Source organism: Sceloporus undulatus, chromosome 3 (assembly GCF_019175285.1).
Source record: "Sceloporus undulatus isolate JIND9_A2432 ecotype Alabama chromosome 3, SceUnd_v1.1, whole genome shotgun sequence".
In the NCBI taxonomy this organism is placed as follows: Eukaryota; Metazoa; Chordata; class Lepidosauria; order Squamata; family Phrynosomatidae; genus Sceloporus; species Sceloporus undulatus.
Window position 1 is genome coordinate 201,732,804 of NC_056524.1, and position 72,089 is coordinate 201,804,892.

The following is a 72,089-nucleotide window of genomic DNA, read 5'->3' on the forward strand; positions in this document are numbered from 1 at the left end:
TCTCACAATAACAAGCTATGGAGGCCTTATGACCTTCATAAAATCTGTATGAAAATGGAGTATTTGGTGTTGAAGGCCCAGGTTTGGAGGGGGAGGAACATCCTTCCCTTCAGGAAGATCAGGATCTCCAGCTTTAATTGCACCGAGGTGTCATTAAACTCCAATATATTAATTATCTTATACAATAATACCATAAAAACAAATACAGTAATAATGAAAGATCATAAGACCCCAAAAGTCTAAGAGATTTCAGGAGCTTTCAGGAGCCACTGAAAAGCCCTCATTTTTATTTGTATTTTTTTAATTTATAATTACACACACACACACACACACACACAGACAAATATCACATTCCTCTTCTGAGGAATGAACTCTGTTCAATATTTTGTTTTGTTTTAAGAGCGGCAGACTGGAGCAGAAGCAGCAGGCCTTCCTTCTTTTGAATTGACTTGGTGTCCTTAATCAAAATGGCTGCTGCACCTTAAGTTGTAGCTTTGCCTCTTTCTTTTTTTTTTAAGGGAAGCACAATAAATAAATTGTTTAGACAAATTCTCCCAAAGGAGTGACTGAAACATCCAACTAGGGGATGATGCACCTGAAAAATCCTTTTGTTAACCCTCTCTGATCCCTTCAGTCTGAGTGGATCATGGAGGAAGGAGAGGAGGAGGAGGTGGCAGTTGGTTTTGGAGGGAAACTCTCCATTTGCACTTCTGTGCAACTGAGGTCTCCTTTAAACTGGCAATGCAAGCCATAGACAAACTCTCCATTTGTAGTTTTGTGCTAACTGAGGTCTGTTTTAAACTGGCAATACAAGCCAGAAACTCTTTTAACACTGGCAATGCAAGCCAGAAACAAACTCTCCAGTCATACTTTTGAGGTAACTGAAATCTCTTTGAAAACTGGCAATGCAAGGCAGGAACAAACTTCTGGGGTAAATCTTAACCCACAAACATAGGATTAGAAGTAGTCTCTCACTGCCCAAACCTCTTGCCGGGTTTGATGTCTGCAGTGGGGCGCAATCTGGCCAAGGACAGGTGGTTCTTCCTCCTCCAGCCGCGCCAAGGTCCTCTCAGGTTGTCCATCTCACCGCCCAAACCCCTTCTGGGGCTGGTGACTGCGGTGTGGCGCCTTTTGTTTAAGGACAGGGAATATTCCCTCCTCCACCGCAAATCTGGGAGAGAGATGTCAGCTCCCACCACCTGCAAAACTACAGCTAGGATGGTGCTGCCTAGTTGCCTCCTCCTACTTGGCCAGTAAACGGCCATGACAGCACCTCCATTGTTTGAAAACTGCCTTTGTGTGTATCTGTGTGTTTGGTTGTTGTCAAGGAAGTAGTGAATACTTCATTATGTAATGTCAAGAAGATAACCCCAGGTTATGTGAGCATTTCCCATCAACAAGATGCCAGCCATTGTTTTTTTTGAGTAGAACTCTTAGAATACACCAGATGTACATGCCCAGGTCTGGGACTCATAATCCAAAAGGTAACATCTCCGGTCTTTGACAAAGACAAGATCCTCTCTGAGCATTGTAAAAAGAGAAGACAGCTCTAGAAGCAAACATATTTAAAAGGAAACACATGAAACTACATAACAGGGAAACTTTTGGAAGAAATACTATGGGGATTTACTCTACCAAGCAAGACAGAGGACCATCCATAATTTTTGTGGATGAGAGCTCTCATTGCAGTTTTGGTGTTCTCTACCCAAGGATTAAAATAAATAAATAAATAAATAAATAAGCAAGCAGATTTGTCAGAAAAGTATCTTTATTTGTTACATTATCTGTTTCTGCACAGAATTCACTACCATATTTTGGGAGAACCTATGTTGCTCTCTAATAGTAAAAAAATATAATGTATAAATAGCGATATTTTCACTAATTATATATAGATATTGCAATTCTGATTTTCTTCCCTGAAGAACAAAGGTCCTTTTTCACAGCACTGTGGTTTGTATAGAGCTGATTAACCAGAAGATCAAGATAAAAACTAACTTTTTTATAAAGCAAAAAAGGAAAAACAGATGTTTTGAAATGCTAGAAAAAGTACAGTATTACGATGCCTATTGATAATTAGACAGCTACATAAAATCCAAAGAATTCTGCAGTGCTTAATTGTCAAAAATAATGTCGTGATTACCAAAGAACATTTCACTACTAATTCCAAGACAAAATTCCTGTTGTTCTGGTGTTAAAAGTTAGTAAGTTATTCTCAAGACACTTACATAAATGTGGGAGAAAAAAATCTTGTTAGGCTACATTCAGACAAATCACAACATTCCTGATGCATAGAAAGTTCTGAAGTCATCAGTACACATGGGAGCCTACTGCTTTACTTCTGCATCATGCTCTAAAGCATGGCAACCATGCCTTTCATGATGGAATTGAGTTTTTAAAGGCACAGATATTCAGTGAGAATCTCTTCTTGCAGTGGTTGATAATAGTCCCCATCTGAACTGAAATGCCTATTTATCCCTAATAAATCTTAAGTAGTTTTCACCAGCATTTACATCTTCATATGAAGTAGAAAACTACATAAAGAGTAGATTTCAACCAATGATTTTGTGTGATGTAAATCCCATTTCTAGAAACTGTGTGCCAAGATTATTTTAAACAGCCTAATCTCTAACATACCAAGAAAATGATTCTGTTTAATAAGATATTTGAGGATATGGGAAAACCCTGGAAGTCTCAAAAATGGTCTTGGGGGAATCACATGAGCCTGATTGTGTTCTATATAAAATGAAAATGGCATTGGCTAATATATGAGAGGAATGTAGGTATCAACAACCACTATACCTCTGGAGAATTGTACAGAATTATTATATACAGTGGTACCCCGGGATACGAATTACCCAGCTTACGAATTTTTCGGGATACGAAAAAATCCCATAGGGATTTATTGTTTCGGCTTACGAAGGTTTTTTCGGGTTACGAAAAAACCTCGGCGCTATTTTCCGCCACCGGAGGGCAGCAGAGAGCTATTTTTTCCATTAGCGCCTATGGCAATTCAGGTTACGAAGGTTTTTCGGGTTACGAAATTAGCCGCGGAACGAATTAATTTCGTAACCCGAGGTACCACTGTAACACTAATTATAAAATCAGGAGAGCAAAGAACCAGTGGAAGAGCAAATTATTTGTGGGAGCAAGATCAAAACTCATTTCTTTCTGTCTTCCAATGAACTCTAACAAAATTATGATATTTGGAAGAGAAAATTCTGATTCCTCAACAGCAGTACAGTGGTAGGCAACTAGCTCAGGTTCTGAGGGCTCCACATGCCTCCTCCAGGCCAGCAAAGGATGCACCCACTCCCTTGGCCCACACCTCCCTTTTTACTTTGCTAAAGTATACTCCTGTGCCTTGCAGAGGCTGTGCGAAGAAATATCACAAAAATCTGGGCTGTTCCGGGCCTGTTTGATATTGGAATGTTTTTGCCCAACTAGAAAATGACTGGAAGTCACTTGTGGTTTTGGGAAAAGGCTTCCCACAGTGTAAAAGCAGTCAGATGGGCAACCCATACATGTTGAAATTGCTCAAATGGCTCCATAAAGAAAAGGCAAGGGTTGGATGGCTACTGAGGGCCACATGCAGGATGTGGGCTATACTTTGTGCATCCCTATAACTAATTGCAACAAAACAGGATAGCACAGGGTGAAGTCTATTACATTAGTCCACTGACAAAACAATTTTCATGAATGCAAATTGAGAGAGGGATTTTTATGCCCTTGTTCTCCTCCTCTCAAAATGGAAGTGCTGGACATTATGCAGGAGCAGAGTTTTTGGGGGTCCTTGGCTGCAGGGAGAAGGTTAGAAGTGGTACTCTGTTGGACTTTCCCCCTAGTTTGCGAGTTTCACTTATTTCAACATAAGTCATTATGAATAAGTAGTCTGACAACCTGATCATTTCTTGTAATATTTATAAACTATAGAATCCACCTTCACTATTGAACTGTTAATGCACTGAATAGACTGCACCTTTCATCTCTACGTAAGTCCCAAAAGGATTTTTTTCTCCATATCAGATAAAAAGTAGTATTTCAAGTATTTCCTAGTAGAAACATATTTAAATAATAGGAATTCTATATCATGAATAAATAAAGTGGTTCTTATCAGGAGGGTCAGATATTTCTCTTAGCCAAGCTTAGAGTAAACTCACTGATAGTGAGACCAAGCAAGGTATGCTGAATGGCAATATCCTCTGATAATCGCAATATTAATTATATTATCCACCATTTACTTACTAAAAATTGAAGCATACTCTGGTCATGATCTTGTATAAATCACATCCTCTTTCCCTCACATTTAGATACTGGTTTGAGAAGCAAACTTTATTATTTCCATGTAGTAGTGCAGTATGGTTCCAAAAGAAGAGACTCCAAACATCAAGTAAGAGAAGTATTAACACTGTTCATTTCAGTGTGAACAGAAACAACAGAGAATATCATGGTCTACCAAAATAGGCCCATGCACACATTAGCAAGACATTGCAGATGTAATAATCAACTGAGATAATATTGGTATTGCATATTTCAAAAGGATCATATATAATTGAAGCTCTACATCCAGAGTTGTCTTTTGCTTTGAAGTGCTTTGATTTAAAAGTTCACTGCTGTGCCCTTGTACATTCAATTCTCACCACAGAAAGAAAGAACGTAAGGTATCATTGGTGCTTTATTCAAAAATAAAGTTCTTTAGTGAGCATGGAGACTACACATGGAACCTGCTTTTTCTCACTGAACCGAGGATCTTCAGACTGGGATTCATAGTTTCTGGCTACCCTGTAGTTAACCATGGTCAGAATCTGCAGGATCTCCAGCTCTTTGCCATGCTCACTCAGAACTGAGCAAAGAGACTGCACAAACCAGGAACCTTTCCCAGGATTCCTCCAGGAAAAATAACCTATAAGTAAGAACAGCAGATAAAACAACAGACATTGGTTATTGCAATGAAGGGTGAAATAGGGTTACAGAAAAAAATCACCAGCAAAAATAAAAAAGTACTAGTACAAAAAGTATATAAAATGCTGAAGACTTCAAATTACTAAACAGGAAAGCTTGAAATGGTATGACTATCTTACCTGTTCAAGACATGTGTGGGGAGGGAGAAGGAGCAGAAGAAGGAAAAGGAGAGAAACTCCCTTTGATCATGCAGGTTTTTACTGGCTTGTGGCAAGTGAAATGATCCTGGCATTGAACATTGTCATTAAATATAAATTCTTTTTTAGGAGTTTGGGTCTTTTAGCTTAAAAGCACAAGAACTAGGAAGAGACCTGAGAAAAAGACAGAACTGTGATTTGAGATAGAAATTTACTTTCAAAATGGATGAGTGTCATCTAACAAACTTCCTTGGCAGTCTCTTTCAAGTTCTTTTATATAAAGCACAATGAGCTTATAAAATAGATTACAAGATAATGTGGCAATAGCCATTACTATATAGATATTGTATATACTTGTGTATGTCGAAAAACCTTTGTAAAAAATTGACCCAAAAAACCTGTTCGATGTATACATGGGTCAATACGGTAATAAGCTTACCCCTTGAGTCTCTTCCCCAGCCTGGCTGTCTCCCCACAACCAGGCTGGGGAAAGGTTGGGGGGCAAACACTTACACTCCCTCCTCCTCTCCTGAAGAGACAGCCAGGCTGCAGAGGAGAAGGAAGGGTACTGAGACCCTAAGATCTACCCCTGGGTCACATCAAAATCCCTAATTTTGGCCCCAAAAATCTGCCCTTGACTTATGCACGGCATTATAGTTGAGTATTTATGATAGTTCCAAGGAGATTAGATAAATCCTTGGAAAACAGCTCAGCTCATGATTGCCAGCCATGATAGCTAAGAACCATTTTGCATAGTAGTAGGAGATGGCTTCCTAAAGTTCTGGGTTTTCCTCAGGACACAGGTTTGGCCACTGCAGGAGACACTGATGAGCACATTGGTCAGGCCTAATGCATTTATATTCCTAAATACATCTTAGCCCTATCCAAGTGTTTGGCAGAGAATAAAAGGTACAGAATGTGTGAAAGGCATTTTTGGAATGTGTTGACTAGCCCTGGAAGCTGGTGTATACATTAGCCACACAGTCTGACTGATGTTTGATCTATATCAGTATGAGGTAGCCCTAGCATATTTATGTGTGTTAAGAATCATTTAATGTCTGTGAAGGTCTATTTTTCAATTAGATATATTTTGCATATTTTAATTTTGCTTTAAACAGCAAGTGAATTATACTTATTTCCAGTACACTTGTGCATCTTCCAGGCTTTGCCTCTTTGTTCAAGTAGGTTAAAAAAAGAAAGGAAAAAAGGAGAGGACGATAAAAGAAGACACACAAATGCCATTGCAATGCTTCACATTTACAAGTCTGGCTAAATGTTTAATGTGAAGAAAAAATACCTACCCACTTATATTTTAAACTCTATTTTTTCAAATGTCTGTGTTTCCCCCAATAATTAGCACTGGGTTTTCCTCTTGCACATCTTTATATCAAGTTTTTACATTCTCTAACCATACCTGGCACAGTGGAATATGCATACAAAAAATCTGCCTCCACTGGAATCTTGTATCTTGGATTAGCGTCGATTTCCAGACAGCGATTGGAACAACCTGAATCAGTCTGAATCCCGGCATCAAACTCAGAACCTTGACATGCCTGAAACCATAATATTAACAGTGGGAAAATAATCTTTGTGTGTATAAATCACACATATTTTACTGGCAATTTATCAATTAATTTATGTAATACCCAACCTTTTTCCCATAATGGGACCCAAGATGGCTTACAGCAAGAAAAATCTAAAAGCTTGATAATAAAAAATCAGATAACAATTAAACAAGTTACATAGCAACACTATTTAATTTTAAAAAGTATAAAATCATTTAAAAAGTAATACTAAAGATAAATATGTTGTTTACACACTGCTTTAAAAAGACTCCCTGTCATTAAACATCTGTTTGAATAAAAACTTGATGAAAAGAGAGCAGAGTGGAGGCCATCTTAGTCTCCCATGGAAGGGAATTACATAGCTTGGGAGCAGCCACTGAGAAGACTTTCTCTTTTGTCCTTGCTAGATGAATTTATGAGGATGATGGGATTAAGAGAAAAGACCTCCCCCCCCCCCAAAAAAAAATTAAGACTCTGACATGTTCATACTGGGATTATATGATGGCTCTGTGACAGATTCATGTAATAACAAAACTTGCAACTATGCCTTATAAACTGAATAATGCACCTTAATGACTTATAGTTGAATAAATATGGTTGCTGAGGAAATACAAGTCCTATCAAAACAGCAAGGTAAGTGCTAAAGTTGCACATACATTGACTTTTCTTTTTACATTCTACAATATTCTTTCCCATCCCAGTTATCAGACACACATAACAATTAAGGAGAAGGGACCCTTTCTATTAGTATGTACAGTACCAAGTTAACAACCGAAACCTGTGAGGTACGAAATGTCTGGAGAATCAAGGCATGTTGCATAGTTATTGCAGTTGACCTATGAAGCTGTCATATACTAAGTTAGAATATTGCTCTGCCTAGGCCAGTATTGATTATTCAGACTGGTGGGAGAGCATGGAGCACGGAAAGCCACAGCCAATCTATAGTACTAATAAAATTAGCTACTTTTGATAAAGTTCTCCTAGATAACATGGTGAAAAAACATCACAGCACAAAGCTTGGGCAGCAGCACAAAGGAAGAGCCAGAAGAATGCACTCCATTAATGTGCTTGGCAGCTGTGTGCTTGTCTGACAAAGGAAAGTTTTCGATTTTTCAAAGCTTCCAGAAAGAGATTAGCACAGTTAGTCTCTTAAAGTTCATGACTAGGTTCAAGTAGATTTGAAAACCTGAGTTTTAGCTTATTAATTGCAGTTTTGGTTTTATGTGATTAGAGTAGATCACACTTAGAAATCTTTATTTGATGCTCACGAACAGGAATTTTCAAATACTTATCCTACCTCCACAAAATAATTAATTTTGTGCTGTTTTTTGGCAAACAAATGTATTTGTGGAAGAACACCCTTTTTGTTTTGTTCTTTTGGCATAACACACAATTTTTTTTTTTTTTTTTTGCTCAAATGCTACTGAAAACAAAACCCCAACCTAAACAGAAAGAGCCTGGAGAGCTCATTTCAGTAAAATTAGGGAAATACTGGGGGTGGTCAGGAATACTAGAAGAGAAGGGAGTTCAGGATGGATGGGAGTTTCTCAAAGGAGAGATACTGAAGGCACAAATTCCAACTGTTGCAATGAGAAGGAAAAATGGGAAGTGTCTCAAGAAACCAGGATGGGTGACTAAAGAACTTTCAGCTAGGTTTTAAACAAAACGTGTATAAAATGGAAAAAGGGGGAAATCACCAAAGAGGAATTCCTCTCAGTCTTCTCAGAAAAGGGAAAGGTTGCTCAACCTGAGGAAAATGGAGTAGAGGACACAATAGGGGAAATGCAGCACAGACTATGTAAAGAAGTAGTACAGGGATATCTGGTTAATCTAAATGAATTTAAGTCTCCATGACCAGATGAACTACATTCAAGGGTATTAAAAGAACTGGCAAATATAATCTCAGAGCGATTGGTAATAATCTTTGAGAACTCCTGGAGAACAGAAGTCCCAGCAAGACTGGAGGAGGCCAAACGTCGTCCCCATCTTCAAAAAGGGGAAAAAAGAGGATCCCAACAATTATCGTCCAGTTAGTCTGACATCAATACCAGGAAAGATTCTAGAGCAGATCATTAAACAGAGTCTGTTAACATTTAGAAGGGAATGCTATAATCACAAAAAGTCAACATGAGTTTCTCAGACTAATCTGATCTCCTTTTTTGATAAAATTATCAGCATGGTAGATGAAGGGAATGCTGTGGATATAGTATATTTTGATTTCAATAAGACTTTTGACAAGGTGTCCCAAGATATTCTTTTAAGCAAGCTAGTGAAATGTGGGCTAGACAATCCAACTGTTAAATGGATTTGTAATTGGTTGACCAGCCAAACCTAAAGGGTGCTCAGCAATGGCTCCTCTTCATCCTGGAGAGAAGTGACCAGTGAGGTGCCTTAGGGTTCTGTGCTGGCTCCAGAGCTATTCAACATTTTTATCAACAACTTGGACAAAAGAATAGAGGACAAACTTATCAAATTTGCAGGTGACACCAAATTAGGAGGAGTAGCTAATACCTCAGAGGACAGGATCAAAATTCAAAATGACTTTATTAGATTAAAAAGCTGGGCCAAAACTAACAAAATGAACTTCAACAAGGAGAAATGTAAGGTACTTAGGGCAATAAATAAATAAATAAAATGCACAGATATAGGATGGGGGACACCTGGTTTAAACACAGTGCATGTGAAAGGAATCCTAGTAGACCACAACTGGAACAAGACAACCGTGTGATGCAGCAGATAAAAAGACTAATATGATTCTAGGCTAGACCAATACAAGTATAGTGTCTAGATCAAGGGAAGTAATAGTGCCACTCTATTCTGCTTTGGCCAGGCATCACCTGGAATACTGTGTCCAGTTCTGGGCATCACAATTCAAAAAGAATATTGTCAAGCTGGAGAGTGTTCAAAGGAGGGAGATTAAAATGGTGAAGGGACTGGAGACCATGCATTATGACGAGAGACTTAGGGAGCTGGCTATGTTTAGCCTGGAGAAGAGATGGTTAAGAGGTGATATGATAGCCCTGTATAAATATTTGACGGGGTGTCATATGGAGGATGGAGCAAGTTTGTTTTCTGCTGCTCCAGAGAACAGGACTCAGAACAATGGATGCAAGCTACAGAAAAAGAGATTCCACCTAAATATTAGGAGGAACATCCTGACAGTAAGAGCTGTTTGACAGTGGAACACACTCCCTCTGAGTGTGGTGGAGTCACCTTCCTTGGAAGTTTTTAAACAAAGGTTGGATGGCCATCTGTCGAGGATGCTTTGATGGTGAGTTCCTGCATGGAAGGGTTGGACTGGATTGCCTTTGTGGTCTCTTCCAACTCTATGATTCTATGATCTAGGTCTTCTAGCTTATGATAAAGGATGAACAATTCTGCAAATGTTGACAATTTTTTAAATGGAATGTCTTGAAATGTGGCACTCTTCCTTGTGGGGAACAAAAACATTTGTGAATATTCTTTATGTGCCCAACTGAAATCCGAGGTTTTAAGCTTCACTAGGCAACCATTTCTTTCAGGCAAGAAACAGCAGGCCTCTGCCTGCCAAGAAGAAGAGCCCTCCTCCCGACCACCATCTTGAGGGGAGAGAAGCAGGCAAGAAACAACAGGCCTCTGCCTGCCAAGAAGAAAAGCCCTCCTTCCAACCACCATCTTCAGGGGAGAGAAGCAGAGTCATGATGTGTTATGTATTGTTAATCTGATATTGGAAACCGCTTTGATCGTCCACGGAAAAGCAGTATACAAATAAAGCTTATTATTATTATTATTATTTCAGGCCACCACTTCCCCTTTAGCTTATTATCCTTGTGTGGCATTTCAGAATAGATTCTACCTAGTATATGTCAGCCAGCATGAAAACCTTCTTACCTGAATGAAAAATAATTTAGGCTTTCCAACGAGGCTTTGGCACTTGTCTCCTCTGAAAAGACCAGTCAAATTCTTGATTGCCATCGCTCTATCAGTGCCATAGATAAGACCCTCTTCTCCATGACTCAGTAATATACAGGCAAAACAAGCTGCATCGCTATGGTTTTCAAGTGCAACTATGAATCAAACACACTTTCTGTCAATGTGAAATTCCACTCAACTCCACATAAGAAAAAATTATGGGGCTGTACAAACAGTCCCGAAGAAGTGGCCTCCAAGCTGCCCCTTCTTCAGCTGGATCGGGGCCGCGGCCCCAATCAAACCTTTCAAGGGTGTGAAAAGGAGCTGAAAAATGCAGCTCCTTTTTGTGCCCTGGGAAGAGCACGATAGCTGCGGCTATATAGCACTGTGTCATATGGATGCAGCGGTGGAGGAGTGTCATGATGCCGTGTGGAGCAGCGCACAGTGTCATGGCACCCTGGGTGGCAGAGTTGGGTGTGCGTCATCTGGACATGACACCCTGACTCCGCCCCAAGGCCGGCCTTAATGGCTGGTCTGAACAGGACTGTCATTTTCTATATAATTAAGAGACATTTAAAAAGAAGAGCACACTTCAATTCTACACATGCTTACTTGGAACCAAGAAGTGGTCTACTGTGGTGCTTATTCTGATTGGTTATAACTAAGGCCCTAAACAGATCAGCACTTTGTGCCAGCCTGGGCCCGAAAGTAGGGCTAGATAGGGCTGAAAGGTTACACACATCCAGCCCTACTTTCGCCACCCATGTGCCATCTTGACGTGTGCCCGTAAATATGGGGCACGCCATGATGACACACGGGCGTCAGAGTGCCCAAATGGTGCTGGCCAGAAGGGGCATCATCATGGTATGCGAGCACACCTATGGCGCCCCTTCAAAGAAGCGGCTTCTTTTAAGGGAATGGGTTGGTGACGCAGCGTGCAGCTGCTGTGGCACCGACCAGGGGCAAAGGCGGGCAGCTTTTAGCTGCCCGTCTGTATAGCCCCTGAGACTGCAGCAGTCTAAAGGATGTCTAAAAGAAGCCTAAAAGAGTTCAGCTTTCCAAGTGACCAATGAGATGCTATTTAAATAAAACAGCAAAGGGCTAAGATATCAAACCAAGACACCCAAAGTAAATAGTTTTCTTTGTCACTATATAATTTTAGACTAAGGGGCTATACAGACCTCCTCTTTGGGGCGATCTGCAGCCGCCCCTTTTCACCCCGATTGAGGCCATGGCAACTACAATCTCCAGAAGGAGCAAAAAGAAGCCCTGAAAAGGGGCTTCTTTTTGTGTCCCGAAAGAGGCACCATAGGCACTGTACACGACAAGCATCATCATGGTGCATGCCGTGTAGACGGGCACGTGCGAAGATGGCATCTAAATCAATATCATCTTTCTTTCTTTTATTACCTTCACCAAGTATTCTCTCCATATCATCACAGCTGAGATCATTATGGATAGAAACATCAAACCCTATGCTTCGAAAACATTTTTGCAGGTCACCAGCATCTTTATCGGTGCCATTCCGTATGCCCATGCCTGATAAGACAAAAAGATAGCCAGAACTGACAATCTGAAGTATATGTATTTACAACGTTGCAAATGGCCAACTGATCAATGTAAGAAAAAACATTTCAAAACAGAGACTTTATATTTATTTATTTAATATTTATTTGATTAAGTAATTTAATAAATAACAAATTTATTTATTTATTTATTATCCAGATGGGATTCTGAGTAGTACCCACACAATAGTTCATTTTGTATTCATAAACCCAAACAATGCTGGCTTTAGACCTATGAAATGGTAAGACACTGTTTTACTGATCAAAATCTCTGCTGACTGCTGTTTAAGAGGAAACGAAGAAGCATCCATGATACATGGCAATTGTGAACAAATTTAGATTTAGCCTTTTGTTTGCTTAACCCCTACCTTCCCTTACTAAAGTTAAAAAGTGACAGCAAACCCCACAAAATTCAGTAAAACTCTAAATCTACAATACAGGATCACAATACAGAATTACATTATAGACAATACAAGAGCACATACCTGTGTCTTCTGCAAAGTTCTTATTGTTTATAATAATGCATTTGCCAACTTTCTTGTAGTCCATAAGATACCGGAATGTTGGAGTAACAATTCGATATTGGCTACTAGACTCTGGCTGTTGTTCATGTACATTCTTCTTTTTTCTGTGGAAAAGTAACTAAATGTTCATATTCAAATATTTCAAAATATTAGCCTATGGTTAGTGCACATTTTGGTAAGGCTACATTCAGAAGATTCACTTGAATTCAACTTTGCATGGAGGCTCTTGATTGGATTAACAAAATGAGCAAAATGTGTGCTTTCAAAGTACAATTGGCTCTCTGTCTCCATGGATTCCACCATCAATAGCTTGAAAATATTTTAAAACAAAATAATTTAAAAATCCCTAAACTTTGATTTTGTCATTTTATATAAGGGACACAATTTTGCTGTGTAATTCTATATAATGGGAACTGAGCATCCATGGATTTTGATATCCACAGTGGGTCCTGGAACCAAATCCCAAATGGCCACTGTACTTTACTGATTTTATCAATTTATGATAAAGAAAATGAAAACACCTTATGTAAAGGTCTTATATCTATCTTGCTGTACGGAGTAAGAACAGAGACAGCAAAAGCTTACAAGGTTTGTCCATTCGTTTCTGGTTAGACAGAGTTTGGGCACTCACACTGTTGGGAAAACTTTACTTTGACATAGGCAAAACAACTAAAAAGGCTTTTGAGACTAAACTACCTAGCATCTGTCTAGAGAGCCAGCATGGTATAGTGGGGGTTTGGACTATGACTCTGGAGATCAAAGTTCGATTTTCTGCTTGAGCATAAAAACCCACTGGGTGACCTTACACAAGACAAGCCTCAAGACAGATCATAATTTTAGATAAAACAAAACACAGTTAAAACAATGGACAGTGCAAAAGTTTACATAGTCACTGCAGAGAAAAAGAAGTTATAACAAGATATCTCTTCTGCAAGATCTGAGAAGTCAAAGGAAAATTTATACCAAGAGTGGGGATGCTATGTCATCAGCAGGAGAACACACTACATGTTCAAGAAGAAATTAAAAACAGCAACAATAGAAACAATACAATACAGAACTATATAAAAGATGAAAGGATGACAGATTCATTCAAGGAAGAATCATTTGAAGATGAATCCCTGATTTAGAAAGTGAACTAGGAACTGCACTCAAGGCACTTGAGAGAGAAAAAATCACTAGGAACAGATGACATACCAACAGAGCTGTTTCAAGCTACAGAGACAGGATTCACTCAAACTAACTAAAATCTACCAACAAATATGAAAAACAAAGTGATGGTCCACAGACTGGAAACACTCAGTATACATTCCAGTCCCCAAGATAGGTGACACCAGGGATTGCACCACCAAGCACTGCATTAATTTCCCATGCAAGAAAAATGATGCTAAAAAAGGAGACCTTTACCATATAATAATAATAATATAATACATAGTTATTTATATCCCGCCTCTTCTGCTTTGAGGATCGAGGAAGGTAACAGCAAAGTGAATACAATATACAACAATAAAAACAACAAGCCCCACAAGACCCCGACCCAATGAAGTCATGCCACATGTCCAAGCTGGGTTAAGGAAAGGAAGAGATAATATTGCAAACAAACATTAAATAATGGATTGCACCAAAGAATTTCAGATGAAAATCAAATCACATTGTGCTTCATAGATTACAGCAAAGCATTTGACTATGTAGCTCATGTAAAGCTATGGATTGATTTTAAAGAAATGATTGTGCTAGTGCATAGCTTATAATCAGGACAAGATGTCACTGTCAAGTCAGAATACAGAGAAAACAGAACAGTTTGTCACTGTTCTGAAAGAAGGTGAGGAAAGGCTGCATTTTATCACCCAATCTAATTTATACACTAAATTTATCCCACAGAAAGCTGAATAAGACTTGAAGGAAAGAGACATGAAAATTGGAGGAAGGAAAAGTAAGGCATGCAAATGACATCATACTACCATAAAAAACAAACAAACAAAAAACCCCAGCAAAGACTTGGAAATATTACTGGAGAAAGGCAAGGAATAAAGTGCAAAGGCATTGTTATAGTTCTATTTATTTTTACTTGCATGGTTGTATATACAAAGTTCAATGAAAGAATTTTCACTGTCCGAGTTTCTTTTCTGTTATTTGATTCATATCATGATTATTACTGAAAATAATGTTGTTGTACAGAAGAGGCGGTATTCAAAATGATCTGTGCTGGGTGTCAAGTACACTAGGTGCACCACTGTACATAACTGAAGTTGAAGTATAGCTTCATAGGGAGGTGGAGTTATATATACTACCCACGTCTCATGAAAAGGATCCCACTGTGAGAATCATGTTCTGAGTGGGAATGCCGAAAAATTGTCTTCACCATTGTTCCTTCCTTACTTCACATACTTTCCCTAAAGGGCTGCCTGGGCTGTAAGGATTTTAGCGTTCTAGAGGGTGAACTAGGACGTATGCTAATGCGGTTACGGTACTCACACTCTCTCCAGAAAGGAAATAAGGATCCACAATACTGGTCTCTATGATTTCCAGGCAAGATAATGTCTCTGGTTGGGCAAGAATAGAAATTAATAATATGAAATTTTGTTTATTAATATGGTTAACCAACACAGTAGTTCTCACAAGAACTGATAAGAACTGGAGCTAGTCGAGAACTTTCAGTGCACCTGTGTGGTTCTTCATTCTCTTTGTCCTCCACAGTCTTAATCCTCACATACTGTATTTCAAAAGGTGATTCTATAATGCCTAAAGACAACACAATCTTCTCTAGAATACGAGCAACCATCACCCATGTACATTTCAGGAATACGATCTATCTATCTATCTATCTATCTATCTATCTATCTATCTATCTATCTTCAGATATAAGAAATCTGTTTTTCACAGGAGCTGCCATGACTAGTAGGAATCAGAGCCCCAGCTAAGCTATAAAAAACCCCTGAAGTCTTAGGAACACCACGGGAATGCTTCTTTTAATCCAGAGATTATGCTTTACTCATATGCAGGGCATTAATGAATTCAAGCAGGAGTGGGCTGCACTGCTGACATTATGCTGACAACACATACCTAGATACCTTGCCTCTGATGTCTTGAGCAGGGGATCTGAGAAGAATGCACAATTCGTGAACAACTGCTCATGGACAGATCTTCATTTCCATACGTTTGTGCTTATTGCATGGAAGTCTAAATTGGCTAAAGAATATTGTGTTAGTGGAGCAGAATGGCCCCACTCTTACTTGAAAACACACATGTACTTGAGTAACATGTCAATAGAGCTATGGTTACAAATATTTTGCACAGATTTAAAGTTATACATTATAAGTAACCATGTTACCCACACTGACTTACTTTTTAAAGTTACAACATATCTATTTCATTACTGTTGCAGAATAAAGTAATAGAACAACTGTTAAAAATGTTTCTGGTAAAAAAGTTCCAGTTTTTTATCTTGCTCCTTCTATTTCCCTTCTCTATTTGCTTACAACTACACTTGATTATTTATCATATGCTCAACCTTTCCCAAATTTATTTCCTTGATTTGGGGAAAGTTTCCTGACAGTACTGGAGAGTCCCTACATTAAGAACCATTCGGACTCAGACACATATTACTGGGAGGCACCTAGATAATTGTGATAAATATTTGGTACTTGTCCAATGCTTGGCAGGATATTAAAGAAGAAAATTTACAATGCATGCAGCAAGGTTTGAAATTTCCTGATTTACATGCAGGAAATTACAGCAAAAGTTATAAAGTAACCGATTCATAAATAATCAAAATGTATCACTGATCTATGTTTTTTTGATATTTTGTTCAGCGCTTTCATGTTACTTAGCAAGGAGGGTGATACACAACATTTCAATTGCAAAAAAGTACTCTATCTGCAGGTTTTTGTTCCTACTTACTAAAATGGAGAAGTTTATGACAATAGATAACTTTTATGAATTCTGTGGGCTTCATCAACTACAAGTAACTCTTGCTGGTTCTTCCAACATTACTGAAACACTCCAACATATTTCCATAAACCAATCACATCTTAGATTACTTTTTAGGAACTGTCTTTTGGTGTTATTGGGTATTTCCAAAGGCTCCAATCCTGTCTGCAATTAACTAGATTGCAGGCTGTTTCTTTTGTTCCATTCTTTTTTCTTTCTTTTTTACTTTACAGTTGACGGTTCACTTTATTTATGCCTCACCTTTTCCCTAAATCTGGGAATAAAGGAGGCTGTTCCTTATATATCATATGTATTTAAAATATTGCAGTGGGTCTTACCTATTGGTGGGCTTCCAACCCACAAATTTGACCAGTTACACGCAGCCATGGCCCATATTATTCAATGAATATGCACAGGCTGAAGCATGTGCATTTACATCACTGCCATTGAATAATACAGGGTGTGACTGTCAGCGTTTAGCATCCATGTGGGCCCCCAGAATCAAACTGCTACTGATACAAAGGACCCACTGTATGTATGCTTTAGTTTAGTCCCAATGTAAACATGCACAGAAGAGTGCTAATAGTCTGGATATGGTGGAAAGGAACTACCCACTTCTGCCACATAATCTTTCTTGTCATTGACAGAGAACATTTGGCTGGGCATTTGCTTTGGACAAAGCCTGAATATTAAACTGGTTCTCTTTGGCTATCATTCAAGGTGATGCATTCAAGGTTTCTCAAGCAAAGCAAACTGTTCTAAAGACCCACTTTGGAAGGGCACATATACATCAGGTAACCTAATCATGCCTCACCATTCCAGCTCTCCATGCAATGAAAACTGAGCAGGAGGCAAAGAGTGGAGATTAAGTGGAGGAGATTCTGTGATAGCTACCCAGGGCTCTCAATCATTTAAAGGAATCAACTTTTAAAAAGCAAACAACAACCACAACAACCAACCAGCCAAACAAAACAAACACACCTTTCAATTCCAATGTTTTTGGAAAGGATATAGCATGTACTTGGGCATTCCAGAGGAAGGACTCTTCACATTACAACTCAAAAACAATGTGGAGCTCTTCCATTTTCCCCTGCTTAACAGTGTCCACAGGAAGAAAAAAAGAGGAAAGTGGCAGAAAAACAAAGCATGGTTACAAGCAGATGACGCTGATGACTGAAGCCTATGTAGAAGAGATCAGTTTATGAATAAAGGCCTCATATGGAATCATTCATTATTGGGAGCTATTTCAGCATTTTCACAGGTTTTTTTTTCTGCTGTGAGGGCAGCACTAGTGATTAAGGCTTCCAACAAGAGTTTAAAAGCCATCATTAACTGGGAGATAATCTGCTCAGTGTATGGCTACTGACACCAGCTGCCCAGTTTGGTGTGTGGAGTTTTATCACATTCTTATAACCTGAGCAAAGCTATTCCAATACTTTCTTCCTGGCTGTAGGTATAGGGAGGTCAGTGCACTAAGTTCTTGCTAACGGTGGTGCTTGTTAGCAGGTTAAAATAGGGGCAAACAGCCAGGGAACTTAGCTGAGGCAAGAGGTGGGGAGAGAAAATAAGCAGGCCTTTCCACTTTGGCTACCCCTTCTCTGAAGAGTTGGCATGCTAGCATGAAAAAAAAAGGAGAACAGCCAGGCACAACTAGTGCCTGGGCTTCAGCTGCTTCCAAGAGCCGCATTTTCCAGCTTTCCAACTGAGAAAAAGAGCAGCCAGGCACCTCTCTATTGTACCTGGACTTAGCTGCAGCGGAACTGTACTCTCCCTCTCTGTCCCCAGAAGGGCAAGAACCATCAAATCAGCTATCTGTAAGCCTCTCTGGGACCACTTTTGGCAAAAGGTACAAACACTTCATATTAAAATAAACCCCAGCACTTTCTGTCTGAAATCATATGAGAGGGGAGCACTCAGAGAGCTGTAAAGTAGGGGAATTTTAAAGTACTGAAGAAGTGCATTTGTTTTATAGTGAAGCCACGATGTGTTAAACAGTCAGGAAAAGGGCCCTCACCACCCTTTTAAGCTTAAAGATCAGGGTGCTGGTAATTCTTTAAGATGCTTTAGGAGTTAGCATGTTCTATAGCTGCTGCAAGTTTTATTCTAACAGGAGGCAGGGGTGTGTGCTTGTATTTACAGATATAAGACACACAAAGAACATAGCAAATTTTCCTTTAAAAAATGGGAAGCACCCCAAACTAAGCCCCTCTTTAGTATGTTTCCGAGCATTACATAGTGTAAATTCTCCCAAGAAAGAATTCATTCTTGTCAAGGACAAGCACACACCTGTGATTCTTGCACCAGTTCTGAGCAAAAGACAGGCCTAGATCTTAAATGGCTGTTCATCATCAACTCCCTACTTTTCACACTATCCATAGAATATTTCAGAGGGAATTTAAACTGCCTGGGGGCGCCCCTGCAATAGTAAAACAAAAACCTTTTAAAACGAATCCAATATATAAAGGCTCTCTTTACACACCTATGTGTTCGACATTTTACAGGCTTCTTTCACTTCTTAGAAGGGCTAGTATGCTTCCCTCTATGTTTTCTGCATTAAAGTTAATGGGTAAAACAGTCAAAGCTCCAGGTTCTCTAAAGAAAGGCCCTATTATAGATCTGAAGCAGTGTAGTATTGCCTAAAGCTGCTCTCTCTACATATAACCCACAAGTTTTAGTATCCTTGGCGCAAAATAATGAAGTGATGACATCCTACCCCTTTACAGTTCATAGGAAAGATCTATTGCATTTTGGTCTCTCTGGCTAGTGACAGGAGAAAAAAAAACAAACAAGAAAGCATTCATACATTCAAATGGTGAATACTAGTAAAATGATTTTGCTTGCTATAAAATGAAGAATAAGAAAGGACTGAGAAATTGTGAGGTGCTAAATTGATTCCTTAGTTGTGATTAAAAAAATATCTACAGTTTAGATCAGCAACTGAGAACTGCCTGATCATGAAGTTGTACATGTTGTTAGTGTTCTAGAACTGCAATTTTCATCAATCAACTGTGCCAACACAATGGTTTGCCCTCTGCTAAATAGGGCCAGAAAGTACACTATAAAATTATTGATATAAGAGAAGTAAGAAGGCACTTGCATATGTTTATGAACAGGCAGTAATAAGGAAAGAGCTTGTGTGTGTGTATTTTAGAACAATTATGCACATTTCTACCAGTCATTGTGATAGGTATGGGGCACATTAATTACTACTCACCCATTAATGTTTGGCTCTTTAGATCCTGAAACTTTATATGCTGTTTATTTTCTGGGAGAGTCTAACACTGCCGAATATACTGCTTGTTTTTCCACATGTAAAAAAATAACTGATAGAAATACAAGCAGGCAAGCTGACATTAAATGGAGTTATTCTCAAATAACCATCAAGTTATGCAACAGAACTTCATAATAACAGCCACAGTTTTTCACAGAAAAATGAGCAACATGGGTACATGCCAAGCTAAAAGCATAGCTAAATGCAACAGAAGTACAGCTACCACCACATGGTCAGGACCACATTCAACAGTCAGATTCACTGACACTTTTAAAGTGCAACAAAATTATAAGCAAAACATTCTAATCCATTCATCATTCTATAAGGAGAGGACTGTACAGTACATAGAAGAGAATGTGTATCTAAAAGACACACACACACACACCCCTCTCCGAATATTCCTCATCTAAGAGAAGTCTCCTTCTTCGGAGGTTTTTGAACAGAAGCTGGATGGCTATCTGTCAGGAGTGCTTTGATTATGTACTCCTGCATTGCAGGGGGTTGGACTGGATGGCTCTCGTGGTCTCTTCTATGATTCTATTATTCTGATCAGGCCCCACCTAGAATATTGTGTCCAGTTCTGAGCACCACAATTCAGAAAGGACATTGAGAAACTGGAGCGTGTCCAAAGGAGGGCAATAAAAATGGTGAAGGGTCTGGAAACCATGCCCTATGAGGAACGACTTAGGGAGCTGGGGATGTTTAGCCTGGAGAAAAGAAGGTTAAGAGGTGATATGATAGCCCTGTTTAAATATTTGAAAGGATGTCATGTTGAAGAGAGAGCAAGCTTGTTTTCTGCTGCTCCAGAGAACAGGACCCGGAACAATGGATGCAAGCTACAGGAAAAGAGATTCCACCTGAACATTAGGAGGAACTTCCTGACAGTACAGTGGTACCCCGGGATACGAAATCACCGCCTTACGAAATTTCCGGGTTACGAAAAAAATCCATTAGAAAAAACTGTTTTGGGTTACGTTTTTTTTTTCGGGTTACGAAAAATTTTTTTGGTGCTTTTCGGCGCTTTTTCACACGGAATCGCGGCTTCCAGCGCTAGCGCCTATGGCAATTTCGGCTTGCGAAAGATTTCGGGTTACGAAGGGCTCCGCGGAACGGATTACTTTCGTAACCCGGGGTACCACTGTAAGGGCTGTTTGACAGTGGAATGCACTCCCTCGGAGGGTGATAGAGTCTCCTTCCTTGGAGGTCTTTAAACAGAGGCTGGATGGCCATCTGTCAGGGATGCTTTGATTTGGATTTCCTGCATGGCAGGGGGTTGGACTGGATGGCCCTAGTGGTCTCTTCCAGCTCTACGATTCTATGATTCTATGATGCTGACAGGTGACTTAAAAAGCACACGTACATACTCACACATAAATATAAGTATCTGACATCTTGAAGGGCTGCATACACTCTTCTGTGTATTGTCCTATGCATCTATGTATTGTACAATATCCATATGCAAGACAGACATGCTAAATCATGGGTACTGGCTTTGTTATGATCCTTCCAAATAGAAACATAAAGTATTGCACCATTAAAGAATCATTTTTAGATGAAAGCATCATAGTCTCTAACTATAATATGGCATCTTATGCCATGCGTGTTCAATTTACCTACGGCCCAAAAAGTACTAGTTAAGCCTTGGGCCTCATATTTCATAGACCTCTTTAATTAGGATTCATCACAGAAGCCTGATATGCTTTTTTACTAACTATATGAAAGGCTATCTTGACATAAAAGCTCTACATTAACTTGACAAGTACTTCAGTCATCTTCTGCAGTGTAATCAAATGACAGCCAGCGTGGGAGGGGTGAAGGAAATAACGGGACAGACCTTCATCCTTCCCAAAATACTTTGGGTCTCTTTCTTACTGAAGCAGAAATATGTATTTTTACTTCTATACCTATCGTGTTTGCTAGCCTGCAAACACGTTTTCTATGCTCTGCTGACCTATTTTAAGACTTTTCTGAAAAATGTTATTCTGCAAAATGACTGGGGATTGTCAGTAAATTGCTATAACATAATTACTGAATTTGTATTTTCTTAGTTCATTATACTTAATAGTTAAAATTCAGTCTTCTCAAACTGGGTAGAGAAGAGGCAAAGAGGATACAATACCTTGGCTCTTCATCAAGTGGTACACCACTCTGCATCTGAAGGATACGTTCACTGTCTTGATGAACAGATTTAAATCTTCTCTAATAATGGCAGCATCCCACCGGTTTATACTGTACTACAATGGACAGTGAACCAGGCTATGGTTTGTTCACAGACCCAAGGATTTTGTCTGTGTCAGCAACGGGTCACACTGGACTTTTCTATAGGGCTATTGAAACCTCTTAATTATGGTCTAACATGTAGCTGAGGTCATTTAGGTCTCTTCCACTCCTGCTGACAGGCAGAAAACATATCTTTGCATCAGTGTTCCTATTACTGTTGTGTGGTGATAATGCAGAAACTGAAGCACCTAAGAGAGAAGTGCACTAATCTGCTTTTGAAACAGGACAACACCATCCTTAAAAGCCATAACTTCCCTTTGATATCTATCTTTACTATCTTTAGAAAATCCTGAAACAATTTTCTATTAAAACTCACTTTCAATCTATTTAAATCAATATATCTTTACTTGTGTCTCTGTTTATTAATATTGTCTTGCCTAATTACAGCTGATTTTGTTCATTCCATTTTAGATGTTTTGTAACTGTGTGTATCTGAGTATATAATTACAGAAACATTTTTCCTCTCCTAATACAACCCCTACCCACTCAGATATCCTTGTAAATAAGTTGGCTGTTCAAAGTCCAATAGGAGAGTTGGAGAACAGTTAGATAAGGCATTTTTCACAAAGTAATCTGAACTATATAGTAAGTAAACTGGATGAATTACTAATCAAACACTGTGGCATACTCATACAAATAACTGGGAGCCACAATACTTTATGTGAAACATACAATAAAACTGCTTCATCACATCTATGGTCTGGGGAGAAATATTTCAAACTGGACTAAGATTGTAAACTCTTTTGGCTTTCATATTGGGAGAAAGACCAGTTAAAATTTAAATATATTAATGTATTTTAAAATATAATAAAAATGTGCACCTTGAAAGACAAAAAGTGAAACATAAATTTAACTAGACAGCATATAAAATACACATAATACAATGTAAATGATTGTGAAGTTAAGCACGCTATAAATCACTTTTAAATGTAGATTTTCTCATGTTTTACCACACCTTTTAATACATACAAATAATCTTGCAGGAACAATTAACTGAATAAGCTTATTTGGAATTACATACAACATTGGGTTCTAATCATTAGAATGTATCAGAAAACTGAGTTGGTCAAATATTCCTTGGAGTGATTCTGTGTGTTTAAAAATGGTAGTGCTACCCCTTAGCAGAGAGTTCATTTTGTAAAGAACAACGTGAAATGAAGAACACATCTAGATGGGGAGGACATATATGCACTAGTTTTTAGCTAAATTCTTCCTAGTCTTTTTCTATGAATGTTTTGCTTCTCTATGAGATGACAGGAATTTGCCAGCTATCAAAAGTGGGTGGAATTAACTACCAAGGAAGGGATGGAGGAAGACAGACAAAGAACAGGAATACGCTGGCATAGAATCTTCTATCTTCCGTTACATCTCAAAAGCTGTCATCATAAGCAGTTATTAGACTTTGTAAAAGTATTGTTAAAAAGAATTCCAGGCCCTTGGAACAGAATGGTCTTCTAGCATTTGGGAACAATCTGAAAGTCACACAATTTGGCTCAAGATTTTGCAGAGACAGAAAAGCCCCAGAATAGCAACAGCAAAGACCCAAACTATTGTCTGTTATACATGGACTTTAAAACATGTACTTGCAGTTGTGGATCAGAATACAGGAAACTCAAAAAGATACTGGACAAAGTACAATATATTAGTAGACAGAAAAAAAGGCTGTGAACAGTGTTCTGTTATTTTTCCCAACTGTACAATCAGTATAGCACATTTGTCCTTTTGGTTTCTGGTTGTGATCATGAAAAGCTAAATGGCTCTTAAAGAAATAGGAGTGCCCCTACATCTGATAGTACTGATGAGAAATCTGTACTTAGGACAGAATATAGAAAAAACAGAATATAGAAAAAACAGGTTCCCGATTGGCAAATGGGTTAGGCAAGGCTACATTTTATCTCCCTACATGTTAAAGTTGTATGTAGAAAATATCAGGTTTACACGCAGAAGAAGAAGGAGGGAAGATAGGAGGAAGGAACATATACTATGTAAGATATGCAGATGACACCGTAATACTAGTGGAAAGCATCACAGACTTGAGCAATTATTAAAGAAGGTCAAAGAAAGTGCAAAGACAGGCTTACTGCTGATCATAAAGAAAACAAAATAATGACCACAGAGAATCTACATAAATTCAATTTAGACAATGAGGAAATTATGGCGGGATACAGACCACCCAAAAGGGCGGTCTCCAGCTGCCCTCATTTGTAACCACATGACACATGGCTCCCTCGTGCAACAAAAAGAAGCCGCAAAAAGTGGCTTCTTTCTGCGGTGCCATTATGACGCTGCAAGGAGCCAATGGCACATTTGCAGCGTCATAAAGGCACTGAGATGTGCGGATGCTAGGCGTCTGTCACGTCAAAATGGCAGCGCCCATGTGTATAGGGAACTGCCATTTTTACACCCTCGTTATGTGCGAGGGGCAAGGTGCGTCAGGAAGCGCCGCCCCTTGCACATAAAGACGCCGCCCGATAGAGCTCGTCTATACAGCGCCTATATTAGTTAAATAGTTCCCATACCTAGGACCAAACACTGACCAGAACAGAGACTACAATCAAGAAATCAGAAGAAGACTAGGAATGGGAAGGGCAGCTATGAAAGAATTATACAAGATCCTAAAGATATGTAACTGAGCACTAAACTTAGACTCATTCAGGCCATTGTATTCCCCATTTCTATGTATGTATGTGGGCGCTGGAAAGTAAAAATAGCAGACAAGAAGAAAATCAATTTGTTTGAGATGTGATGCTGGAAAAGAGTGTGGAGGATAACATGCCGAGGATACCAAAAAGACAAACAAATGAGTCCTCAAACTTATCAAGCCTGAACTCTCACTGGAAGCCAAGATCATCAAATTGAGGCTGTGGTACTTTGGCCACATCATGAGAAGGCTTGACTCATTAGAAAATACAATAATCATAGGAAAGTTAGAGGATAGTAGAAAGAGTGGAAGGCAGCATGCCAGATATATACTCAGGGAGGTTACAGGTCTGAGGTCCAAAACACACTGCAGAAACAATCCAGTTTGAGACAGCTTTAACTGACTCGGGACACTGCTAGGGAATCCTGGGACTTGCAGTTTATTGTGACACCAGAGCTCTCTGACAAAGAAGGTTAAATGTGTCACAAAACTACACACAATTCCCTAGCATTGATCCAGGACGGTTAAAGTGGTCTCAACTGGAGTGAATGTTTTGGACCTGAATCTGTAGGACCTATGCAGAGCAGTGGAGGACAGAGGCGCTTGGCGATGTCTCATACAAAAGTTCACCATGAGTTGGGATGGACTCGAGGGCAGTTAACAAGAAACATGCTATTGCATATGAAACGGACAACACAGCTAGAAACTGGCTGGATTTCCTGTTTGCTTATGATCCAGAATTAGATACTATGAGTGAAACATCATCTGGGCTAGTGGAACGACACAACTGAATACTGGCCAATGAGTATTAATATGTTATAGCAAAGTCACTGGACATAAATGGGCTTAAGGTTCACACACTCATCAAACTTGGATTTCTGTATACTGTTTGGAGGCAGCAGGAGCACATGTCTCATTTTTCAAATGGGAGTAACCTATAGAGCAGTGGTCCCCAAACTATGCCCTTTAAGAGATTTTGGACTTCTGCTCCCAGAAACCTCAGTCATGTTGGACAATACTCTGAGATTCTGGGAGCTGAAATCCAAAATCCCTTAAAGAGCACATTTTGGAGACTATTTTATTATTATTATTAACCTTTATTTATAAAGCGCTGTAAATTTACACAGTGCTGTACATACAATCTTTTTAATTGGACGGTTCCCTGCCCTCAGGCTTACAATCTAAAAACACACGACATAAAGGGAGTGGTGGTGGGGAAGGGGCCTCTCTAGTAGCATAATACATATAAAATACATAGCAAAACAGGAAATGATTCAATAAAACAGGCAACAAGAGAACATCAAACAGCAAGTGACAATTATGCAATGCCTGGGAACGCTGCCCTGAACAAGATGGTCTTCAACTCCGTTTTGAAGCTGGTTAAAGAAGTGATGGCTCTTGCTTGTGGGGGAAGAAGGTTCCAGGAGTGAGGGGCAGCGAGTGAAAAGGGGCGAATCTGGGATGGGGCAGAGGAAATCCTGGGCTGAGACAGCAGACCTTGACTACCAGAACGGAGGGTCCGAGTGGAAAGGTGAGGAGAAAGAAGGTCTGATAAGTAGGGAGGGGCCAGTCCATGGAGGGCTTTAAACGTGGACAGCAGGAGCTTATACTGAATGCGGAAAGGGAGGGGGAGCCAGTGAAGGGATGCCAACACAGGAGAGATGTGGTCAGAGCGGTGGGTGGAAGTGATAATGCGTGCAGCTGAATGCTGGACAGAGATTAAAGGACGGAGGTGAGAAAGAGGAAGCCCAGCCAGGAGGTTACAGTAATCAAGTCGTGAGGCCACTAGGGCATGGACCAGGATCTTGGCAGTAGAGGCGGAGAGATAAGGTCGGAATTTAGCGATATTGTACAAAAAGAACCGACAAGCCTTGGCTGTGGTCTGGATCTGAGGGATACATGACAGAGAAGAGTCAAAGATAAAACCAAGACTGCGGGCTTGCTGGACTGGTTGAATAGAAATGTTGTCCACAGAGTCAGAAAAGGAGTGTTGAAGGGTGGGCTTAGGAGGAAAGACAAGAAGCTCTGTCTTGGACATGTTGAGCTTCAAACGCCGATGGCTCATCCACTGCGAGACAGCTGTGAGGCAAGACGAAACTTGCTGTTCAAGCCTTGGAGAAAGGTCGGGGGCGGAAAGATACAGCTGGGTGTCATCGGCATACAGATGGTAGGAAAAGCCAAAAGAGCTAATGAGTTTTCCTAAGGACAGTGTGTAGAGAGAAAACAGAAAGGGACCCAGAACAGAGCCCTGGGGAACTCCAACAGATAAGGGAACAGGAGAAGAAGTCTGACCACCTGAAACTACTGCAAAAGATCTTCCAGACAAATAAGATCTAAACCAGTCAAGAACAGAGTCTGAGAACCCAAGGTCAGAGAGTATGTCAACTAGAAGACAGTGATCAACGGTGTCAAAGGCTGCAGACAAATCGAGAAGGATGAGAACAGAGTAAAGGCCATTAGCCTTGGCCTGTAAAAGGTCATTCGAGATCTTGGTGAGAGCTGTCTCTGTAGAATGCCTATAGACTACTGCTATAGAGTGTGACATGGATGACACACCACACATGTATTCTCAGTTTTTAAGATTTTTGTACATTTATGCAAGGAGATGTGTGCCCATGTTACAGGTACAACAAAATTGTCAGCTTAGTGTGTACTCACCACATATACTTGACTTTAAGTCGATCTCATAGATAAGTCAAGGGCAGGTTTTGGGGCCAAAATAATGGATTTTGATATAACTGGTGGATAAGTCGAGGGTAAAACTTAAGGGCATGTAAAGGCTGAAGCATAGGAAAACAATGCCTAAGAACTTAAAAAATTCAGGCAGGCATGACGTGCTTATATTAAAGGCTAGATGAATGAGAGAGCAGAAGGGAGTTAAACTCCTGCCTTTTACTAGGGGATGGTTGTGTGTGTGTGTGTGTGTGTGTGTGAGAGAGAGAGAGAGAGAGAGAGAGAGAGAAAGTACAGTAGTTACATTGACCATTGACTCGTGGATAAGTCAACTCAAGTTTTTTGGGTCAATTTTTCCATACTTATACATGAGTATATACAGTCAGCACAGATGGGCCTAATTTATTTATCTGCACAAAATATTTTAATGCCTATACGTAATACAATCAGATTCCAGGGCAATGTTACACAATACAGATAATAAATTATTTAACATTTAATTTGCAATACGTATTAGTGATAGAAAGTCAACAATAGAGGGAAAGACAAATTGGCAGATGATGGAAAGGAAGTAATGTACGAATGTAGAGAGTATAAGAAAATGATTGAAGGTCAGAGTAAGTGAATTGGGAAGAGTAAGAGAGTTGAAGAGTTAATGCATTGCGTTAATGAACTGAGGGTGAATGAGAGGATTTGAAAATGAAATAAAGGGAAAGAGAATGGAGAGGAAGAAGAGAAAGAAGAAAGAAAGAAAGAAAGAAAGAAAGAAAGAAAGGAAGAGAGGAAAAGGGAAGAGCGGGTATTTGAGGAGGAAGGTAACAGAGAAAGGAATAAAGAAAGTTATGGAGTTGATGGAATAGAAAGAGGGAAGCAGTGGATGGCTGCCATCGCCAAATAGATCAATTAGATTAAATAACGATAGAATGTTAATGTAAAGTAGGAGATGATGTATGTTGTGGTGGAAATTCCTTTGATAATGTATGTTATGGTATTTTATGACTGTGTAGTGTTTTTAAAATTTAATAAAAAATTAAAAAACATTTATTTTCTTCACCTAAAATAGTTAATGGTAAGAAAAATAAAAGGCAGCAGTCAAAAATGAGAAAATAGACTGTAGACTGTATATTATCTTGGTGCAAAAATGATAGCAAAGAAGACATCAGCATTACTGAGGCAAAAGTCCTGTTGCCTTAAAATAATTTATTTCTTAAGTATATTTAGAACTGCAGCATGAGGCGTATCAGTGGTTGTTCAACATATGTCACAGTCAACATATGGGCCACAATCTAAAGACAATTCTTCCTATGTAATTCCTATTGATTTAAATATACTTGGATAAATACAGAATATGGCCTGCCGATTATTGTGACAAAACATGGCGTGTCTCTGTTCCACTGCTATTTTGCCTGGAACAAGATGAGCTTAAGCTAGTCTGATTAATAATGTAATTTACTTATGACATAAAATTTCTAAAGTTCATGACTTGATAAATGTTCTTCATGGGCTTCATAGGCTGCAACACAACACACACTGGTTTTTGTCCCAGCTAGAATACACCTACTGAACTGAACAGGAGTTGTTAATCACCATTTATTCATGTCCCATTAACTTTCCACTGAATTCCCTCTGGATGGGACTAAAACTGGATTTTGCCCATTTGTTTCAATCTTTAATTATGCTAGGATATTTGTGTTGTGTGTCCCAGAAAACATACAACGGATTTGTTGATTTCTAAATAAAGCACAACCTGAGTATCCCTTATCTGGACATCTGAAATACTCAAAAATTCTAAATTGTTCCCATAGGTGGCTGAGATAGTGACACCTTTGCTTTCTGATAGTTCAGTGTACCCAAACTCTTGCTTCATGAGGACAAGTATTAAGAATATTGTGTAAAAATTACCTCCAGGCTATGTCTATACATTTCATGCTTAGACTTGGGTCTCATCTCTAAAATATCTCACTATATATATGCAAATATTCTAAAATCTGAAATAATCCAAAATACAAAACACTTCTGGTCCCAAGCATTTCAGATAAGGGATACTCAAGCATGTAGTAATTATGACATGTACTGAAATTAGATAAAAATGGAATTAATACAGTAATCTTCCCCATTTCCTAACTATCATCACCACCAGCACCACCACCACCACTATCTTTTGGACACTGCCGTTTCAAGAATATCAAGAGCTGTAATACACTAACCTCAGTATTGTGGGCAACCTGTTCTATAACTCCTTGTTGCTGGCTACTGGGGAGAAGGGCATTGATGTAACCTGGTCTAACATTAACTGGGGGACATGTTTCCATCCCTGGACCAAGCAACTACTGTTTACATGTGACAAGTAAAGAGGAATTGTATCTCAAAGATATCATTTGGCTCACTATATGGGTATCTAACAAGCAAAAATTGTCTCTGTCTGCCATCTAGTGGGATTTACATATATAGGTTTCTTAAAATTAATTTCCTTAGAAAAAACAAAACTAAGGTATTTTAAGACTGGTATAAAAATAGAGCACTAATATTTTTCATTCTACTTCAAGCAAGAACAATAGATAGACTGTGTGTGTATGTGCCTTCAAGTTTCCATTGACGTATGGCGACCCCATGAACCTCATAATAGGGTTTTCTTAAGGAAGGAATACTCAGAGGTAGTTTTGCCTGTTTCTTCCTCTAAAATATAGATTAACAATAATAAAATAAGCATTTGTGGACTATGAACTACTTCATCAAATACACAGATTATTACTGTATCTGTAATTTCAGTTTTGTGTGACTGTTATGTGTGCACGTATTAATTAATAATTAACACAGTTACTAGTTAACAGAGATGGAAGATGCAAAAAATGAATCCAGGAAGCAATTAAAATGCAGAAAGTGCTGATGAGGACATTTACATTATTAACACTGGCCAGTCACAAGACTGTTGCTGATAACATATATGTCCTGCCGCAGGGTAGGCCAATTAACACAGATAGTTGTCATAATAATCCAATAATTAGATTTAAACTTCTAGTGACAAACCTCTTGATTAATGAAACATTAATTTGCTTTAGTCTCCCTTTCTAGCTTCTTTGCTCTACAAGAACCACTTTATGGGCAGTGACACAGTGTACTGGGAATTTTCAGTGTCCTCATTGGTTTTATTCTGCAGCCTCTCTAGAGGTCAAGATAGTATGCAATAAGGGACCTCGCCTGACATTTGTATACAGTCCTTCCTCGGTATACACAGACTTGCCATACGCAGATTTGAGTGTCTGTGGACAGCTAGTCTGCGTTGTCCCCAATAGTGGCACATGGATGAGACTACGCCGCCATTAGGGACAAAGGAATGGTAAGGTGGGAGGGCTGTGGGGTGGGGTCAATGCAAGACTTCCAGTGGGCTGACAGGAGAGCAGTGGCAAGAGAGGGGAGGAAAGCCCTGACCTCTCTACTCCCCTCCGGACGACAGTGTGCCCTGGAAGCCACTTGCCTGCTCCTCTTTGTTCTCCGGCAGTGACCTCCTGCATCCCCCTCCTGGTAGAGAACTCCTCGGAAGGGAGGAAACCCTGCCTGCTGCCCTCGGCGACCTCCTTTGGTGACCCCCTTCTCTGCCTCCTGCTGGTCTCTTCTTCTGAGTCTGGCCTCCTTCCATTCTGGCAGGGGGAGAAGGTTGCCAAGGGAGGTGGCGGCAGCAGCGGTGCTGATTGCAGTGGGCAGGGCTGCCATCCTTCCCTCTTTCTCCCTCTCTTCCGAGGAGCCCTCTGCCAGTAGGGGGACCAGGAGGTCACCACCACCGTAGAGCAAGGAGGAGCAGACAAGTGGCTTACAGGGCACACTGTCACCTGTCGGGGAGCAGATTAGTCAGGGCTCCCTTTCCCCATGCTCACCACTTCCCTCCCATCGGCATGCTGGGAGTCCCACGTTGACCCCCCTCCACGCAGCTCACCCACCCATCCCTTTGTCCCCAATGGTGGTGCAGGATTGTGCATGTGCCACCATTGGGGACAAGGTAATCTGAGCATCCAGGATTTTGGTATCCGCAGGGGTCCAGAATAGATCCCCTGTGGATACTAAGAGCTGACTGTACAGTGTGCTCACGCCTTGCGTGGACGCATTTTACGTAGCTTACATGGAAACCACTTGGGGAGGGAAACAATGGCGCATGCACTCCGCCACATGCATGAGCCCCATTATTTCCTATGGGGCTCAAGTATAGGCGGATTTTCCCTTATGCGGGGGGATCCAGAACGGATCCCCTGTTTAAGGAGAGGGCCCACTGTATATGTCTTTCTTGAGACATATATCAGAGACAAAAACAGGGATATATAATGAATTTGCTCCTCCATCTCCCTTACTTCTAACTTTTTCAAGCACTATTCCCCCGAAATAAAAGGACTGCTCACCGGAAGAAACATATTTGATAAAACCATAGAACACGGGTGGGGAAAGTGCAGTCCTCCAGACACTGCCATGCTGGAACTCCCATGAACCCTTGCCAGCACAACAAGCAGGAAGCACTTCTGGGAAGTGCAGTCCAACCATATGTGGGAGTTTGCACTTTGCTCACTTCTGCCACAGGGGATGGAAAAGATGGTTACTACTGAAGGGGAGGAAATAGGGGAAGCGAGGACAGTGTACAGGTCATTTGTTAGCATCTAGTTGGGGATGTTATGGATGGCTAATTGTAAGCGATTCTTTTTGAAAAAATAGTTTAAAACCTTCTGATTACATTTCCAGAGAAATATAACACTAAATTTGTTGATTAAATGAGTCTTCTCTAAGGGGAGTTAAATAGGATACAGGCCATAACACTTTAACCTCTAAACCAAGGGTTGGCAGCTCTGGCCACACAGATATTATTGGCCTTGAATTCTTAGCAGCGTTAGCCATCATAGCCAGCATCAAGAGATGCTAGTAACTGCAACTCAGCATCATGAGGAGGACCACAGATGCCCATATATATTGAATACAACATCAGGTTAATACAGTCAGCCCTCCATATCCATGGATTCATTATCTATGGATTCAACCATTCACGGTTTAAAAACTGTGCTGCCTTGCCTTACACATGGATCCGTCCCCCCCCCCCCCGGTAAGGCAAATACCACATAAAATTGAGCCCCATTCAATAGAATGGAGCTAATGCTTGTGGTGGTGTGGGGCGCATGCACCACAGGTGCATACACCATTACTTGTATTGCAGTGCAGCTTCCGCATAAAGTAGAAGCCGCATATGGTACACCCACGTATGGAGCAGGCGCGCTGTATATATTTATGCATTTTATAAAAGCGACACAATTTCTATGCTCCTGCATTTGGTATCCACAGGAGTCCTAAAACCAAACTCCAGTGGAAATCAAGGGCCCACTGTATAAGAATGTAACTATCAACACATCATCCCTCTTGTTCCTATCCATTTCCCAGATCACCTTAGAGAAGAAGAAAAAAAGGCAAAGAAAGAGATTGTGTACAGTAGCAAACCTATTTCCTCCCTTGCTAGCAAACACATTTGTGGGGAAAGCACCTGGTTCCTGTAAACTCATGTGATTGATAAGAACAGGGTTGTTTGCTGGCATGAGCTAGCCATAGGTAGTCTATGAGCCAAGAGCAACAGCTACTATGTAGAGCATGGACTACAGGCCATAGTTCTTCCTTCTACATAGTAACTGAAAGCTTTATTGTCCCTCTCCTTGTTAGGTCTCCCATCTACCTAAAAAGTAGAAGCCTTTCATTTAGAATGGGCCCTTAGTATCAACTGGGGGTTGGTTCCAGAACCCTGCCATGGATACCAAAACCACAGGATGCTCAAGTCCCATTAAATACAATGCCATACTAAAATAGTGTCCCTTACATAAAATGGCAAAATCAAGGTTTGCCATTTGGAATTTATACTTTTAAAAAATATTTTCAATACTTGGATGCTTGAATCCATGGATAAATAATCTGTGGATACAGAGGGTGAACTGTATTTATTTTAAGGATTTATAAACAAAAGTTTTCCAAAGGTATCTTAAAATCAGTATCATTAAAAAAATGCATAAGTGTTTTGGAGCTGCATGCATCAAATAATTGAGAAAATTTTAAATTTCAAATTTCAAATGAAACAAGAAGTATATTTATTAGGAATGATTGATGAAGAAATTAATAAAAAAATACTAGAGTGATTTACTATATGACAGGAGTGGGTAGGTTACTAATGGCTCAAAAATGGAAAGAATGTTTAGCACCACCAACAGAAGAATGGTTATTAAAGCTACTAGAGATGGCAAAATTGGATAAATTGACTTGTCTTATCAGAAATGAAAAATTAGGGAAATATGTAAAAAATTGGAAACAGATAATGGAATATGTAAGTGATTAATGGGATCTATTGATAAAAATGATTTGCTGAATTAATGGACTATATATATATATATAGGAGGATGATAAATTATTAATCCTTTTATTAAGTTAGAATTAGATTAGACTTTATATATGACAATTTAAGACCAGTTTAGAAAAAATAGTTATACCATTGAGTACTACTAGTAGGGGAAGTTAAGTATAGAAGAAAAAATAGTAAAATGGATTAGATAATATAGAAGATGGATGTAAATGGATGTGTACGGATCATATGTATGTATGGAATTTTAAATGCATGTTCTTTTTATTGTTTTGGATCGAAAGGACCTAGAAACTGTAGTACATTGCACTGGTAACCTCTCGTTTGGATTTCTGTAATGCGCTCTACATGGGGCTACCTTTGTACCAGGTTCGGAAGCTTCAGCTGATTCAAAATGCTGCAGCCAAATTGGTCATGAGTACATCTAGGTCGGATCATATAACACCTGTGTTAAAATCCCTTCACTGGCTGCCAATTCGCTTCCGGTCCCAGTACAAAGTGTTGGTTATTACCTTTAAAGCCCTACATGGCTTGGGCCCGAGTTACTTGAGGGAATGCCTCTCCCTACACAATCCGCCCTGCACCCTTAGAACAACGGGGAAATTGCTACTTGAACACCCTAGGGTGAGACTGGCAACAACCCATCAAAGAGCTTACACATCGACAGCGCCTACTTTTTGGAACGTACTCCCAGAAGAGATCCGCCTTAGCGGTACATTGGAAGCCTTTAAAAAGGCATTGCAAACCTATCTCTTCCAGCAAGCATACCCCCCGACTCTCTTTAGAGAAAGTACTCCCCTATTAGATTAAGATACTTGATAGTTTACAGTTTTGATTATTTAAATTGTTGTTTTTAGATAATTCTATTGAATAGTTGTAATTGTAACTGAATGTTTTTAACTGTTTTTATATTGTATTATGACACATGTCATAGTTTTATCAAATGTGAACCGCTTTGATCTCGAGGAAAAGTGGTATATAAATAAATAATTTATTATTATTATTATATTTTTATTATTATTTATTTTAAAATATTAATAGAAATATTATTAAAAACACATCAGTAACTGTACAATTTGAACAACAGAATAAAACAATTTTAAATGCAGACTAAGGGCTGGAACAACCAGCTGGTAATGCTGGCTTCTGTGTGTCTTGGGGGCATGGCGTTTAGGTGCCGCATGCCCCCAAGATGTCTGGAGGCCACCCTGGCCAACCTGACATGAGGGGCTTCAAGACGCTTTGGGGGCACAGCATTTACACACCACATGCAACAGCTTGAAGCTGCCCTGGGGTTTTGGCTGGGCCGCCTCAGGTGGCTTTTTAGGAGCAGATCATTTCTGCTTTTATTTGGGCCGGCTCCAGGCTGGCTTAGAGCTGTGGCATGTAGTTGCTGTGCCACCAGGCTGAGCAGTGCTGGGGCAGCCCCAATCCGCCCTTTTGCAACAGTCTGTTCCGCCCTTAAACTTCCTAAAAAGATGTTTGGATTCAAAGCAGAGTGCAGCTGTAGTTAAAAATTCAGCCTATAATTTTAACCAAAGGTAGAAAGAAATCAAAAGGCTTTTGAATGCCATTTAAAACTCCATCAGGAAAAAAGCTAAATATATCTCTTTTCAGAAAGACCTTTAAATTTATAGAGGCAATATAGAAAAAAGCTGTTCATTGTACCTGCCTATCTAATTTGATTTTAATAGGCCAACTATACATCAGATGAAGATAATGGCAAATCAGTGGTCATTTCAGAACACACAAGGTTTTTTAAAAGTTGGGAGGAACAGATAGATAGTCATCCAAATATTCTCATAACCTCAGGTTTCAAATCTGTGCTTTTAAGCTCCAGAAGTATATTCTCTTAATGAAGCTGTAATGCAAGCATGCAAAAGGGGTGGATGTCATTGAACTGCAACTCTCATAATCACTGATCACTGGCTAGATTAGGATAGTTGGGAGTTGCAGTCCAGCAACATCTGCAGGACAATGTGTGAATGCAATATATGATTTGAACTTTGTAACAGGAACGTGGTTGTTGTAATGCCTTCTAGTCATTTCTGATTTATGGCTACTCTCAGGTGAAGCTATCATGGGGTTTCTTGGCACGATTTGTTCAGAGGAGGTTTGCTTTTGGCTTCCTCTGAGGCTGAGAGAATGTGACTTGCCTAGTTGGTTTTCACGACTCAGCCATGAAAACCCTTTCAAACCCTGTTCTCCAGAATCCTAGTCCAACACTCAAACCACTACACAATGTAACTTCTAGTGAGCTTAATAAAAGTGTTCACCAACATGTATTTTGTATGAATCAACATTCCAAGTACAGTATGTTGTCCTTTGATTATCTAATGTTATGTAAATAGAACTTTCCTATGTGTTGTGTAGTTCACAAAAATGAGATTATATTGTATATGAAATTAAGGGTAAATATGAAAAACATTTTTGGAAGTATGTTTTCCTGTTATAATGCTTTCAGTGGATCTAGAGTAAATATGAAATCTAGCCTCCAAAGAATGGTTTATTCACACACAGTGTGCCAAAGCAATGAGACAAAAGCATGCACAGGAGTTTGACAAAATAAACGTTTTCTTTTTTTTACTTTGGAAAGATTGAGAATCGATCCTCCCTGGTCGGTTTTGCATCTACTTCATCACCAGAGCCTCTTTCTTCATATTCATCCATCTGTCGTGACACAGCATCAGAAATGTTTTCTGCCATCTATTTGGATAAACAAATGACAGAATTCAACATTCCTACTCAACACTCATAAAATGTCATTAGCTTTTAACCACCTATTTTCCCATTTAGAATTAAATAACTTTGATACTAGAACTGAAAGAAATTTCATACCATTTCAGTGTTCCTGAAAATTTTATACTCTGATTTCAGGTGCTCAAATTTTGCTTTTGAATTTAAAACTAAAGAGATGCATTCAAGGAAGTAGACTTTAGTCTACCAAGGTTCATGTGGCTAACTTCTTTCTTTCAGTTGGTCTCAAAGATGGTTCAAGATCTCTCTACATACATCAAAACCCTAGAATATAGTTTCCAAAATGCACAAGGTGGGCTGGATATGCAAGTGTGAGAGACAAAACCCCTCTTCCTTGTATTATTATTATTATTATTATTATTATTATTATTATTAACCTTTATTTATGAAGCGCTGTAAATTTACACAGCGCTGTACATGCTATCTTTTTAGTTAGACAGATCCCTGCCCTCGGGCTTACAATCTAAAAAGACATGACACAAAAAGAGAAAGAAGTGGTGGAGGGAAAGGGTAAGAGGTCCAGCAGTTCCTCTCTACCTCCAAGGCCTGGACCAAGGCAGATGGACTGGAGGGAGGGCTTGGCTTCATAATGGATGGTTAATCATTTTCCAGGGAAAATACATACTCTCAAGTAGGATAATGCATATACAGTACATAGCAATACAGGAAATGGTTTGATAAACAGGCACCAAAAGAACATCAAATAGTGAGCGACAATTATGCAATGGCTGGGAAGGCTTCTCTGAACAGGATGGTCTTCAACTCCGTTTTGAAGCTGGTTAAAGAAGTGATGGCTCTTGCTTGTGGGGGAAGAAGGTTCCAGGAGTGAGGGGCAGCAAGTGAAAAGGGGTGAATCTGGGATGGGGCAGAGGAAATCCTGGGCTGGGACAGCAGACCTTGACTACCAGAACGGAGGATCCTGGTGGGAAGGTGAGGAGAAAGAAGGTCTGATAAGTAAGGAGGGGCCAGTCCATGGAGGGCTTTAAACGTTGACAGCAGGAACTTGCACTGAATACAGAAAGGGAGGGGGAGCCAGTGAAGGGATGCCAACACAGGAGAGATGTGGTCAGAGCGGTGGGTGGAAGTGATAATGCGTGCAGCTGAATGCTGGACAGAGATTAAAGGACAGAGGTGAGAAAGAGGAAGCCCAGCCAGGAGGATGTTACAGTAATCAAGTCGTGAGACCACTAGGGCATGGACCAGGATCTTGGCAGTAGAGGCGGAGAGATATGGTCGGATTTTAGCGATATTGTACAAAAAGAATTGACAAGCCTTGGCTGTGGTTTGGATCTGAGGGATACACGACAGAGAAGAGTCAAAGATAAAACCAAGACTGCGGGCTTGCTGGACTGGTTGAATAGAAATGTTGTCCACAGAGACAGAAAGGAGAGTTGTAGGGTGGGCTTAGGAGGAAAGACAAGAAGCTCTGTCTTGGACATGTTGAGCTTCAAACGCCGATGGCTCATCCACTGCGAGACAGCTGTGAGGCAAGACAAAACTTGCTGTTCAAGCCTTGGAGAAAGGTCGGGGGCGGAAAGATACAGCTGGGTGTCATCGGCATACAGATGGTAGGAAAAGCCAAAAGAGCTAATGAGTTTTCCTAAGGACAGTGTGTAGAGAGAAAACAGAAGGGGACCCAGAACAGAGCCCTGGGGAACTCCAACAGATAAGGGAACAGAGGATGAAGTCTGACCACCCGTGATCACTGCAAAAGATCTACAGACGTGGAAGCAGATAACACAAACAAACACCATGATGGAGAACACGGGTACAAAATTAAATAAATATTTTTTTTTCTCCCTAGCATTTTAAACTTCTGCATAACAGGCAAAAAACTGCACAGGTCAGCAGACACCAGCAATGAGATAAGCTGCAGCTGTGCCATCTGGCAGCTGCCCAAAGGCTGAAATTTACCAAGCTACGTTCTCCTAGGAGGGGATTTAGGCGGCGTGACCAGATGTCATAACTGCAAAGGAGGACAAGGCACCGCAAAATGTAGGACAGGCAAGAAAAATGTAGAGCCTGACCAAATAAAAGCTAATAACACTCATAAGAATGTAAATTCATGCTTCTTACTCATGCTCAAAATGGAGGATGTTTTGGAATTCCTCCAGGACAGAAAGTTGAAATGTAGGACAGGTCATGGAAAAGGAAGACGTCTGGTCTCCCTGGATTTAGGGTGCATTTGCACTGTAGAAACAATGCAATTTGATACCACTTTAACTGCCATGGCTCCATCCTACAGAATCCTGGGATTTGTGAGTCACCAGCACTCTTTGGCAAGGAAGTCGACCTCGTAAAACTACAAATCCCCAGATTCCATAGGATGGAGCGACAGCACTTAAAGTGGCGTCAAACTGTGTTACTTCTACAGTGTAGATGCCCCATTAATGCTGACAGAATCACAGTGACTTGACGGCCTCCTTTTGCAGGACCTGTCCTCCATTTCCACCTTCTGTCCAGGAGGAATTCCAAAATGTCCTCCCTTTTGAGCATGACAAAGTAGTATGAATTTACATTTCTACGAGTGTTTTGAGCTTTTATTTGGGCAGGTCCTCCATTTTGCTCAAGAATGTCCTCCATTTTTACAGGGCCTTGTCCTTCTTTGCAATGAGGACATGTGGTCACCCTCAAGAGAAGATGAGCATGTTTTGTTTGACAGCAGGCAATGTTTTTTACCACTGCTTGCAGAGAGCAAAAATGGCAAGTCTAGAACAGGAGAAAGCTGGTGCTGCTGCAGTGGACAACAGTGGGATAAATAATAACAACAATAATAGTTTTTTGTGGGTTTTTCGGACTGTGTGTCCATGTTCTAGAAGAGTTTATTCCTGACGTTTTCACCAGCATCTTCAGAGAATGCTGGCATGGAAATGAGTGCTATATATACATACATACATACATACATACATACACACTGTGTGACTCTAGGTTAGGAGTGTTGATTTCCATGTTAATGTGTGTATTGTTCTGTTGTTGAATGGCAAGGCCTCAGGGAAGATATGCAAGGAGGATTTGTGTCTGCTTTATTATTATTATTATTATAGTTGTTGTTGTTGTTCTTATTACTATGTTTATTTATATCCCACCTTCCTCCCAGTACAGGGACTCAAGGCGGCTTACAAATCTAAAACAGTCCAAGTGAAAACACGGTAAAACATGCAAAATATAAGTTTAAAAAACAATGAAACAATTCAAACAATTAAAAACATTACATCATTAAAATTTAAAGTTTAAAACTCTTTAAAACAAAAACCAAACAGCATCCCTGTCATGCGAAATCCTGCCAGCATAGAAACGACTTAATTTGCGGTCCATTATCTGCTGGGAAAATAATAATGATGATGATGATAATAGTAATATATTTATTTCGTTTTTAGGCTGCCTTTCCCCCCAAAAAAGGGACCCAAGGCAGCTCAGAAGACAATTAAAACAAATTACAGTAAGAATGTAAAAAATAGTTAAAATCATCCAGTGGTTCCCAGAGGTTTTGGACACCTGAGATTGGAAATTACTGACCAAATTAAAACAGTATAAGATTGAGATAAACACATACAAAATGCTGAAAACATCACTAAAATTGCTCCCCATATAAAACCACAATATCAATATAATAATAATAGTAATAGGAAGAAGAAGAAGATTGGGATATCAGAGTATCTCATTCACAAGGTCTGGAAAGTATTATATTTATACTATAAGTCCAAAACTTATAATAATGCAGTTTGAGACTGGCTCAATGCTAGGGAATCCTGGGAATTGTAGTTCATTGTGGCACCAGAGCTATACCCGACAGAGAAGGGCTAAATGCCTCACAAAAACCACAGTCCCTAGGATTCAAGATTAGGACAACAGAGTCTCATTCACTGGGTTTGGAAAGCATATATATATATATATATTGTCCAAGACACACTGCAGAAACAATCCAGTTTGAAACTGCTTTAACTGCCTTGGGCTCAGTGCTAGGGAATCCTGGGAATTGTAGCTCATTGTGGCACCAGAGCTCTCTCTGTCAGAGAAGGCTAAATGCCTCCCAAAACTACAGTTCCCAGGATTCCCTAGCACTGAGCCAGGGCAGTTAAAGCGGTCTCAAAGTGGATTATTTCTACAATAGCGTGTTTTTGGACTTATAGTATAAATATAATACTTCCCAAACTTGGAGAAGGAGACTCTGGTGTCCTAATCTTGAATCCTGGGGACTATAGTTTTGTGAGGCTTCTTTAGTGTAGCGGGGGGAATACTTGCCTCAAAGCCTTGGCTAGGAAGTCCTGCTGCTGCTGCTGCTGCTGCTGCTCCCCCAGGGCTCCGTTACGTGGAAGGGAAGGGGAAGCGAAAGCAAAAGCAAAAGGAGGCTGCCTAGTCCCTGGCCCTGCCCTCCCTGCCCCGAAGCCTCCCGCCTCCAGAGGCTAAGGGAAACAAGGCCCCTGGGGCGCCATTTTGTGGGATGCGAGGCCTACTAGATAAAGATTACAACATATAGGCCCCTCTGAGAGAAGCCTCTGGCTTGACTTTGCCACGTGCTTCAGCTTTATGTCTCCAGGGCAGAAATAAGGCCCCAATGCCATGCAGTTCTGGGATTTGTAGTGCTCTGTGTGTGTGGTGGTGGGGGTCACTATCACTATCAGAAGTCTGGATTGTCTCAAAAAGATTTGCACAGCGTCGAGGCCTGGCATCTGAATTGGTGTCAAAGTGTGTCATTCTGCACTTTTGTTCTTGGGCAGGTTTTGTGGAGGCTGAGAGTGTGTGACTTGCCAATTTAAAATGAACTCATCATTGTGAGGATTTTTTTCAGGGGTTGAGAGCGTGTGACTTGGAAATTTAAAGTGAAGCCATCGTGAAGTTTTCTGAGGCTGAGAGCGTGTGACTTTCTGATTTAAAGTGACCCTAAAACAAGGTTTTCTGAGGCTGAGAGCATGTGACTTGTCAACTTAAACCAAACCCATCACAAGATTTTCTGAGGCTGAGAGTGTGTGACTTTCTGATTTAAAATGAACCCATTGTGAAGTTTTCTGAGGCTGAGAATGTGTGACTTTCTGATTGAATGTGACCCTATCACAAGGTTTTCTGAGGCTGAGAGTCTGTGACAGTAGCTTTCCATGACCAAGTGGGTATTTGAACCCTGGTCTCCAGTGCAGCCTAGGTACTGGAATTTAATCTTTGCTGAAGTTTGCCGCCTTTGGGCATTCGTCTCTAAAAACCAACTAACCAATCACGTTTATGAGTTTATAGTTCAGCACTGTTTATAAAATGTTACCCAAACAAACAAACAAACAAACACCACTGTGTTCATTCTCTGAAGATGCCAGCCCCAGATGCTGGCGAAACATCAGGAATAAACTCTTATAGAACATGGCCACATAGCCTGAAAAACCCACAAAGAACTACCACTCTGATACTTTGAAGACTGAATAAAAATGGTATTGTAAAAAAACAAAATTCTTACAAGAATTTCTTTAATAGGTTACAGAAGAAAAGAAACCATAAGAACAATTCAGAAAACTTACCAAAATGTAACCAGAACTTATTTTTACAACCAGAATTTATTTTTAGAAAGTAATCCCAGTTATAGATCCAAGGCCCCCAATGTACAGGCATACCTTCGCTAACAAATCCTTTGACAAAGAAGCTCCTTTTTACAAAGTCTATCTATGCCCACCCAGATCTCCATTTTCCTACTCATCCTCTGTCTAGCTGGATGTTTTTAGCAGCATTTACATTGGGAGGATGGTGAAAGAAGGCTGAGAAAACACAAGACTTTCTGTGTCAGGTTGCAGCAGCATGTCTGCATACAATAAACACTGCAGTCAAGCTAGGACTGGGAAATACTGGGTTTCTATACTGGCTAATATACGACTGTATTTATTATTTATTTCATTTCTGTGCCACCTTTCTCCTAGGACTGTAGCTGTACCGTGTGCCTGCCTACTACTGGCAAGATGAATAGTAGCTGTTGCAGGATCCCTTGCTGAACATGAATGGACAGCAAAACAAAAACAATGGGGAAAACCAGATTAGTCTGTGTCTCCAGCTACCTGCAGCATGTGTGTATGTGTGTTTTTAAAGGGGGCCAGATCTGCAAATTTAGCCACCAAAATGGAAAACATAAGAGAAGTGCAGGACAGTGAAAGAAAATGCCTGGATGCGTTTTGAAAGAAGCCGCCAAGTATTCAATGAGTTTTGTTTATTCAAGGAAGGTTTACTTGCCAGGTTGTTTCTGTTTACACATGCATATTGTTAGTTATGAATAAAAAGTTCACTGAAACAGGTTGAACTGCTTTTCTTTGTTGTTGTTGTGTAGGATAGGAACCTATTTCTACTCTTCCCTTGTTATTTCTGCCACTGGAACCATAATTTTCTGTTAAAGAAGTAACACCTGGGAATACCTCTGCTTGGTTTACTGAGGGAGGCCTGTACTTTATTGTCATTATCATTACATGGTTAAAAAAAAGGTTTTTTTTAACTTTCCTGTTTGTCAATAGTAGATAAAATGTAGCAAAAATGGTTACTTTTATTTATCTTTTTAAAAATAGACTCAAATGCTACAAGCCACAGGCTTGGACTACAGGAGACGCTTTGCTAATACTCCTCATAATTGTGTCAAAACACTTCACAAAAGTATGAGGCAGCAAGATGCTTGGAAAATAGCAAGAGCCAGCACTTGAAGAATGTCTAGTTCTTTCTCTAACCATTTGGTGAGGCCACACTTTCAGAATTATAAATATTATTGCAAAGATGCAAGGTGATTGACGGCAAAGGAACTTGGATTCGCATGTAAGCCCTACATCTTAAAATGGAGCAAATGTTTGTTAAATTTCTGGTTTTAATGTAAAATAGACATACCTTAATTATTGTAAAAAGAAAGTAATTACAACTTATTGAGTCTGCAAACAAAAATAGGAGCAGAGTCCAAAGAATCAGTTAACCAGCATTAACAAGAGAGTAGAAATCTCTTAAGTCTGATATAGTCCTGGAATGGAATTCAGCTCATCACTCTCTAGTCTTAAAGCTTGTACAGTCAGCCCTCCATATCCATGAATTCTTTATCCATGGATTCAAACATCCACGTTTTAAAATATTCAAAAATATATAAATTCCAAAAAAGCAAACCTTGATTTTGCCATTTTTAAAAAAAAATATGGGATACCATTTTACTAGGACATTGTATTTAATTGGACTTGAGCATCCATGGATTTTGGTATCCACAGGGGATTCTGGAGCTAAACCCCAGCTGATATCAAGGACCCGCTGTACTCTGAGAGTATTTCACATAATCTCTCCTCCATTGTTTTATTTAGAGGGTGGTTTTATTCATTCAACCTCACTGTAGTGTCCTTCCTATCTTCCACTTACACTCACAATTGTCTGCCCAAAACTGCCTCCAGAATCTTGCATGTCCTAAGGACAAAAAATGAAGCGATGCTCTTGGTGTTCTGCAGTAGCGGGGTGTGTGTGGGGGGGGAAGAGAGGTTGAAGCTCCTTTGTCCTCTTACGCTTGGTTCCTAATCTGTATAACAATGGATAGTCTTCTCTTTCTGAAGTCATATTCTGAAGGAATGGGCATTGTATTCAGAATTCACTAGATTCCTTCTGCCATACAGATAATCTCTTTCAATACACCCCAGAAATGGTGGCATGCTGACTTCAGAATAGTATTGTCAGGTTTTCGAAACAGCAATAAGGGACAGTCAAAAATCATGACAGTCATGGTTGACAATCAAGAAATAGCTATTAACAAGTACAGTATATGTTCTACTTAAATATGAAATGAAAGAATTGATTTCAGTTAATTTAGCTATGCACATATTTCTAAGATTAACACCACCCTCATTCATAAATTACCCGATGCGCACATTTCTGTAAGTAGGAAGGGCCCACATTCCCCAAGATATTAAAAAAAAATCTGCCATTTCTACAAACAGGAAAATGCAAAATTCTACATTTAGGCCACAAAAACCTATAGCACAGCTACAGGATGGGGGAATGCTTGGCTCAGCAGTACCACAAGTGAAAGGGACCTTGAGATTATTGTTGATCATTAGTTAAACATAAGGCACCAGTGCATTGCTGCAGCAAAGAAGGGAAATACTATCTGAGCCTACATTAATAGAACCATGGTTTCCAAGTTGTTGGAAATAACTGTCTCTCTATACTGTATTCTGTGTTGGTCTGGCCTTATCTAGAGTACTGTGTACAGTTCTGGGCACCTCATTTTAAGAAAGATATAGACAGGTTGGAGCAAGTTCAGAGAAGGGCAAAGTTGATAAGAAGTAAGGAAAACAAAATATATCAGTAGAGGTTGAAGGAGCTGGGCATGTTCAGCTAGTGAAGAGATGACTAAGGTGTGACATAATCAAACCCTTAATACCTCAAGGGTAACCATCGAGAGGATGGTGAAGGCTTGTTCTTTGCTGCATCAGAGTGTAGAACTAGGTCTAATGTTTTTAATTTACAGGAGGGTAGATTTTGATGGATCATTAGAAGGAACTTCTTGCCAGTGAGATTGATTTGGCAATGGAACCAATTGCCTAGACAGATGGTGGGGTCTCCTTCTCTGGATGTCTTCAATAAGAGGCTGGACAGCTATGCTCTAGCTGGAGATCCTGCACTAACCAGGGCCCCTTCCAACTCTATGATTCTATTATTGTTCTTCTTTCCTTAATAGTGACTGTCAGCTAATAAATAATATTCTGAAGATGAAGCAACATATATTTAGAAGTTTGTCTTGAAGTTCTGGTAACTAAGCCTCAAACGCCATAGTGTAAATATTAACAATTAGAAGCTCTCACTCATATGACCATGATGTTTCTCTGTGAGTTCACTCTTCTATTTAGAGAAAGGTATCACTGAATTCTCCTGTTGCTTTCCCTCCCATGAACTCTTACACAGTTGCCAAAATAACCCCTCTTAGTAAGTGGCAGCTTTAAAAACCAGACAACAGCTGAGTTTGAAACAAGCACAGCAACAGGGAAGCAGCAGGGCTGAACTGTAGGCAGATTGGAGTGTGTTTCTTACAAAGCAAAGCATTTTCTTTTTTGTATTATTGTATCTTCTGAAATTTTGATTTTTTTGTTTAAAGAATCTCTCGAATAATTTCAAGATGAATATTCAGGCTTGTGCCAGATGTGGCTATGGGGTTTATCCTGCAGAGAAGATTAACTGTATTGATCAGGTCAGTATTTTTGTTCTTGGACATAATGGGAAAAAAAACAACAACCCTGATATAATATACCCATTAGTGCTCTTTGAATAGATAAATAGTATCTATATCAATTGAAATAAATTGAAAATATCTTAAACTATCCTAATCTTTATAAATGTTGGTTGACTTGGATGTCAAAACTGAACTTTGTTGATCTTGTTATTTGGCAGAACATTTTATATCTCTTAAAGGTTACATGAGAGAAATAGATCATTGGCATCTGCTTTTTGATATAGTTATTTATTGAACTGCCAAGAATAATCACTTGTAGTTTTTTAAAAAGCAGACTAATGAAATCTGACACAGAAGCAACTTTCACTGTATTCTTGTCCTTGCTATTTCCAGACGTGGCACAAAGCCTGCTTTCACTGTGAGGACTGTAAGATGATGTTAACCGTAAATAACTTTGTCAGCCACCAAAAAAGGCCTTACTGTCAAGCGTAAGTATGTCTTTGGTCTTATAACTAACAAATATTATTATGGCTATAAAATTCTTTATCAGGATCTGACTGGACTGAATTCTGATAATGACATGTCCAGATGATTGCTGTCATTATTTCCTCAATGCTAGTTAAACTGTTTTTACTGTTCACATTGTTTTCTTGCCCTTTTCAAAAAGAGTACAGAGTTATAGGAACTTCTAGAGTTATGAGCTTACTAGAAGCAATATCTGTGTTTGCTGGCATATTCCTAATGTGTGGTTCAAAACAATATCCTTTCCAAACTTTGCCATACAAGTGAACAAGTAAGCAAACAAAAATGACTCTGGGATTGTGAGATTAGCTTCCATGAGGTACAGCATGGGTAGGAATTATATGTCTTTCCAGATGATGTTCACCAGTACATATCCTGGCCAGAGTTTGCTGTGAGTTGAAGTCCAATAACAGCAAGGCCAAGCGATTCCCAAATAGTTGTAGAGTTTTTGTGGGCTTGTGATGACATGCAAAGTTCTATATGGCTTGGGAGCTTGATACGTAAGACAGTATTACTCCCAGTATATACTTTCCTGAGGAATGAGGTCTGCTAATCCACCCTCTGTTTTTCATTAGTGGGAACAACTGTTTGAAGATATGGGCAAGGGCTTTCTTTGCTGTGGCGGCCTGGTTTTTGAATACCATCCTCTAGAATGGTACCAACACTATTGAACCCTGGTTTCCAGAGTCATAGTCCAGTGCTCAAACCACTACATTATACTGGCGATCATATTCCAATTGTGGCATTTACAGTACATATGTGCATATGAATTAATTAGCAGCTTCTTGAATTTGGTTCATCAGATGATAACATGAGTAAGAGGGTGAATATATTCTGTGTCTCAGCACCAGTATGAATCACCCCCTTCTGTGGCAGCTATTCAGATTTAAAATAAAACCATGGAGACCCTATTTATGGGTATTCTTAATCATGCTTAATCCTACCCTTCCAAAGCCATATAGTTGGAAATTGGAGGGGATTTACCTGGCTTTCTCACATCTTAAACCAATGCTATAGCTCTGAAAAAACAACTGCCTGTGTTTGACATTGGTAGTTACTTGCTGTACTACCCAACTGCAGTTGCCAGTTTAAGTGGGATTGGCAGATTAGGCCTGGTTAATCCACCCCAATTGTTGCCTGGTCTTCTGAGTAGTTCAGTTTGCTAATTTCTAGCCCTTAATTTGTTTCTCTTATTGTACCTGCTTGGTAATCTTATGAAGCTGTGACAGCTGAGTAGCAATTGTATTCTACAGTAGTCCATGATAATAGTAATGTAGTGTTATAGATGAGAGCACCCAATACACACACCAATAGGGTATTGCAGATACACAACAAAAGTATACACTTACAGTAACAAAAGAATATTGACAGAGGCTGCATCTGGACTGCAGAATTAATCCAGTGTGACACCAGTTTAACTGCCATGGCTCTCTGCTGTGGAATTCTGGGAATTGTAGTTTTGTGAGACATTTAACCTTCTCTGCTAGAGACTTCGGCTGCCACTACAAATTACAGTTTCCAGAATTCCCTAGCATTAAGCCATGCCAGTTAAAGTGCTGTAAAACTGGGTTATTTCTGCACTGCAGATGCAGCCAGAGACACTGTATCTATGCATCAATGTGTTTCACCCTAGTTAAGTTTAAAAAAAACAACAACACCACACCATCTCTATAATCTTCTATTGGCATGAAAAAATTTGTTCCTGGCCCCAAGATGGGCACCCAGTATTTGGCTATGGCAGCTGGGTGGGCAATGGGTTTCAGATATTGTCCAAATTGTTTTTGTGAGGCCAATCCCTTAAAAAAAAATTGGACCACTTTAGTTTTTCTACATTTTTAATAGTCAAAATCTGAAGTAATGGTTTCTGCATTTTCAGTGCTAGCTATTATAAATGATTAAGAGTTAATATATGCATAGTTGATAAAATGGGGAAAAATAAGAAAATATAGGCCCGATACAGACTGGTGCAAAGCGCCGTGTTGGGGGCGATTTTAGGGCTCAGTCCATATGTGCCCAGACCTACTAACGGCTCCCATGCGCCATCTTGCCACGGCCCTGCCCACACAAAAATGTGTGGGCATCCTCACACCCAAATGGTGCTTGCCGGTTGCATTGTCGTCAAGGCATGCAAGTGCCATTATGGCGCTTCTAAAAAGAAGCCGCTCTAGGCAGCTTCTTTTTAGGGAGTGCGTTGGTGCCATGTGGTATGGTTTGCATGGCGCTGATGGGGAGTAAAGACAGGCAGCATGGAGCTGCCCATCTGTATCCCCCCATAGTCTCTTCAAGTTATCGAGAATTTTTTTTTAAAAGGTGCCATAATCAGTTCCTTTTAAATACATCTTCTGTATGTCAATATCATTATTTTCTTTTGTTATTGAAATCACATGCATTTAAGGAAGTAGACTAATGTATAGAAGCTTATGCTACAACTTCTTTCTGTTAGTTAGTCTCAAAGGTGCTACAAGATCCCTTTGCATACTGATATTCCACATTAAGATGGTCATGTCTTTGAATTCTAATACTACCAGGATGATTGTTAAAGTTTATTTACTGTTTATGTAGACAATTACTCAAAATAAAAATTTAATTAAAAACTGTAAGGTTTTTATTCAGAATGTCAATTTAGTGTTTCTAAAAAAATGATTTTGTTAAATATATATGGAAGAGTGATTTTGAGTGTTTTTTATTAAATTACTCTAACACTGATCCTACTTTCTTTTATAGACATAATCCAAAAAACAATACATTCACAAGTGTTTTCGAGACACCAATAAATATAAATGCGAAAAAGCAGTCTGAAGCTATAAGTGAGGTAAGATCTTTTAAGAATCAATGTGTTTTATATTCATCTGTAACAATAACATAATAGCCATTTTCTTTTGAGACTACTGTAATTAAAGGCCATCTCAGTCCCTCTTGGACCTACATTTTTTCATGGCTAGGTAGAATTTTTCAAACCTACTGTTTCACCCTTTTGCTATTATCTAGGCACCATCTTTTACCAGTTTCATTCCTAATAACTCTATGCCCTACTTGAAATAGTTATATGCACAATTAAGCACACTAATCCTTTTACAGTGAGGGCAACGATTCCTATAGCCATGTACATGATCAGAACCAGAGATCAAACTATCGAAGAATTTCAGAAATCGAGTGGTCCCAAAAAAATCTAATCACTAAGCCCTGCCCTTTTGTAGCGTTGGGTGTTCATGATTTTCATGAAGATGAGTCTTCATTTTTTAATAATAGCAATAGCAAATACATTTCTATACTGCTTATCAGTGCACTTAAGCACTCCTTAAGCGGTTTACAATGTGTAAGCTAATTGCCCCCGACAAGCTAGGTATTTATTTTAGCGACCTACACAAGGATGCAAGGCTGAGTTGACCCTGAGCCCCTGGCTGGGATTGAACTCACAACCTTGTGGATGAGTGAGCGGCTGCAGTATTGGCATTTAACCACTGCACCACTATGGCTCCTAATTTTGCTTCAGCATATTTCTTTTTGAAGGTTGTTAAAGAGAAAAGGGCAATTTGGATAACACAGATATTATGTGAAAGCCCAAGATGCACATAAAGACATTTTGTTGCCTGTGGCAAATGACAAGATGACCCCTCTGCATTTCATGCATTTCAGAAGCTAGCTGGAGTGGCAGTTGTTTTGGCAATAGGACAGCATCTTCTATTACCCATGAAGGCAGTGGGTTAATTTAGGCTGGGGCCACACTGCAGAAATAATTCAGTTTGATACGAGTTTAACTGCCTTGGCAAAGTGCTGTGGAAATCTGGGAATTGTAGTTTTGGGAGACATTTAGCCTCCTTTATGGGAGAGCTCTAGTGCCACAACAATTTCCCAGAATTCCCTAGCATTGAGCTATGATAGTTAGTCGTGTCAGACTGGATTATTTCTGTAGTGCAGATGCAGAAATGTCAGGCAAGCCACATGGTGTCAGATGCAGATGTGTCAGGCAATCCACATGGTCCATATTCTTCTGTTTTCTAGTACTCTAATTCTAATCCTACCCCTAACATTAGGGCGGCTCTGCATCATTTAAGTACAGGGATGGACAGGACATTCTTAATTATTTGTTCCCAGGTTGAAAAACGGGTTTCCCAACAGCTTGGAAAAGCCTGTTGGGAAGAGAGAAAAAAATAGCCCAATAAGAATTTTGCATAATTTCCCGCTTGTATTCAAAGTGTTGAAGACAAATCATTTTGCAGAGAAAAAACATATATATTTTTTTTAAAAAATCATTTTATTGGTCACATGAAGATGGGATGTTCGAACACAGTGTGAATACTATGAAGGGATATTTATTTTCTCTTGCAGTGGGGAGAAAACTACTGTAATTATTCATGCTCATGTGCAAGGATGAAATAGCTAGGGATTTACTGACAAACACATCAGAATTTACATAGTTTCTATTTCCAGGCTTTAACCAGTTGAAATTCTGTGCTAACCCAAATAGTAAGCTCGAAAATCTCCAGGCAGGGCTCCATGGTGGAACTGTATTGTAAACTCAGGGGATAAAACAATATCAATCTGATTCAAAGCAGCATCACAGTGCTTCCCATATCAGTGCTGGGGACAATTATACACAGAGAGAAAATGGCTATACATTCAGAGCAATCCTCAACATTAAAGCAAGTAGTAGTGCTCTTCTGAACATAGACACACTATTTGGATCTTTATACCTGCAAGTGTTAAGGAATGGTTGGAGCTGAGAGATTATTACTTATGTTACAATATTGAAAAATCCAAGTTGAACTTCAGCCTTATTTTCTATTCATTTAAAAAACATTCAGATCATGCGTTTTAAAAAGTCTTGCCTAAATAAGTATCAAAAGACCTCTTAGTGGCTCCCTCAGCTAATATAACAGAAAATCCACATCTTTCTGCACCAAAAAATTGCGAGGGATGCTGATCTGGGGTGTGGGAAGTATATTAAGTTCACTGGAAGGAGTTCATGCAAACGTTTTCTGTAGCTTTGTTTCACAGTCCAAGTCCTCCTTTGAATTTTCATTTCAAATGAACCAGAAAACTCAAAGGAAAACTCATCTGAAACTGTCAAGTCTTTGACACCAAACCACAGAGTGTCTGCAGATTCATTAGAATCTGAACCCAGGTTCGCTAAACAAAAAAAGACTTTTTAAACCTCTGATGAACCTAGCACTTGGATCTGAGTTTCTAAAAAAAATATAGTCAAGTTCATTTTACATGGTTACGCTGAGTAAATCTGGTGAAATGTCAGGGGGCCACTAGAATTTACCCCCACTTTAAAGCTCCAAGAAATTGTCTGAAATACTTCTATACTTTCAAAAATGGTAACTTTGCTGCCAGCTACATCTTTCCATCTTTCTGGATTTCCATTTTATATGCCATCCCAGTTTTCTAAGTAGACAAAGGAAATCCTACGCATGTGAAGTCAGAAAGCATCTGTATTTAGTGACATTACTCCTAGGTAATTGTGCATTGAATGATGAGTCCTGAAGAATGATTAGAACTGGATATGATTATTGTATTTTTAAATATTATTTTGCTTTCTATTTTCCATGAATTGTGGGAAGTCTTGTCCTCATGTCTTTACTAACGTTATTTCTGTTGTACTTTAACATGAAAACTTTTGATAATTTCTCAAATACTTAAAAAAAAACCAACACTGAGGTTTTTTTGGCTGAAGCTATAACAACTACAACAGGTATATTCCTTTTTGAACTACATGTGTCAGATCTAGTATAGAATGAGTTTGGGATTAGCAACAATTTCTATTTCTGTTTGATGGCTGCAATAGGAGATCTTGTTACTTCCAGTATGTGTGCCTCTGCATGTGTGCTAGAAAAATCAAAGGTCACTTTTGCCTCTCTTTGTCACCTAAACATGCCTGGATTCTTTCATTTGCACAAGGAAATCTGAAGTCCAAAGAGTGGTTCATGAGTTCTCTCATTCATATTTTGTATACAAGGGACTTAGATTAGGAATGTTTCCCCCCTCCAAGTATCTGAGATTATGTGTCTTTCTGAAATCAACACCCAGACTTTGATGTGAGATGGAAACAAACTTTTGATTTGAATCTGTGCCTGTAGGAAAACAGGGGCTAGAATTGTTCCTTGGGTGGAAGCAATGCAAAAGAGCAAAAAACAAAAACAAACAAACAACAACAAAACCAAACAAAAAACCCCAAGATGAAACATTTGCTGGATGGAGGATGCCACCCACCAATTTTCCCCACTCCCCAACTACTCCCCTCCCAATGCCACACCAGCAGGACGCATTTTTTCCTCCTGAGAAACTGGAGAGTAAAAAGTGAGTTTAAAACAAGTGCTTTCACTGCGAAAAAGGTTATACTATACATCATGTGTTCCAACAACAATGGAACTGAGGTGAATACAGGTTGTTGTTTTTTAGTAGTGTAGATCCACCCTTAGATATGAAGATAGGCACTCAATATTCTGAAATAAATTTCAACATAACATCTCCCCAAACCTGACTTAAAAAAAAAAAGATATCCAAATCATTAAATATGTACTTTCTAATGTCAGTGGCTCAATATTCATTGAGAGTACACTACAATTATCCTTTGAAAAATAGCCTTAACTTGTATATAGTGTACAGTGCTTTTAGTACTGGAGTTTTTCTTCTTTTTGGGGTTTGTATAGGTAAAATATCGAGAAGAGGGCGAAAAGTTCAAATCTGTTTTTCACTGGGATGTGAAATCCAAAGATATCGAAGCTGAACATAAAATGCAACAGTTTAATAATCAGGTGAGAGACTTGCACCAAGAACATGTGTACTTGTGAACACCCAGCCTATGATTTTCTTTTTGTGAACTCTTAATTTATATCTCACTGCATCTTTATTTAAATCATACAAACAATCCATACTGTTCTCATTTGGCTTTTACCATGCATTCCCAATTATTCTGACTCCTCAGATACAGTGTGAGCTGATCCAGAATGCTCTTTCAGTGTAAAACCATTTGTTTTTTTGAGAATGATGCCAAGAGAATGCTTTTTACGCTTTGATTGAGATATTGGTATGCCTTCATGTAAAATCTTAGATGATATATATCCCCACATATCCTTTTGCAGTCCTTCACCCATTTGCCTGTGACCAAGGCACTGATTTCTGTCATCATGTCTGCCCTAATTTCTCTTCAGTGTTTCTTAGCTAGATATTTATTTGCTAGATATTTACAGCTCTATAAAGAAAAACAAGAGAAAGAAAGAAATTGTCTTCATCTTATGCTAAAAATACTGAAGAGAAGGAGATAAAGCCCCTGGTCAATCATAAAATTTGCTTGGTATGTTAGTGACCTCACTATTTTCAGAGTAAAATGATTTAGCAACCCACCAGAAGTTGGACTGACATCTAAGGATTACGGACCACTAAAAAAGCAGTGCAGTTACTAAAGTAAGAAATTCCAGCTGTTCTTATGTGCCATCAAAAAATTAAATATTTAACTATCCTTCAATCATATTACATTCCTTTGATAGACTGGCCACACCATATCCTCAAAATATTTCACAGATGAAAACCAGGACATGCATGGTCAAAATGATACAAATTATTAATCAGAAAGAACACGGAAGCTAGGTGACGCTGCAGTAGTTTGCTTTTGCCTGAACCTACTGCATAATTTCACCCTTTCTTCCCCCCTCCCCACTGAATTAATTGAGTGCAAATTCTTTTGAACATGAAACTCAAATGGGAGTAATTTAAGTAGGGAGCAAAATGGGAACAGAAGAGAGAAAATGAGACATAGTAAAAGCAGTTGAAAAAGTGGGCCAAACAGAATTAATTGGATCTGTCTCTGCTAAACTGGGACGTTTGGTGGATTAAGGATTAAGCCTTCACAGGTTTAAAACCATTTACTAGTCCTGACTAAATCCAATGGTTAGTCCACTGAATCAGTGAAATTTATTTAAGTGTTGATTCACTACATTCCCATTCAGTGAATGTCCACTTTACTCAGGTGGCCCTAAATTGGCCCTAAAACCTGACAGCTTGATCAGAATCAAATTAATTAGAATGTAAGTATTCAACTGAAATAAAAGGTGTCAGTACATGTCTCTGTGTTTAGCTGACTTTGGAAAAATTACCTTTCCACATTTCAGTATTGGGACTAGAGGCCAGAATTTCATGAGTAGCATGTAGATACCAAAATGAAGGGACTCATTGGACATTTTCCACAGAAACATCTTTTGAACTTACACATGCACTTCAGAAGTGTAGAGAAAATCCACAGGAGTGGTGTCGGATAGGCAGAAAAAGCAATATCGTTACATCAAGCTATAATGTTATGAATGCCACCTAGTTAAAGACCTAACTCCCATATTTTTAGAAATATGAAATCCATAATTTTTATCATTATGTCCATAACTCACCATACAATGTGCTATCTTTAGAAAGCCTACCATGAATTATATGAAGAAGGCAAATCCTGGTATTCAGACTCTGAGATGGTGAGAGTGGCTCAAGCACAAAACACTCTTCGTGATGTAAGTGCATTTTATAAGAGGTCTGTTTGTGGTAGAAAATCATATGGATATACACATTGGCTTGGGCTTGAATATACTGTATGCTAGTTTAAGGAAACACATGGAAAGAAAGTTTCCTGTCCCTTCCTTCCCCTAGCAGCTATAAGATTATACCTACAGAGAGGCTTTGCAGAGTGTCATGGCCTGTCCTTCACAATTTGGGAAGGGCTTGATGGGATTGTGGGACATGAGATAATCCTTGAAAACTGCAAATCTCATGTCTGTTTTTGGACAATTCTTTCCTTATTCAACATCCTTTTATGCTTCATCTCACCCTACCCTCAGGAGAGGTTATTTAGGGTACAAATGACTAAAGCAGGGAAGGATACAAAGAGAGGTTATTTCTGGAACTTCCTTGAGGAAACATATTCAGAGGTAGCCATGTTATCTATACAGCAAAATGCAAGAAAATCCAAAATCGGGAGGGGGGATGACACCTTTATTGTACAGCCAAAATATAGAAAATGTATTATGGCCTTTGGCCTTGGTCCTCACATGGCCTAAAAGGGGAGTGACCTCTGCTTGCATACTTTTTTTCCTAGGTGAAATATACAGAGGAGGGTGAGCAGCAGAAGGGGAAGGGAAGCTTTCCTGCTTTGATCACTCCAGCTTATCAGATGGCCAAGAAGGCAACTCAGTTATCCAGTAATGTGAGTTCTTTGTGGCAGCCATCATTATCGTCATCATCTTTTGAGCACAAGTTGTAATCATAGGTAGTTTCCATGTCAGTAGGCATGCGAATTTCTCTTTAAAAGTGTAATAGGTTCAGCACCTTGGACAGCTCCTTTAATGTTTAATAGTGAATTCATTCACTGTTCCACTGACATGGAATCTGCCAGCCACTGCTAGTTTGAGCATCCTATATGCTAAGAGCAGTCTCATGGCTGAGTTTTGACAGGTGTTGAACCAAAATAGGGCTACTAGAAAACAGGAAAGAGAAACATATCTCAGGGTTACTTTTTATGCTTCACAACCAAAAATACTGATGATATGAAGAAATGATTATATAGGCCTGATAAACAGCCATGGATATATGTATTTAAATTGTTCTCTTTTTTCTGTGTACCTGGTCACTTTCTTCTTAGAACAAAACATTTGCAACACGTATGCTGTTATAATTAATGGCACGCATGCAGTTCACAGTACAAGAACAGAATGTCCCCAAACTTATTTCAAGAATAAGTCAAACATAGCAGTTGAATTTATTCAACATAAATTGAAAATGAAAGCATCTGAAATTGCAATTGATGAAATATGCAGGTCTGGTATTAAATAAAGCTGTCTTCATCCAAGTTTTTTTCAAAAATCAAAGTTTACATTGAGTTTGAAGTCATTAGTTGAGTTTAATAGGCTTTTAGACTGAAATGTAATACACTTACTGCTCCACTGCTATTTATTTTGACAAATAACAGGATATGTTGTAATTCTAGGTTCTTTTCATCGATGCAAGGTGCTACTTCTTTTGCATATGTAACCAAGTAATTGATATTCAGGGCTAAATATTATGACAAAAGAATTAGCATTGCTCAAATAGCATTCACTTTTGTGAAATTTGACTCCCAAACTGGGCTATATGATAGCAGTTATGAACATAAGAAAAACCACGCTGGATCAAACCACAGGCTCACCTAGTCCAATATTTTGTTTATATAGTGATCAGCCAGTTACGTATGGGATATTCACCAGAAGAACTAGAATGAAAATGGACCCTACTTCCCATGTTCCTTGGCAACTGACTATAGTGACTGGAAGTGGACACTGTTACCTTGTCTAGCAGTCATTAATTACTGTAACCTCCGTGAATTTCACAGCTTAAGTCGATGCTGTGTGACGAACAGAGGTGCAAATCTTTGCTTAATTCTCCTCCGCCTCCAACAAGGACAAACAGTTTCAAATGTTTTCTCCCTGTTGAGCAAGATAACAAGAGTTCTTGCATATTTCTGATGCTTTTTAAAAATTTCTATACTTTCTGATTTTTTTTAAAAAAATTACAAGACCCTGATTTTTTCCCAGTTAAAAAAAAAAGTGTTTGTGTGTGAGATTTTTAGTAAAAGTCCCCAAATGTGAAATTTTTTGTGGTATTTGACCATTTTCTCAAAAGGTTAGATCAGTCTGTCAAAATAACCTTGCTTAGGACAATTACATTTGTTTTCCTTACCTTCCTGGAGCAGAATTACCTCTTTTTTACCTATTCTAAATCTAAATAGTTTAAAATATTCTTTGTCTTCATTCCTTTCCCTAGGTGGAATATAAACGAGGGCATGAAGACCGTGTTTCCAAATTTACTAGTGTTGTGGATACTCCAGATATACTTCATGCTAAGTCCGGAGGGCAACTCATGAGTGATGTAAGCAGACCAGAAGAAGAAATTAGCTTGCATCCATCTCCTTTTCCTCCCCCAGTGATGACTATACAGTATATGTGATTCAATTTTTTTTTCATTTTTTCTCAGTTAAAATACACAGAAGAGTATGAACAACAGAGAGGGAAAGGCAGCTTTCCTGCTATGATCACACCAGCATACCAGATTGCTAAACGAGCCAATGAACTAGCTAGTGATGTAAGTTTCAACTTAAAAGAATACTCTCTTTTTGTATTGTTATAAACGGAACAAAATATGGACTATATTGTGCAAAAATTAAGACCACATTTTCTAAATTCCAGGCATTGCTCTAACAATGGAACCCACAGCAAAAAATAAGTGACAATGGGTTGTATAAGCTGTTGTTGCTGTTATTGTAGTAGTTGCTGTTATCATCATCAACAACAGAATGGGATTGCAATACCATAGTTAAAAAAATTCATACTACTTGCAGTATGCTATATTATCTGACAATAACTGACTGATTCCCAGATTCACGGATAGAATATAAATAAATGCCAGCTCCAAACTTTAGTCAGTACAGTAATGCCTGATAAACTGTAAAGCCAAGACTATTACTGTGACAACAATTACAACTACTGCTAAAACTGATGTTTAGAAATAAGAGAAGAGCAAAAACACAGAAACCCTAGACTAGAAAAAATAATATAATATAAATATAACAATAACAATACGAGTGTAGTCCTTTTCTTGGAGGATAATGACTTTGAGAGCTCGTGTGGCATAGTGGTTTGAGCATTGGACTTTAGAGGTAATGACTTGAAGGCACACAACGCACACAACACACACACTGTCTGAGCGACATTGCTACTTTTGCAACTATGATTCATACTAGTTACATTTTGCCTTGTAATATGTTCTGCTTGGGGTAGATCTTGAGGATAGTTTGAAAAATAGAGATGGTCCAAAATGCATCTTTCAAACAGCAGATAGCCAGTAGTGATTAGAATTCACGGAACATATATTTTGGCAGTGGTAGATTGGTTACTGGTTTGCTTCAGGACCTAAAAATAATTGCTGATGATAACTTTTTAAAGACATTCATGGTTTAAGAGTTGTATTTTTTACCAAGGCTGGCCCAAATCACCTGTTTTACTTAGAATATCCAGCTGAGAGTAGTGGTGGTGGAGGGTGTCACTGATGATCTCAGCATTTGCTCCTATTGACAGGAGGTGTTTTAGTGCTTTCCCCAGCACCTGCTGATTGAGATTGTTTTCTCATTCTGTCTAATGGTATAGCTGGTCTTGCCATAACTTCTTTTCTCAAATTTTTCTCCTTGGGATTTGGAACCAGTGAAGATGTCTTTTCACTATGGGTAATTTGTATGGAGAATGAGCTATAAGTTTTTAAAACTCAAAAATATTGTCCTTGCGACCTTAGATCTACATGATCTTGGGTTGTGAGATGAGCATAATAAACTCATTATTTTGCTTCAATGGTTTCAGGTTAGGTATCATCAAAGATACGAAAAAGAGATGAAAGGGAAAGCAAGTCAGACTGTTGGTGCCGCAAAAGAAAATATAGATCAGTTTGGTCAGGTAAGAAACAATAGAATATACTCCTATTCATTCTCATTCCAACCACTTCTAAACTTAATGACTTGCCTCCTGACTAACATGAGTGTAGTTTTGCTAGCAGAACAGAACTCACTGTCAATATCTTTCCTTTATACCCCTATATTCATTCTGTAAAATGCTGCTTTTAAGGGTTCTCTATGAGTGTGTATCCCAAGAGTAGCATGGAATGTCTTGTTGAATAACCTAGTTGAATCTTCTACAGTATTCGCCTTTCTTGCTAATTTGTTAGGCAGCTCTGGAATAGATGGGAGGGGGCGTCAGGGGTCCTGAGAGGGAAGTTTTCAATGCAAGCAAAACCCAACATACTACTTTAGGAGGAGTAACACAATTCACTGGTAGTTCGTATTCATTCAGAGCAGGCAAAATGCAGTTTGAAGGCCACATGCGTCCCCCTAGGGCTGTTTTTCTGGCCCACAGGGCTCCCCAGAAGTAAAATAATAATATTTTTTAAAAATGGTTTTTCTCCAAAATGTCTACTAGGGGTGTGTAGGGAATTTTCACCAGGTTTGGAGGCCTTGTGCCCCCCCATGTGTCAAACAAAACTCTTGCAATAATTTTCAAAAACAATCTTTGTCTCCAAATGCAATTTTTGTCTCCTCCCAAAATAGTTTGTAGGGGGCATTTCCACTATCTTTGGGGAGGGATTTAGGTCTAGGAGAGGTTGTTTTTTAAAAAAATAGGAAGTTAAAAGTATATGACTTTTCTTTAAAAGTAAGCGAGTAAGTTTTAAAAAAGGCCTTTCCTATACCTGGACAAAAACATGATGAAAATGCCCCCCATGTTCACTAGAAGGAATTTGGGGGCAACAAAATTTTTTTTTTTTTTTTGGTGGGAGTGTGTGTGGCACTGGATGCAGCCCTCCAAGATCTCCTGGCTGGGCTAAAGTGTTCCCCTAAACTTCCACAGTTGCTCAACTAATTTTTCTGCATCATTTGGAATGATTATAAAACATTCCTTGGCCATCACCCAGATTCTTAAGTTGGTAGATCGAATATAGATTGAGAGCCAGCGTAATGTAGTGGCTTGAGTGCTGGAATAGGATACCGGGAGACCAGAGTTCGAATCCCTGATAGGCCATGGAAACCTACTGGGTGACTTTAATCAAATCCCACTGTCTCAGCCTCAGAGGAGGCTAAAGACAGTGTCCATCTGAACAAATTCTGCTTAGAAAACTTCATGATAGCTTTGCCTTAGGGTCACCATGAGTCAAAAATGACTTAAAGGCAACAACAACAAGAAAAATGGTTATAATCAGTTTTGGTTTCACAGGACAAATGAGGAAGAAGTAATAATTTGTTTCCCAATCTTGATTTGCATGTGCAGTCTGAATTTAATTGGATTTGGAGTGATCCAGAGAAACCTAGGCCCAGTTCTGAATTACTGAATTGGGAGCCCCATGGACAGCCCTAGTAATGAGGGCTATTTTTTCTGTGCCCAAAACATTATTTCTCTTTTCTGAAATAAGTATTTCACCACAATTATAACAAGACAAAATCAGTTTCATGTTCTTTTGTATTCACTGTTCCTTCATGGTTGTTAGACAAAGCACCTTAAGACTTAATGTTTGTGTCCTAAACAGACATACCATTCTAACTACAGGTTTGTTGTTTGTTAGAAAAATTGTAAAAACCTATCAAAATAACCTTATTACAGTGCACAAATATGAAAAGTAGATGTAACAAGAAGAGATCACTTGAAGATATTTGTGTTATCTACAAATATTTCTGAAAGCTTTAGAAAGGTCACTCTGTTCAATATGAACTATCATCTCTGAAGTACACCTCTCAAGTATTTTACGTTTTAATAGTATTATACAGAATTACATTTTAACATGTTTTTAACTTAGCCTTATTCTCTCCTGCTTTCTCCATTATAGTACAATAAGTGGAAATAGTGAACCATATTGTTTAGAAACACTGGAAACAATACAGAGATAACAAAAAATAGAAAAGTTACAAATAAATAATTGAATATTGAATAATTGAATATTGAATGTTTTCCAGGATTATATGGATGAATATGAAGAACACAGAGGAAAAGGGAGTTTCCCTGCTATGATCACACCAGCATATCTAAATGCAAAGAAGGCAAATGACCTGGCTAGTGATGTATGTATGAAACAAGAAGTATCAGTCAACATGGGCCAGATGCAATAATTTTCTTAATAGGTTCTTTTGTGTCATATTCTTTGAACAACCAATGGAATCCTATAAAAGGAATAAGGCTCTTGCGGGCTTCAGAATAGTTATTCACTGAAAGTAAAAAAGTAAAAAAAAATCCACCTTATTTGCCCATGGGACAACAGAGTAACTTTTTTTTGCACTCTTGCCGTAGTCCTTCAAGAAGTTTAATTGTTGTTTGTTTATGGCATCTCTTTATATAGGCTTTCTATTCTCATAGGGTAGTTTTTTATATGTAAACATCTAACTCTGAGTAGAGATGTAATAATAAACTCCCCAAATCCCCCAGCCAGCATGTAAGTAACTTCTCTAAGTTCTGGCTGCACTGATCTTTGACAAGCAGTCAAGGAAATGGAAAGATAGTTACCCAGTAGCTGCTCCATGGTGCTCTGACCCTTTCTTTTTGTTTTCAGATAAAATACAAAAAAGACTTTTCACAGATGAAAGGAGCAGCCCACTATCATTCTCTCTCAGCCCAAGAAAACTTGGTTCTTAAACAAGCCCAGGATGTGAACAAGCTATATAGTGAGGTAAGAAAATCAAATGCTGTGAGATTTGTGATATATAGAAAATTTATTTACTTTCTACTGTTTGAGTACATTGTAGTAACATCTCAGTTATGTTCTTCACAACCTGTATATCTCTCTCTTGTATATCATTAATAAAAAGTGCCTTGGCCTTTAGAGTGAACTGTATTATTTTGAGCATTGGACATTGACTCTGGAAACCAGGGGTTGAATTCCCACTTGGCCATGGAAACCTACTAGGTAACCTCCCTGAACAAATCTTGCCAAGAAAAACCCTGTGATAAGTTTGCCTTAGGGTCACCATAAGTTGGAAACTACTTGAAGGCACACAACAATGACAATCTTGGTTTTTAGATAATCAGAGTAGGAGTGGGAACTGTGTACCCCTCCAACTGGACTGCAGCTCCAAGCATGTCCTTGTTTTCAGTTGTTAAATCTCAGAAAATATGCATTTGGCGGGACCCTTACTGATGTGATCTCCTCACACACCTTCCCAGAGCCCTGGGAAGCTATTTTATCAGATATTTTCTTTTGATATATCTTTGATGTTTTGTCTTTAGCTTCTGTATCCACCTTGAATTTTGCTTCTGGTAAAATTTGACGAGACAGATTCTTTGATGTGTCAGACATACTTAAGTAAAAATCTCATAATTTGCAACCCACAAAAATTAAACTGCAAACCTATCTATATTCAGTCAGAAATAATCCTATTGAATTTAGTAGGGTTTATGCCCAATGAAGTAGATACAGGATTATAACAAGCCTTTAACAGTTCAAATTAAATGGCATTTTTCCAATACACTTAGGCTAGCCTTACTTGCAGCAAAATGCACCCCATATCTTTACTGCACAGAGGCTATGCAGAGAAAATTTAATCCTGGTTGCATGCTGAGCAACCAAGGATTTGATCCAGACTTACCATGCTTACCAAAGGTCCACTGAAAACAAAATAACAAGTTTGTGATGCCTCATTTAAGCACCTAGGCATTTAATGTGTGCATGAGTAAGGTCCAAAACACATTGCAGAAATAATCCAGTTTGAGACCACTTTATCTGCTCTAGCTTAGTGCTAAAGAATCCTGGGAATTGTAGTTTATTGTGGCACTAGAGCTCTCTGTCAGAGAAGACTCAGGTGCGTTACAGACGGGCCTAAGAGGCGCCGTCCTTGCGCCGCGATTACGCGCGAGGGGCGGCGCTTCTGGACGCGCCTTGCCCCTCACGCGTAACCGATACGTCAAGATAGCGGCACCCTATACAGATGGGCGCCACCATCTTGACGTAGCGGACGCTTTGCGTCCGCACGTCCAAACCCAGAAGAGACGTCACGAGTGCACGCTTTGGCACTCGCGGCGTCTCTTCCGGGTTCCTGGAAGGAGCGCGATTTGCACGCTTCTTTTTTGCTCCGTGAGGGAGTCGCGCGGTTTGGCTCTTAGTGTATTACTTCCCTAACAAACCAGAGCCTAAAATTGGTTTTTCTGTCTCTGATTTTTTTAAAGGGAGCAACAGTACTGGTTTGAATATCATGAGAAATGTTTGCTTTTTTGTTAGGTTATATTTACTTTAGCACCACCCAGTGCCAGTAGGACCCAATTGGGACAACTGGGCAATATCCATAAGTGTACTGCTTGTGAAATATAAGCACTGTTTTCTTCTGTATATTCCCCCCTCCCCCACATCATCTGAAGCAGTGCTTTAAGTTATGCATGCAGCCACATTGTCCACTGTAGATGTGCAGCACGGTGCTAGCATAGAATGATCTGGTACTTTTAAGGAATATATAAAAATGTTGCTCCTCAAAGAGGGAAATGGTTAAAAAGTTTAAATAGCTCTTGGTTGTTATCCTTTTCTAGTCCTGATGGTTAACAATTATTTTTACACATTCATTCAATATTAATTTGGGCTTTTAATGTTTTAAATATTGCTGATCTTCTCTGTTTGCCTCCTAGAGTTTTTTCCCCTAAGGAAATACAAGGACAAAGGCTTTTAAAATAAAAATAAATTCAAAAACAATAAATTTATAATCTCAGCTATTATAGCTTCTTATTGCATCACAGTCTATGTTTGGTTTCTTTGCTTTGCTGCTTACTTATACTCATTTTCATAATACACAGTGTTCTTTCTTTTTGCTTGCTATTACTGCAGTTAATGAATATATATTTACTTCTCACTGTTGTAAACTACAATTTTTAAGGTGGAATATAAGAAGGATCTGGAGAACAGCAAAGGACACAGCATTAACTACTGTGAAACCCCACAGTTCAGGAATGCTAGCAAGATCTCAAAATACACCAGTGATGTAAGTCCATAGCTGTTTACTTGCAGTTCTGTGAAAGCTTAACTTAGTCTCTGCTGGAATCACAGTTTGTACATATGTGAATTCCAGATAAGAGAAGGAAGCCTGGGTAAAAGCAGCATTGGGAGTTAGAATATAAAAATCTTTTCAGGGGAAGGAGATTACATACAATTCATTGCTAATCCAATCAAACAATGCCTGTTAATTGTTTAAAATAATTATTTCATGTCTCATTTAATTCATCTCTTATTGTTGCTTAATGGCCTCTTCTATTAGGTACCCTTATAGAGCAGGATATAGACCAAATCATCTGCTTATAACAGAATGTATATGAATAACATTTTGTTAGACAGTGGGTTGTATTGTGCAGTGTAATTCCAAAACCCATGAACAGAAGATGTCAGAATAGCTACATTGGTCTATGCTGGATATAGTTTAGAAAATCTTATGCCATTAAAACCAATGGATTCTAAGAATTAAATATGAAACTAAAAATATAAAATGTAGTCATTTTGTACTGGATGCAGAAAAGCTAAAATATTTTCAAAAGACGTATGGAGTCAATCATGACTACTGTGTATACAGTCTTGTAGTGTTACATTGTTTTCTACAATGCCCCCCCCCAATAAATGCAGGAGAATTGACATATCTATTACTTTGGCATTAAAATAAAATCAAGGGTATGTCAATAACTTTTAAAATAATTCAATTTTAGATCTTTACTCACTTGTTTCAGTACATATATAGTTTATGTTTGTCAGATTGTTTTTCTTCTCTCTTTTCTTGTGTGCAGTTGAAATACAGAGAACATTACCAGAACCAGAAAGGTCATTATGAAGGAGTTGGCATGGATAGACGCACACTGCATGCCATGAAGGTTGGGAGTCTGGCAAGCAATGTAAGTTGTTTGAACTCATACTGTTGTAAATGCTTAAATAGTATTGATATTCCTTCTTGATAGTATCAAATGAAGGATAGACCTAGGTTCACTGGGACAATAAAAAGGTGGATGGATATTTATTTATTTATTTCAAGGATTTATATGCTGCTTTTCTCCCACACTGGAAAGTAAAATAGAATCCATTTTGGAACAGTTTTGAACAACATAAAAACAAATAAGTAAAGTCAAGCTGTTCTTACTCTGTTTTGCACCATTCCTTTCGAATCACTCTGTGTATTGATGATGAACTTTCAGTGAGTGGACAGTTTGACTTCATAATGTTTCTGGATCATTGTGTAATGTAACTTGTGATTTTTTTGTAGCAGGTAGCTTTCCCTTTTGGATATAATCACTCACTAACTGATCAATCAGTTGATCCATACAGTGGTAACATGCCTTGAGCCTGGTTATTAAGAAGACAAAGGAGATTATTGCATGTGACTATCCCCAATGGGATAGATACACTTTTAACCCATCAATGACAGATCTTACTGCATTCTCCATAGGCAGCCAGTTTGCAGCCCAGGCTTATCCCATGACTTTTCAAGAACTGGAAAATCCTGTTCTTAAAAAGCTATAGGATAAGACCAGGTTGCACACAGGTTGTCTACAGGGAATACAGTAAGATCCATCATGGACGGGTTAAAGCTGTGTTTATCCTGTCAGGCATAGTTATGTGTGATAATCTCCTGAGTCTATTATTTTGGTTGTGGTTGGGAAATAGCTGCCTTATTTCTTCAACGAGAGATAAGGTTACAAAACTCTTTCTAGGCTCAGGTCATTTGTGCAAGGACAGTTTAAATAACTAAACTTGGTTTATTTTTTACTGGGTTTACTAAGATTCCATTTCATTCCTTACCATGTCTTGAAGTGCATTATTTACAGATCTATAAGAAGCTCAAAAACTAAGCAGAAAGATAAAAGGAATGTGTCACAGGTGGAAGTTACGTTAATGCTTCTACAGTTGGCAGTGGATTAATTGTACAGCCGGAAAAGAATCAATTAGCAGTTAAACTATGCAAATAATTTCTTTCTCCTTGGCACTGACAACACTAAACTTACTTTGTTGCTTGTGTTTAATATTAATATTACTGTTTTTATGAGGGTTTTTTCTCATCTGATAATTATTCAAAACAAATGACAGCTTATAAAAAAAGTTGATTCTTTTTGTTCTTCTTGTATTCCAGATAGCCTATAAATCTGATTATACACACGATGATGTTGACTACAATTACCCAGCTACGCTCGCTCCTTCATATCAAACAACAAGGAAGCTGGTCCCTTTGAAAGATGTAAATAGCCTTCTGAATTCTCACCCTGTTGCTTGCATAGTTCACCATGCCCGTAAGAGGGAGTATGATTCAAGGCCTGCATGGAGTATGATTCACAGTATAAATTTAATCGCAGTGACAAGCACAGCTCCCAAGAGAGAAGGGAAATTTGTTTTTCAACTGGTAGGCTGGTAAATTCTCTTGGGAATTGAAATGTGATATAGAACCTGCTGTATTTAGATGTATTCATGTCAGTCCTGCCCTGATCTCCTTGTTGTAATCCAGAGGTTTGTACAGCTATAATATAAGTGCATATTTACATGGTGAGAGTTACATTAGTTTTGAACTGATTTAATGAATGTTTCTTACAGTAAATACCTTATTTATATATTATGTTTGTAGCTTTCTTTTCCTCATAATGAAACTCAGGGTGTTATACATGCGATTCTTAGGCAAGCTTCCAACTAGGCATTGGCCAGAGTTGGACCTACATAGTTTAGAAAAGATGCTTAGGATCATGCCCTGGGTGAATCTTAGATAAGGTTTATTTATTTCATTCATTACTCTTAGCACTCCTTTAGAAGCTATGTCTCCTCAAACAAACAAACAAACAAAGGCATCTGATCATAGCGCATGCTTTTCCTCACTTGCATTTGGTGTTTTGTGTGTGTGTGTGTGTGTGTGTGTGTGTGTGTGACTGGCCTTGGGAAGTTAAAGGCATGACTGTACAATCAAATTATGTTTTAGTGTACATATGCCCTGTCTTACTTCATGTAGAATTATGCAAACATCACAAGTATGGTAATTTTAGCTTAATGGATACATAATGGAAAGGCCTAAATTCCTTTCCTAAATACAGGGATGAACAACTGTCAGAGATTCAGGGGCTGCATTGGCACCATGGGGATCTTCAAGGGCTTCATCACTGCAAAATAAACACACACACACACACGAATAGCTAGGGAGAACTTGGTGAAATTCTTCCCCATGCTCTCCAAAGCATCAGTATTGTCTTCACCAGCCTTCTCCAGCCATAGGACTCTGAAGACCTTCCTTTTTCGCCAGGCTTTCCCCCCATGAGCTCTTTTGTGATCCTTCTCCCCTTCTAGCGATGTACATATGCATTTTCTCTTGTCAGCTATGTGTATTGGGGTTTTTATGATGTTTTGACTGTTTTTATATTGTATATGTGGGGGTTTGGAGGGGGTTTTGTCATTTTATATTGTTTTTATATATCTTGTACACCGCTGTGATCATTGAGGAATAGCGGTATAGAAATAAAATTTATTATTTATTTATTATAGGTCTCTGGAAGGTATCAGATTACTACTCTCATCATTCATGATGTAAATTGTACTATAATGGTGTTTAGAAACAAAAGTTGGGAACTTTTACGTACAGAACATGGGTTCTAGCACCTAGTGACTTGAAATATTATTTTTAAAAATAATGATTACAAGAGTATGCTGAAGCCATCACAACAGAGAAGTGTTAAGATGATGCTCTTGGATAATAAGTATTGTCCTATCAATTTGGAGTTATGGTTGTCTTCAGCATATCATTTTTCATAAAAGATAAATTTACGGGCCCTTCAGCTAAGGTTTTTGCATGGGACATGACCCATTGAAAAAACAAAACTGGAGTTTCACTAAAATACATAGAGAGAGAGATTTAGAGAGAGAGAGAGAGAGAGAACCCTTCATTTAGCACCCCCAGATCATTGCTGAATCAAGAACTGGATAGCTGAACAGATGCAGTGAATGAAATGTTTCAATTATATTGATAACTTATACCAATCAGATACCATTTGAGGCCCATAGTTGCCTTCTCTCAGAACAAAAACTGTCTAAATGAACTGCTTTTAGGCAGTAGCATTTCATAAGGAGGTAATTAACTAGATTGAATGTTAATTAAGTCCTGCCGAGAATAATAATTGTCTCCTGTAGAGTGACATGGAGATTTTTCAGAGAAATAGGCTTAAAAGAAAACCTTGCATTATCTTAAATAATGTGCATAATGTGAACATTTTATCTTGCATGATGTGGATTTAATATCTTGCTTTGTGTAGGTTAGGTTTGTTGCTCTTTCCTTCATAGAGCAGCAAGTTAGTAGGCTCTGACCTTATCAGTTACTGGCTTTGAAATAACATTTTTGCCTTATTAATATTTTCTCAGACACTCAGCATACATAACTTCTGTTTCATTTTTTCTTTATATTGCTTGCATGTTAAACCCTTTAACAGAGTTGATAAGGCTCTCCCAGTTAAAGTGTTTGAAAGTAAAAGCTAACAGGAGACGGAAGGAAAGGTGGAAGATTTTGCATTAAAACCCCTCCCTCTTCATGGAAACTAAATAATAAGAAAAAGCTATTTGGTTTATTTATCTAGTTGACTGCTTTGGATATTCTCAATTATAGTGTATTTAGCAATATTAATGATAGCCTTGAGTTGTGCTTTTGTAATGTGATGTGTTTGTTTTTAATATAGGTAAACTATCGGCAAAGTATAGACAAGCTTAAATACAGTTCAGTTACTGCCACGCCTCAGATCATTCAAGCGAAAATCAGTGCACAGCAGCTCAGTGATGTAAGTCTTCTTGCCATTGGTCAGTACTTGAACCACTACATGTGTGTTGTAGTGGTCCTAGTGTTGGACTGCAACTCTGAAGATCAGGATTTGATTCCCTGCTTAGCCATGAAACCCACTAGGGCACATCACATGCTCTCAGCCTCAGAGGAAAGCAATGGCAAACTGTCTCTGAACAAATCTTGCCAAGGAAACCCCATGATGGGTTCACCTTAGAGTCGCCATAAGTCGGAAATGGCATGAAGGCACACAAAGACAATAACAAACAGGCATATTGTGCTGTGGTTAGTTTAGGCATATTTGAGCCTCCAACCAGCAGTCCCCCACAAATCTCAGAGCTTCCATGTTACAGCTAAACATTTCTTTGAGTATATGAAAAAGTTTCTGTTCTTATACATAAAGATCTGACATTGGACTTAAAGTAAACATGGCATACAAATTAAGGAGAATGTCATGCTTCCTTCTTCCTTGATGCTATCATCGCTATCCATTCTTTCCCCCTGCTATTTCTCTTCCTTCTGATAGGAACAAGAAAAAGGAGCAGATGCCTTGGATCATCTTGTCTTCTTCCTCTAATGAGTTGCTTTGAATATTCTCAATTATACTGTATTTAGCCATATTAATGAAAGCCTTGAGTTGTGCTTTTAAAAGGAAACTTCACACAGGAGTGGTAACCACTTACTTAATTTTTTGAAATACAGTATTCGATTTGCACCAAAACAAATGTGACTTGGAGTCTAAGGATTGCAGTGATCATGACTGTCAAGACCTGTTAAACCAGAAAAAACAGGGCCAGTGAATAGGGATCAATGATAGTAGTGAGGAAGAAGGAGGCACTGAGATCATACAACACCTTTAATTTTCCTGTTTAAGAGTATTTAAGTCCAATTTTACACCTTAGCAGGTCTTGACAGTCATGATCACTTAAATCCCTAGACTCCAAGTCACATTTGTAGTGGTGCAAATCCAATATTTCAAAGAATTAAGTAAATGGTGACCACCCCTGCAGGAAATTTCCTTTTAATGCAGCCAATACGTTGACAAATAATACAGTACTCACAGTTCATGTAGCATTAGATGGTGTTAGTTTTATATTAACTCAAAGACTTAATTTTAACTGAGGTCACTGTTTTTGACTGTACCACTTCAGAATATAGCTGGAGGATCATATAACTTTTCTCCATTCTCCACCACCACCACCCGCCTACAATACAAACAAAACTCCTAAATCTCTGCATATAGAAAACTAGCATGTTTGGTAGGATGGTAGCCTAAAAATCATCCTCACCTCCCCTGTGGAGAGGTTTTTGGGGTTTTGAGTGGAGGGCTGTGGGTATGGAGGTGAAGTCCATCCCATGGGCTTTTTAGTGAAACAGTTCACAACAGACTTAATATCACTAACTAAATAAAAACAAGCCCTCTGTGATTAGTTTATGTTGATTTTAATCAGAAGAAATATAGTTGTGCCCATTTGCCAATTAAACAATTAATAGTTTAAACCACCATTCATTTTGATGGAATTTATCCTGTCCAAATTCCTCTGGAAACTCATAGAAGGAATAAACCTGATATTATTGTGATCTTTGCTTTCCATCCTATCTGATATTATTTTCTATTATTTATTCAATAATGCAGTCTGAGATATGGAAAATTATTTCTCCTTGAAATTGTTCATTATATTTTCCATTGATATATTTCAGCTTGTAAAATGGCAATTAGTATAATATGGAAACTATTTAGGGATCTCTTGAGCCACGTTAAGAGAATTAGAATGGCCTCCCTACAAATTGTTGAAGCTTCAAATTAAAGTGTTCAAATAGTCCTCTTGTACTTAACTATCATTATATTTGATATAATGAATGCATTTTTGACTCTTTGGCAGCTGAACTACCGGGCCCAGTATGAAAAAACCAAAACACACTATACTTTGCCTCAGGATGTACCACAATTAGTCAAGGCCAAAGCCAATGCAGAATTATACAGTGAGGTAAGGAAAAATAATGTAAGGATGTACATTTGTGTATTATAGCCAGCCATTCTGTGAATATTTACCTGCGAGTAAGACCCACTCAGTACAGTGGGATTTGCTTCTAAATAAATATGCATAGGTTACATCTACACTGTAGAAATAATGCAGTTTGATACCGCTTTAACTGTCGCGGCTGCATTCTACAGAATCCTGGTTTTTTTAATTTTGCAGGGCACCAGCACTCTTTGGCAGAGACAGCAAAAGACCTTCTAAAAATACAAATACCAAGATTCCATAAAATGGAGCTACATCACTTAAAGTGGTGTCAAACTGCATTATTTCTACAGTATAGATAAACCCATAGACCTTGTTAGTGAGATGTTAACAATGAACATGGACTACGTTAGAAAACTTTATATTATTCCATTCTGCTGTAAGGTTGTTTTAGATGTATCTTCAGCTTATGACACAGATTTGTACACACCAAAAATTACATCAGTGATACCCAATTTTCAACTCACTCATAGAATATATTTTGAATTTTTTAAACTTGTGTACCAGAAAAGGAATATGACACCATTATACAGTTGTTTTAAAGTAGTCATCAGTTTTAAAGTAGTCATCAGTTAATACATTGGTAGTTTCAAGCATTAGTTGGATGCCTGCCTCTCCTCCCCCCTCCTTTCTGCCAGTTGATCATCTATCATTTTACTGAATTTGTTCCCTATGTTTCATGAACCATGGAAAACTAATCTGAATTGAGTAGAAATGCTGTCTTTACATTTGTAGCATCTTCTTCTTGCAGATGTTTTATAAACCACTTCCTGCTTTAAATACTTAAGTATTTAATCTGTGGCTTTCATGGGATAGCATACTTGAATATCCATATTTTTATCAGACCTATAGGTCACATATACTACACTTTCTTATGTTATAGTTTACTTTTTCTTGCTTATCTCTATTCATGCTATTCATATATTACTGTATTTCCCCCCTAGATTAAGTACAAAGAAGGCTGGCAGAAAAGCAAGGGCCGTGGCTTTGAAATGAAGTTGGATTCCATGTCTTTGCTTGCTGCCAAAGCTTCAAGGGATCTTGCCAGTGATGTAGGTTATACTTATTTATCTAGGACATTCTACTAAAAGAAGTCAACAATAATACAGTGAAATGAAAACATGTTGCCTTGGGGGTTTTAAACTGCAGATTTCATTTAAAATTTATCTGTCAGGGTGTGTGATAAACTGTTGGAGAGTTGTTCTAGCGTTTTTTAAAACTTCTGACTAACCTTGGTATTTGAAAGTGGCTTTCGAAAAGTAAAATAGAATAAAAACAGTGAATATATTTCTCCACTGGAAAATTCAGAATGCTGATTAAAATAGGTCGAACCTTCATGCTTAATAGAATCTTGTGTCTTTCCATCCATTTCACAATATTTTTAAAAAATCATTTAATTCTACAGTATATTTCAGTTACATGTATTTCAAAGGCATTTTGTCGATACTGGATTAATTTATTGTCCTTTCAATTGCTGAAGAATGTCCTATTTTCCACTGTAATCTCTCTGTCTTTCTTGAGTTCTATGGAATTTTTTTTGTCATAGT

General features: G+C 38.8%; 2 protein-coding genes across 6 annotated transcripts in view; one reads left to right on the forward strand and one right to left on the reverse strand.

Annotated features, from left to right (window-relative positions):
* Positions 1-3,090: 3,090 nt before the first annotated feature.
* CASP7 (caspase 7) lies at positions 3,091-40,883 on the reverse strand. Of its 2 annotated transcripts, XM_042457072.1 has the most exons (8): positions 40,800-40,883; positions 36,388-36,506; positions 18,450-18,452; positions 12,603-12,745; positions 11,963-12,091; positions 10,532-10,707; positions 6,511-6,649; positions 3,091-4,900 (listed from the first exon to the last, which is right to left on the reverse strand). In XM_042457072.1, exons 2-8 carry the CDS (start codon positions 36,504-36,506, stop codon positions 4,677-4,679), a joined length of 933 nt encoding a protein of 310 aa, XP_042313006.1. In that variant the 5' UTR covers positions 40,800-40,883; the 3' UTR covers positions 3,091-4,676. The 2 variants fall into 2 exon arrangements, with proteins under 2 accessions (XP_042313006.1, XP_042313007.1); XM_042457073.1 differs by lacking the exon at positions 18,450-18,452.
* A 2,423-nt stretch (positions 40,884-43,306) lies between these two features.
* Positions 43,307-72,089, forward strand: part of LOC121925217 (nebulin related anchoring protein) — a 77,854-nt gene continuing 49,071 nt past the window's right edge. The window contains exons 1-18 of one of the 4 annotated variants that reach the window (XM_042457069.1): positions 43,307-43,325; positions 45,631-45,723; positions 46,099-46,193; positions 48,952-49,039; positions 52,884-52,988; positions 54,633-54,725; positions 55,307-55,414; positions 57,007-57,111; positions 57,217-57,324; positions 58,593-58,685; positions 60,728-60,832; positions 61,318-61,434; positions 63,623-63,727; positions 64,518-64,622; positions 65,852-65,956; positions 68,421-68,519; positions 70,402-70,506; positions 71,487-71,594. In XM_042457069.1, coding sequence (XP_042313003.1) covers positions 45,652-45,723; positions 46,099-46,193; positions 48,952-49,039; positions 52,884-52,988; positions 54,633-54,725; positions 55,307-55,414; positions 57,007-57,111; positions 57,217-57,324; positions 58,593-58,685; positions 60,728-60,832; positions 61,318-61,434; positions 63,623-63,727; positions 64,518-64,622; positions 65,852-65,956; positions 68,421-68,519; positions 70,402-70,506; positions 71,487-71,594 — 1,716 coding nt within the window. In that variant the 5' untranslated portion in view covers positions 43,307-43,325; positions 45,631-45,651. Of the gene's footprint in view, positions 43,326-45,487; positions 45,724-46,098; positions 46,194-48,951; positions 49,040-52,883; positions 52,989-54,632; positions 54,726-55,306; positions 55,415-57,006; positions 57,112-57,216; positions 57,325-58,592; positions 58,686-60,727; positions 60,833-61,317; positions 61,435-63,622; positions 63,728-64,517; positions 64,623-65,851; positions 65,957-68,420; positions 68,520-70,401; positions 70,507-71,486; positions 71,595-72,089 lie in introns of those variants that run through there. The other 3 variants (XM_042457068.1, XM_042457071.1, XM_042457070.1) reach the window with 3 other exon arrangements.

Bases quoted from the DNA above. Each gene is read 5' to 3' on its own strand.
- CASP7 (XM_042457072.1), bottom strand. From the start codon at position 36,506: ATGGCAGAAAACATTTCTGATGCTGTGTCACGACAGATGGATGAATAT. The intron at 12,092-12,602 runs GTATGTGCTCTT...TTGTCTTATCAG, and splicing joins GAACTTTGCAGAAGACACAG to GCATGGGCATACGGAATGGC. The intron at 4,901-6,510 runs GTATGGTTAGAG...TCTTACTTATAG, and splicing joins TGCATATTCCACTGTGCCAG to GTTATTTTTCCTGGAGGAAT.